The following is a 72,089-nucleotide window of genomic DNA, read 5'->3' on the forward strand; positions in this document are numbered from 1 at the left end:
TAGTATTATGTTTATGACCTGGATTCAGACTTATCTCTTCCACTTGTAGACTAGGTGACCTCAGAAAAGTCGCTCAAATCCTCTGAGCATCACTTCTTCATTTTAAAACAGGAGCATCATCCCTGCTAGGTCTGCCTCACTGGATAATTATGAAAATCAAATAAGATCTCAGATACAGTAATGCATGTAAGCCATCAAAGCTGTCAAAACCTGCCTAGAAACTAGAACTGTGTGATGATAAGTGTGGCAATGAGGCTACGTGGCTTAACTAAAATCCCTTCGAAGTGACTTGAGATATCAGACTGTTCAATACATTTTGGCTTCTATTGTTATCATCTGCATTCTTTGGGCAAAGAAGCTGAGGCTCTAAGAGGTAAAGAAGCTTGACCAATAGTGCATGGAGACAAGATTGAATTCAGAAAATATGAACCCCACCACTGGTGCTATGTCCATGACATTCATGTGCTTCCCAATGACGAGTGTCATGAGTACAAATAAAAGTACCCCCTTCTGTGAGTAAAGGGGGGATTGTCACTTATAAAATAGATCTCTGTCTTCTGGTGGGAGTTGGAGGAAGTACCACAGGACAACAGGATAATTTTGATACTTTTCTCCTGCTTTCAACTCAGAAAGGCCATATCTCCTTAAGACCTGCATGAAGGAAGCTAAAAATGAACAGGCAGGGCCAACCCCGCCTCCCTGCTATGAATCACTCACTCAGAAGGCTAAGTTCTGCCTTCTGCATCTGGGCTCTTTTATTTTTAACTTTGCAAGCCTCTGTTGTTCTGGCTTCCTAGGGAAAACCCCTCCGCTGCCAGCAGCCTCGCTCGAAGCCCCGGCTGTCCTGTGAGCATTTTGCTGGTGGAAGGGGAGCACAGAAGAGGGCTGTCCCCTTGGCTGCCTTCCCTGAGGGAAAGCTCCTGATCTCCAGAGTTCCAAAGCCTGAGTCCAACAGCTACCTACCCTCTGCGCTCAAACACAGTTGGCCCAGCTGCCTTGTGGAGGGAATTTTCCCCTCTGGGTCTTGCCTGATCCTGGACATTACCCTGAGCCAGGGGCATCTTCTCAAGCTCCCAGTCTGTGGTCTGTGGTTACAGAATTATCAGAAAGGCAGCCTCCGCAGGGTGCAGGTTACATCCAGCCATGCACCTCCTCTCTCGTACGCCCCTGCTTCGACACTGGATTCCAGGTTGAGGGTGGGGGTTAGCACATGGAGATCAGCTGCAGCTCTCCCCAGCAGAATCCCACATGAAAATGGAGGAGATTTCGGTTAGTTTGGGCACAGTGTCCTCCAGGAAGATGCCCACCAAGTCCTAAATATGTGTCAAGAAGTGGGAAATGGGGAGAGGAGCATCAGCTTTGGAGTCAGGAAACCTGGGTTTGGAATCCCAGATCTGTCATCCATGAGCCCTCGGAACTTCTAGTAATCATTAACAAGAGTTAACTTTTCTTTTTTTTTCCTTCCCAGATGCTTAAATATAATAATAATAATAATAAAAAACCTAACCTCTTCAACTCTGTACAATCAGGTAAACCAACTGAGGTGAGACTGTACAAACAGCCCTGCTGTTGCTGCTAAGTCACTTCAGTCGTGTCCAACTCTGTGTGACCCCATAGACGGCAACCCACCGGGCACCCCCACCCCTGGGATTCTCCAGGCAAGAACACTGGAGTGGGTTGCCATTGCCTTCTCCAACAAACAGCACAGCACCCAGCATAGATGGGTGCTCAGTAAGTGTTGTTTCATGTCCTTCCTTCAACGACCTTTTGTTCAGCACCTGCTGTGTGTCATTGTCCTGGGTCGAGTCCCAGATGGTCATTGTGTTGTCTTTATTGTTCAGTCACTCAATCATGATAGACTATTTGAGATCCCATGGATTGTAGCATGTCAGGCTCCTCTGTCCTCCATTATCTCCCAGAGTTTGCTTTTGGCCGTTTCACACTGTCCTTTGGGTTCTCCAGACAAGAAAACTGGAGTGGGTTGCCATTGCCTACTCCAGTGGACCACGTTTTGTCAGAACTCTTCACTGTGATGATGGTCATTACCCTGCACCTTATAATGCTGCAAGCATGGACTCTGCAGTCAGAGCCTGACCTTAATTCTAGTTCCTCTTCTTACCACCTGCAGCACTAGGCAAGTCATGTCCTTTCTCTGAGTTCACGTCTCCTCACTGATAACATGGGGAGAACAGTTACAGGATTGTGGTAGTGAGTTCCTGAGATCACACACCTAAGGCAGTGCTTGGCACAGTGAATGAGTCCATACATATATTCTGGGGGGGCTTCTTCCTTTCTATTCATCTGCTAAGAACTTGAAATTGTTCAGAGATGAGGAACTTCTAAAATGCTTCTGATTGTTGCCTCAGTTCAGTTCAGTTCAGTTGCTCAGTCGTGTCCGACTCTCCACGACCCCATGAATCACAGCACGCCAGGCCTCCCTGTCCATCACCAATTGCCGGAGTTCACTCAAACTCATGTCCATCGAGTCGGTGATGCCATCCAGCCATCTCATTCTCCGTCGTCCCCTTCTCCTCCCGCCCCCAATCCTTCCCATCATCAGAGTCTTTTCCAGTGAGTCAACTCTTCGCATCAGGTGGCCAAAGTATTGGAGTTTCAGCTTTAGCATCAGTCCTTCCAAAGAACACCCAGAATTGATCTCCTTTAGAATGGACTGGTTGGATCTCCTTGCAGTCCAAGGGACTCTCAAGAGTCTTCTCCAACACCACAGTTCAAAAGCATCAATTCTTCGGCGATCAGCTTTCTTCACAGTCCAACTCTCACATCCATACATGACCACAGGAAAAACCATAGCCTTGACTAGACGGACCATGGTTGGCAAAGTAATGTCTCTGCTTTTTAATATGCTATCTAGGTTGGTCATAACTTTCCTTCCAAGGAGTAAGCGTCTTTTAATTTCCTGGCTGCAATCAGCATCCGCAGTGATTTTGGAGCCCAAAAACCAGTACAAATATTGTCACCCACACTAGTTGACTGAACAGTAGTAAGACTGAGTGTTCCTCACGCCAGCTGACACAGGCCACCATTTCTGACTCTGTCTTAGCAGCACTAAACTCTGGCTATTAAATCGTCTGGGGAACTTTAAAAATATCAGTGTCAAGGCTCTCCTGTGGAGCTTTCTAATGGACAGCCAGGAATGAAAACCACCGGTTCTTTCCAGTGGTTCACTTTTCATTTGAAAAGTTCAAAGCTCAGAAAGGTTAAGTGAGTTGCTGAAGGGGAGTCAGCTAATATGGAGACTGAATAGGAGTCCAAGCTGGAACAACAATATTTTCTCTCTTGTTATCTCAACAACTTTCGAACATTTGATTGGTTTATCTGATTCAAACTGAAAATGAGGCCCGAGAAGGGTTCCCCAGAGGCGGTCTCCACAGAGCAGAGAGAGTAGACCTCTCTACTCAGCTTGGAATTTCCTGGAGTATCTTCATTCCACAGATCATTCCTGAGACATCTGCCATGACCCACAAGCTGGGCTGAGTCTGATGATGCGTGTGAATGAGATATAGCACATGTTATTGAGGAGGTCATGGCTGGTTGTTATGGACTGAATTGTATTCCCCTCAAATTCATGTATGGAAGCCTTCATCCCCAGTGCTTCAGAATATAATGGTGTTTGGAGACAGAGCCTTTAAAGAAATAACTAAGCTAAAGTGAGGTCATTAGGGTAGACCCTAATCCAATACGACTGGTGTCTTTTCAGAAGCGGAGATTAGGTCACAGACACACACAGAAGGAAGAACATGTGAAGAAGATGGCCATCAGCAAGCCAAAGAGGAGGCTTCAGAAGATCTCAGGCTTCCAGCCTCCAGAACTGTGGGAAAATACATTTCTGTTGCATAACCCATGCAGTTTATGGTACTCTGTTATGGCACCCTGAGAAAACTCATACATACACTGGTTCTAGAAGGCAGCCCGACAGGTAAGGCATTAGTCTGTACCCCATAATAAACAACAGGATGACCATGAGCTGGGGCTGCTCTAGAGCCCAGGGGAGTTCCCCAACCCCGAAGGGACGGCTGTGAGGCTGACACAGATGCCTCCACCAGGAAAGAAACACAAGGTGTGTTTTTGAGAAAAAGGAGGAAGCTGCTTGGGGAAGTGTGAGAGTGAAATGCAGGAAATCAGACTCGGGAATGGGAAGATAGTATCTCCTGCAGCACTCGTGGGGTGAGTCAGGGGATGGGGCCTGAAGGGTGGTGAGAGATGAGGCTGTGACATACATAGGGGCAAGTTATCCAGAGCCCTGGGCACATCCAGATAACAGGCCGAGGTTGGGAAACAGGGGCCAATGAAGGGCCTTCCACGGGGGAGCACCAGGTTAAGTTTTGTAAAGGGACACTGATGCTCACTTGGAGGCTAGGTTGGAAGGGAAAGACCAAAGGCAGGGAGACTATCAAGGAGTTGCTACAGCTGTCCTGGTGAGAAATGATGGAGGCTGGAACTAGTGCACAGTCCAAAGCATGGAGAGAATTTAGTGAGTCCTCTGGTGAAACAGAATGAAACAAGTGGAGAATTTTCCATAAGGTGAGAAAGACAGAAGGAGCAGGGAAAGTCAAGGATAACCTCTAGGTTTCTGGCTGAGACAAATGGGTAGGTGATGGTGCCATCACCAACTCTGCTGGGGCAGAGTTCTTTTCCCCTGCTGTCTTAGTCAGCTGAGGCCGCCATATCAAAATATCCTGGACTGCATGGCTTAAGCAACTGAAATACCATAGAGTTTTCTCTCTCTCCTATAAGCACTCACTGAGGAAAGGCCACATAATGAGAAGGCGGCCATTGACCAGAAAGGAAGAGTGGTCTCATCAGAAACCAGCCATGTTTTTACCTTGACCTTGGACTCCCAGTTTCTAAAACTGTAATGTATTTACAGGGAGAGAGAGAGAACAAGCTCTCTGGTATAATTTTTTATAAGGCACCAATTCCATCAGACCCGGACCCCACCCTCATGATCTCACCTGACCCTAATTACCTTCCAAAGGGTACATTTCCAAATGCCATCACCTTAGGGTTAGGGCTTCAATACATGATTTGGGAGGATACAGTCAGTCTACGTCATTACTGAAAAGAGGTGGATAATGGTGCCATGTGTCCCAGCCATCTCCTTGTCCCAATTGATTTGAGCCTCTTTGATGATTTCAGGAGGAGGCTTGCAAGCACATTTGTTTACATTCATCCATGCATCCTTCTATCCATGGGCGGAAGTGGTGGAAATGAAGCCTCAGTAGGAAAGTTTGGGCTAAGCTATGAGTTAATGGTGAAGACCTTCTGACACAAGCATAGAAAACTAATCTCTTGAGGACCCAATCTATGTGAGGCCTTGAACTGCACACAGGATGTCAGCTGAATTTGATGCACTCCTGTCCTTGAGTCGCACTTTGTAGATCCAGGGGAGATGTTCTCCGGTCAGACTCGAGTCATGGACCACTTGCTTCTGGAAAAGAAGATTGTTAGGGATGATCCTGTCACTCTCCTCTCTGGGACAGAACTGCATCTACTCCCTCAGGCAAGGGACAGTCTGCTTGTTTGACTCCTAAGTGGTTTGTTAGGATGAATCATGTCCCAGTTCTCTAAGAGGGTTTACCTGTTGGGAAGAGTGTTCTCTTTGATCTCATGGCTTAGAGTGTGTAGGTTTTGTCCAGTTAATCATGGAGCTGGCGTCAAGCTTTGTCAGCTTTTATTTATTTTTTTGAGGCTATATGGCATTCAAAGGATTTGGGCACTGGCCCTATAGCCAACATGGCTTCAACAACAGCTAGAGCCTGAATCTTTTTTCAGCCCCTTGATAATAACTGATCATTCACCCTGGTCTATTCTAAAGTGTCTCTAAGATGTAAGAGGTGACTGAAAGGGTAGACCTTTAAAAGAACGTACTCTTTTCTCCTGAGAGATTCCCACATGGTTGAAAGAAGCATCCTGATAGACTATGTTGCCTAATGCTTTCCAGTTACAAAGCACATTCATTCTTCCATCACCTTAATTTCTCAAATCAGCTCTGAGAGGTAGAAAGGGTGAGGTAGATGGGCTTAGTTTTACAAAAGAGAAATTCTAACACTGATTAAAGGGTTTACCCAATGTCTTATGGGGTAGGAGCTGTGAAACAAACTCACGTTTAATGATGTGCCAGATTCTTTCATACTAACTTAGTTAATCCGTTCCGTAAACAAGCAGAGTGGAATAGGTATCATTGTGCCCATTTGAAAGATGAAGACTTTGAATTACAAGAGACTTAAATCGCAGTTTCAAAGTTCTCCAGACCATAGGTAGCTAAGACAACACTGACTCCCTAGTCTTCTATTAACTCATCCAGTACTCTTATTGGTTATGCTGCATTTAAACTCTCCAAGCCTGACTATAATGAGGAAAATAGTATTTCCGCATAGTTGGATTTTGGGTAAAAAGAGCCACAAGTGGAAAAGTCAGTTGTTCTCCCTATTTATAGATAGACTTAGATTCTTTTTTTCCTTCACATACAAAATGAACGAGACTCAGAGACATGAACCCACTGTCCCACGCACTCTTTTAGAAGTCTAGCATTCCAACAATCAGGCATTGTAAACCAAGCGAGACTCTCCAAGCTTGATTGCATTGTTCAAGACCACAGGCCATGGTAGCAGCCCCTTCATGGAGAAGGCCGTGTCTTCTCTGATTGTTGTTTATTTTCCTCTTCTTGTGTGCTCTGTGGTCTGGCAAGGAGCTGGGCACCTCAAAGGAAGCCACCACAGTGGCAAACCTCAGTTCCTGGTCCGAGGAAGCCCAGCTCAGTTTCTCAGGCTGACAGAAATTATAATCTACATGAAGTGAAATCATTTAACCTATCTGACAGAGCATTTGCTAAGTCCAAAGACATATAGGCCCAAGATAACAGAACAGGTAGACATTCTGCTGAAAACTGAAAGAACAGGGCAAAAGCTGTCATCTCAGCAGCCTCTGGCCTTCCTTCCTGACACTCCTTCTTGGGGCCTCTGAGTGTTTGCTCACAATTATTCATGGGGTCTCTGGATCTCAGCTCTGAATAAAAGTGAAAGGGAGGGAGGCTAGTGCTGCTGTAGGTTAGGAGCCCATGTGTTCCATCTCATTTAATCTCTACTAAACTCCTTCTTTGTGAAGTGCCTGTTAAGCCCATTTTATAGCTGAAAAAACTGAGGCTATAAGAGGTCTGTGGTTGCTCAGTGGTAAAGAATCTGCCTGCTAATGCAGGAGTTGCAGGTTCGATCCCTGGGTTGGGAAGATCCCCTGGAGAAGGAAATAGCAACCCACTCCAGTATACTTACCTGGAGAATCCCATTGACAGAGGAGTCTGGCTGGCTCCAGTCCATGAGGTCATAAAAGAGTTGGACATGACATAGTGACTAAACTATAATAACAATAGCAAGAGGTATGGTACTTTGTTTAAGGTAACTGGCTAAGCTTGCATTTGAGCCTGAATCTGATTGCCTGCTAAACCTGTGTGCTCTCCATCATTTTATATTACCAGTTGGCACACACACAGAACTTTCTGCTGCTACTGCTGCTAAGTCACTTCAGTCGTGTCCGACTCTGTGTGACCCCATAGACGGAAGCCCCCCAGGCTCCCCTGTCCCTGGGATTCTCCAGGCAAGAACATTGGAGTGGGTTGCCATTTCCTTCTTCTTCACACACAGAACTTTCTATTCTACTCTATTTCATTTCATTCCATTCCATTTTTATCCTATTCTACTGTTCAGTTCAGTTCAGTTCAGTCGCTCAGTTGTGTCCGACTCTTTGCAAACCCATGAATCACAGCACGCCAGGCCTCCATTTCCATCACCAACTCCCGGAGTTCACCCAAACTCACCTCCATCGAGTCAATGATGTCATCCAGCCATCTCATTCTCTGTCATCCCCTTCTCCTCCTGCCCCCAGTCCCTTCCAGCATCAGAGTCTTTTCCAGTGAGTCAACTCTTCCCATGAGTTGGCCAAAGTATTGGAGTTTCAGCTTTAGCATCAGTCCTTCTAATGAACACTCAGGACTGATCTCCTTTAGAATGGACTGGTTGGATCTCCTTGCAGTCCAAGGGATTCTCAAGAGTCTTCTCCAACACCACAGTTCAAAAGCATCGGCTATTTAGAGCCAAACCTTTTCTCTCCAGCAGAAATGAGCAGTTTAAAAGCAATGATCCTCTTGCTCAACCCTTCATCTCTCACCAGACCCAAAAGGGGGCCTTGTTCATAGTTGATACCCAATAATTGCTTACTTTTATTGATTTAAATACTTAGATGTTCATTTATCTCATGGTTGTTTCTGCTCCAAAGTCAAAATCCACTGGCCATGGGTGGCATTTCCCTGTACCCTGAACTGATGACTCTTTTCTAATAAGATTTCTTGCCCATCCTCTTGGGTAGCAGCAGCAGCATTCAGGAAGTGAACCCTCTAACCCAACCCAGCTCTAATCAGAGATGTGAAGGGAAGCAAAATTATCTGGAGCAGGTTGTATCGGATAGTGGTGCTTTGGACTCTACAAATTCCCAAATCCATGTTGCAAGGTCTGTTTTCAATCTTCAGGCATTGTAGGCATCTCCTGGGGCTATGAGAAGAATGCTCTCGTTTCAGGACAGGGTATAGCCAACAGCCAACTTGGCAAGGGCCAGAGGGATATAAATTCAGAGTGACAACCTAAGGAACATGGTTTTAATAGAAATATACTTCTATTTCTTCTCCAATCACATGTTGACTGTCTGTTTGCATGGATAAACCTGAACTAAAATGAGAATAGTCAGAGCTGGTAATTGAGGGGCTCTGCTTTTCTCCTAAAGCTCTCCTGTCCTCCAGATGACAACTATGAGAGATCACTTGGGTGGCTGGGGACTTAGTGAAGTCAGCATTACAGAGCAGCCAAGGGAAATGTAGGTATGATTTGCTTTATACCATGGGGTACAATTCTGGCAAAATTCATTCAGCATCACGTTAACAAATACCTGGACTGTATTGGGCACATGTTAGGTGGCACTGTTTCAAAGGTAAATAAGATACCTCCTCGAGGAGCTTGTAATCCAGTGGAGGAGACAGACATAAAGTATTACCCATATTAGATGTATTGCCTGTGTCACAATATACATCTTTGGACATGGGATGGGAAGTAGGGAAAAGTCAACCTCACCGAGAATGCCTAGGAGTTTTCAGGATGAAGAAGGGAGAAAAAACATTCCAGAAAGATGGAGACACTAAAAAAAAAAAAAAGGTGTCTTGGGAACTAACATAACAGAGTTTTAGGGTCAAGGTTGTGTTTTTGGACATGGTGAAAAAGTAGAAGCCCTTCGGGAGTTATATGGAGTGAGATTATGAATGGCCTCATACGCCACACCAAGAAGCTCAGGCTGTCCCCTATGGAACAGCACGAGAGAGACATGGTCATAAGTGCTCCATGGAACAATTGCCATGGCTACAGCATGGTAGGTGAATGAGATGGGGATGCAGGAGATGAAAAAAAAAAAAAAAAAAAACACCAGAAAAAACAGAACTGGGGTTGATGTGGTGCTATAAAGAGCTGATGAGGGTCTGAACCAGGCAGGACAATGGGACTGGAGAGACTGGAATGACTGGGGAGATAGATAAGAGGCCTCCTTCAAAGACTGCTGTGATGTTATCCCTCAGAGAAGTCATTTATTGCCAAAAAAAGACCTTGCCTGCGTCCCAGAACCTCAGTATGGCTACTCAGTATGCTGTGGTAAAGAGAAATGTAGAGTTTCAGAAAAGCAGATCCTCACATACACACAGGGTTTACTGTTCATAGGATTTTTTTCATGTGTATTATTTGTCATCACAGGAGTCCTAGAAAGCATACATCATTCATATTTAAGATTATGTTTTTATTTTTCTATTAAAAAAAGTATAGAAATGACAATTGTAGAATGCCTGAAATACTTAAAATTAGAATTGGCCTAGTACTCAGATGGATAATTAGTTAACATGCTGGTAAACCAGTTGCTTATAATACAATGCTAAGTGAAAAAAATACAAAAATATATTTCAATTGCAATTTTATAACAGATTTTTTTTTAGATTTTATTGTGATAAAAAAATTGGGATTAAAATATAAACATTTTTCTTTTCTTAGCATTAGATTACAAGCATTTTTTTATGTTGATAAATCAAATTCACAAGCCTAATTTTTCACTGCTGCATAATATTTTAATACACAGATGTGCTGAAACTTACTAATACTATTATCAGCTGCTAGGTGTTGTTGATGGACACGTAGGTTATTTCCATGGATGGAAATTTTTACGCTCATGAGTAAAAATTGTTTTGTTGAATACGTTTTGCTCATATGGTTTGCTGAATACCTCTAGCATACATTTTCCCCATTTATTTCGAATTATTTCCTTTGGAAAAATTCTTAAAAGTGAAATCTCTGGGTCAAAGGATATGTGCATTTCAAAAATGGTAGTAGTTGTCAAATTGCTAGTGCTTCCCTTGTGGCTCAGCTGGTAAAGAATCTGCCTGCACTGGGGAGACCTGGGTTCGATCCCTGGGTTGGGAAGGTCCCCTGGAGAAGGAAAGGCTACCCACTCCAGTATTCTGGCCTGGAGAATTCCATGGAGTGTATAGTCCATGGGGTCGCAAAGAGACACATCTGAGCGACTTTCACGTTCTTTCACTGTTTATTCCAATTCACTAGACTTACCCACAGTGAATTAGCCAGCCCATATTATCCACTTTCATCAGCACTAATCATTCTTTAAAAAATCTTCGTCAAACTGAAACACATAAATGACATCCCATTGTTAGGTTGCTGTGAGTGTCCTTATCACATACGTGGTAAGTTCTTTTTCTCACTTTATGGATAAGGGTTAGTCACCTGCCTGGACCATAGATTCAGTAAGTGTCAGAGGATGGACTCCTCCAGCAGTGCTCTTCCTACTGTGTGTTGATACTGTCTCTGGTGTGGGAAGAATCGCCCTGACTTCGCCACGATGACGGGGCTTCCTTTCATTGGGGTCACACCCTCAGGAGCTTCTGCCTGCATGTCAAGGCACGAACACGCCCTATCTCTCGAGGCCCAGCAGCTCCCTCAACCTGCTGGAGGTCCCAGCGTCAGGGACAGTTCACGCCGTGCTCTGGGTGGAGGCCCCAGGTATGTTATGTGCTTAGGTGGGTGGTGGTTCCCATCGAAGCCGAGATGGAAAATGACACGAGGAACTGAACCCCGTGTTCTTTTGGAAAGGAAAACTTGGGTTGTTAGCCCTCTGCCGAGAACCTGTCCTTGTTCCCTCACTGCTTCTAGGATCTGGTCTGGGCTTTGCAGTCTGACCCGCAAGGCCCTGAGAGGCTGGCCCACCTGCCTCCACCACAGCGTCCACACCAGGGTCTCTCACACCAGCACTGTGTCATCTGTCTACGTGTCATGTTGTCCTAGAATCTGCTTGTTTCTCGCCCTTCAGGCCTCAGTTTCAATGTCAACTTACTTAAGAAGCTTTTCTTGCTACCACAGCCCTCTGAGCTTACCCTTCCTGTAGTCCTCCTCCAGGAGTCAGACTGGCTGTTTACATATCTGCCTCCCTTCTGGGGAGAAGGGGACGTGTCTCACTCATTCCTGAGCCAGGCACCCGCCAACCTTGGCCGAAGGTCGCACGTCTACAGGTCCATGGACTGAACGGCCAGTCCCACAGACAACCTACAAGATGAGCTTCTTCATTCACTCGGCAAGTGTTCACTGAAGGGCTTCAACAAGTGACGGGCTACCCAGCTCAGCGCTGTTAGTCGACACACCTGCTCCAGCCCCGAGGCTCTCGTTCACCAGCAGCTCCAAGCGTTGGCAGCTCTCAACTTTGTCTCTCTCCGGGAATGTCCTCAGCTGAAGAAAGCCACCCAGCCAAAAGCTTCACCCCCTTCGTCAAGGCAGCCTTCATCCAAGACAGGTCAATGGGAGGGTGTCCATGGAGGCCCCAGCTGCGTGTCTCAGTTTGGGACAACTCTGAAGGTTTGTCCCCAGCTCCAGAGTTCTCCACAGGGCCAGCTGAGTCCTTTTGGCCACAGCATTGCAGTTCAAGTTCTGTCTGCCCAATCCTGTTTCCACTAATGTCCCATCCCAGTGACCCTCCCGGTAAACTTCTTGGATGCAAACTTCCCTCTCAGAGTCTATTGGCTGGGGAACCCACCCTGCAACAGCAATCAGCAAAACAGAAATGATATGTGTTCTCACATAGCTTTGGGGCTCGGTTTGTCCATTAGTTCCACCTCTATTTCTCCCCAGGGATAAACCAGAGGGCTTCCCCAATGGCTCAGCAGGTAAAGAATCTACCTGCAATGCAAGAGACACAGGTGACACAGGTTCAGTTCCTGGGTCTGGAAGATCCCCTGGAGAAGGAAATGGAAACCCACTCCAGTATCCTTCCCTGAGAATTCCATGGACAGAGGGGCCTGGCAAGCTACAGTCCATGGGATTACAAAAGAGTCCAACACTACTGAACAGTTGACTAAGCATAAGGATAAACCAAGGACATTGAGTCCCAGAAGAGCTGTGCTCAATGTGCCACCTGCCAGTGGCCCCAGTAAAGACCTGTGCAGACACACCATTCCCCGGGGCCATCACTAAGGCTCGAATGGGACTGAGCTGGCAGCTTGCAATCATCTATCCTTGTTCCATAAACCTGTTATTGGATGTCCTCCTGCCTCTGGGTGCCAGGGCCAGATATCTATGAGGTAGCTCTTGACTTCCAAGACCATTGTCTTAAGGGAAAATGGACCAAAAAAAACCCCAGTCAACTGGGGACATAAGTGTCCCAACGAAGACCTGCAGAGTGCTGTGGGAGCCCAGAGAAGGAGGTGATGGCTTCCTAAGGGGGCAGGAGGGATTCCCAGGGAAGCAGGAGAAGGGGGACTGCGTAAGGGTAGTGTTGATAGAGAAGAGAGGGGAAAGGAATTTCAGTTTGAAGACATGTCATGTAAAAGCATGACTAGGAGTGGGTGAAAAGCAAACTTGGTGTCACTTTACGGAGCTGGACAACCAAATGAGGGTGTCTGCAAGGATAACCTACCTCTATATTATGGATAGAGAAACTGAGACCCTTGGAGGAGAAACAGCTTAGACATAGTCATTAGAAGTGGGTCCCTTGTGACTTGAACCTGATTCTTCTGACATCAAATCAGTGGCTCTGTTTAGTGCCCTGTCGCAAACACCGAGTTTTTCTTTAACAGTCAGCATTGTGTCCAACAAGGATTAAAAGGACTATAAAGTCAAGGCTTGGCTCTTGAAGCACTTATATATAGCAATAAAAAATCAATACTAGCATGGGACAAATGCAGGGGTCCCAGCCCGAGCAAATGCCCTGGGTTCAGTGCAGAGGTATGCCCCCAGAAAACTGTCCTCAGACCTGTTCAGTATTTGGTACCAAGACATAACAAGTCCACTTATCGCAGCTATAGCTGACACATGGCTGGGAGGGAGAGAAGAAATGATTGATGACAAAATCAAACTTCTCAATGATCTCAGTCGGCTGGAAAGATGAGCCGAACTCACTCGGCATCCAGCGAGATGGAGGGGTCCATGCGAGGGCGAGTTTCCCTTCAACAGCCAGCTGTGCTAGAAGAGGAGAGCGTAGCCCCGCCTGACCCCCAGCCATGAGGGAGCGACCTCGGGGCTTCCTTAGGCCTCGGTCTAACTTTGTTGCTGTTGCTGTTCCGTCGCTAAGTTGTGTCCCCCTGGAGTGGTTGTCATTTCCTCCTCCCAGGGATCTTCCTGACCCAGGGACCGAACCTGCATCTCCTGTGTCTCCTGCATTGGCAGGTGGATTTTTTTTTTTAACTGTTGAACTGAAAAGCATAACAAAATAGGACATCTACGGCTTTGTGAAGATTATCGACATAGTTGTAGCTCACCTTTAATAGGACATTTTGTGAATTACCTTGGAGATGACTTAGTGGGATTTTATGAATCCCTCCAGTGGTGGCCTGGCAGTGAGGGCCAGCATTGTCAGATGGAAGAGGAAGCTACTTATGCACAGCTTCATCTGGGCAATAGTTCCGTGAGCTTAGCCTCTGACAGGTCCTGGACAGCAGAGAATATTAGCCAAGGACCTCCTGGGACCGACAGAAGGACTCACTCATATTCTGCCATGCTGGGCTGGAAGAAGCACAAGCTGGAATCAAGTTTGCTGGGAGAAATATCAATAACCTCAGATATGCAGATGACACCACCCTTATGGCAGAAAGTGAAGAGGAACAAAAGCCTCTTGATGAAAGTGAAAGAGGAGAGTGAAAAGGTTGGCTTGAAGCTCAACATTCAGAAAACAAAGATCATGGCAACTGGTCCCATCACTTCATGGGAAATAGATGGGGAAACATTGGAAACAGTGTCAGACTTTATTTTTTTGGGCTCCAAAATCACTGCGGATGCTGATTGCAGCCAGGAAATTAAAAGATGCTTACTCCCTGGAAGGAAAGTTATGACCAACCTAGACAGCATATTAAAAAGCAGAGACATTACTTTCCCAACAAAGGTCCGTCTAGTCAAGGCTATGGTTTTTCCCGTGGTCATGTATGGATGTGAGAGTTGGACTGTGAAGAAAGCTGATCGCCGAAGAATTGATGCTTTTGAACTGTGGTGTTGGAGAAGACTCTTGAGAGTCCGTTGGACTGCAAGGAGATCCAACCAGTCCATTCTAAAGGAGATCAATCCTGGGTGTTCATTGGAAGGACTGATGCTGAAGCTGAAACTCCAATACTTTGGCTACCTAATGCGTCGAGTTGACTCACTGGAAAAGAGTCTGATGCTGGGAAGAATTGGGGGTGGGAGGAGACGAGGACAACAGAGAATGAGATGGCTGGTTGGCATCACCGACTCGATGGACATGAGTTTGAGTGAACTCCGGGAGTTGGTGATGGACAGGGAGGCCTGGCGTGCTGTGATTCATGGGGTTGCGGAGAGTCGGACATGACTGAGCGACTGAACGAACTGAACTGAGCTGAACCAGGTGTGTGACTGGGCAAGTCATGAAGGCTTGACTTCTAAAAAAAAAAAACACTGTCTACAGCATAAATGGGCTTTCTTGGTGGCTCAGACAGTAAAGAATCTGCCTGTAATGGAGACCTGGGTTTGATCCCTGGGTCAGGAAGATCTCTGGGAGAAGGGAATGACTACTCATTCCAGTATTCTTGCCTGGAGAATCCCATGGAAAGAGGAGCCTGATGGGCTACAGTCCATAGAGTCACAAAGAGTTGGACATAACTGAGCAACTAAGCACACGTACAGCATAAAGCACAATTTTACATTCTATTTTTGTTTTAAAATTTACAGAAACGTCCTTAAATGATAGTGTTAGATTGTCAACTTTTTTTTAAAAAGTTGATTTTTCTTTCTGAGATTCCATCTTTCTTTTTTGAGGGGGGGTGGCTGTTAAAATTCTCATCCTTTCATGAAATATTTATGACAACTGATGGAAATTGTTTTTTAAATGGGCTTCCCTGGTAGCTCAGGGGGTAAAGAATCTGCTTGCAATGCAGGAGACCCTGTTTCGAATCCTGGGTTGGGAAGATCTGCTGGAAAAGTGATAAGCTACCCACTCCAGTATTCTTGGGCTTCCCTGGTTATTATTTTCAATTGAATTACTTGAAAGGATACAAAAATTCCCTGGTCTATAAAATACAAAAAATACCTGAAAACAAACTTAGTAAGAATTTATGATTTTCATCCCTATGGTAAGGCGGTAATTCTCCAATGTGGCTTGAGAGGAAGTCTTGGTTCTCCAGAATCTGATGTCAAACTCTGTGTCTAGTAATTGGCTGGGTACAACATGGAAAATATAAAAGGACAATCCCTGATTCCAGAGCTCTTAGCATCACATTTGGAAGGTTAAATAAGGGTTTGGAACAATTTGGTGTTTAGATGTTGCAGTGGCACTGGCTGCCTGTTAACTACAGATGGATAGACATTCAGTTTAGCTCGGCATTCAAGGCTCTTTGTGGTCGTATTTCAACGAGTCTTAAGAACCTTATTCCTCTTCGTCTCCCTTGTAGCCTTGCTGGGAACTTCTTTGGAAGTCTAGATAAATATATTTCTTCACTCACACAAAAAAATCTGTAAGACTTTGTATCATGTTACCACCACTTCTTAGAACCAAGTTCTGCCTGGTTGTGCACTTATCTGTATATTTCTTTTTCTTCCTTTCTCCTCAGACAAACAGTTGGCTGCACTGGAGCAGGAGCAAGAGCCTCTCTGTCTTCTTTTTGGTCCTAGCACAGCTAATAAATATGGGATGAGTTGAATAGAATTGAACACTTCTCCCTAGTTCATCTGACTCAAATAATCCACACTAAATTACTGAGTCTTAAATGTGAGCAGGAAGCCTCAAAATATCAGATGTCACCTCCTACTTGCCGTCTCCCTACTTTAGACTCCCAACAAGCCTAAAATGGCCCTGAGTTGGTTTTCTTTGGCTGAAGCCATAACAAGACCTAAGCTGTGAGTGGGAAGAAAAAAATAAAGTCAAGTTGTCAAATCTGAAAAGTGTTGGCAAGGTTCTTCTGATGTTTGTGCGGAAGACATGTCCACCCCCACTTTATTGACTTAGGAAACTACATCTTTTTTAAGACAATCCAGCATGGAGCTGCAGAACCTAGGGACTAGACAAGCCAGTGGCCCTGGCTCCTGCTAATTATAGATGGATATACACACAACTTGGCTTGGCATTCAAGGCTTTCTGTGGTCTTAATCCCAAACTATTCTTCCAACCTTCTTCCTTCTCCTCTTCAGCTAATGAACTTCAGCTCAGTGCAGCCCAGCCAACATATGCAGTTCTCTGCACAGTGACAGGAAACAGAAGAGGCGCTGGGGATAAAGGATGGAGAAGATCCAGGCCATTCCTTTGAGAGGAACAACATTAAGTGCTTCTCAGAAAGGTGTGAAGTTGGCCAAATAGGAAAGGGAGAAGGCAGATGCAGGTAAGACTCTTGACCACACTGAAGAAATTGGTGATGCCAAAGCAAAACTGGACTTATTGTTGTAGGTTCTGTGGATGCCAAGTGAGGCACTTTTTCATATAATTTTTTTTATTTTTCAAACTTAAGAGTTTAATAATTGTTAAAAATTGCAAAAATAGCAAAAATATAACATTCACAAGTATACCCTGGGAAGCCCATAAAACCTTCATAATCAGAAGCAAAATGTCTTGACATGAAGATGAGGTTCACTGGACTGTTTCTGATTTAAATGTAAAATACATCAGTGAATATTTCTCACTTACATTCGAAAATATTTTCAGTCTGAATTTCTGATTCATTTCAAATATATAAATTTTAAAAAGGCCTGTTTTTAATGTAAAAATAATAAATCCATCTCAACTGATGGTGAGCCTCTTTAAGCACTTCTTTTCAGGTATCCTAGACACAAACCATGATAGGTCTTGAACTTCAAAGCCAACTAAAAACTTGGCTAGAAAAGATTAGAAAGTTTCCTCTACTTTCTAATTAAATTATTTGCAGATTTAAAGTATAGTTTGGAATTTTAAAGATAAAGAAATTCAATAGATATTAACTCATTAGATGGAAGGGAAGTTGATCAAAAACACAAAGAAATGTAGGAATGCTTCAGCTCAGAGTGGATTTCAAGGCTAAGTCCAACTATTTCTTTTCTAAACTATTGCAGCGTATGAGAACTTTCTCCAGCAAGGCCAATTCTACTTACATTATATTAAAGAAAATTCAATAGAGCTATGTTTTCATTTATCAATCTAAACATATCATTTTAAAGCAACATTCTTCCTCCAGTTTGGTGAAGTCTCGTTACACAGCTAAAGTGTGCAGGTGACAGAGGAGCTGACCCAGCTTTCCACTGATCCTCATGTAATACTTGGATCATCAAGCAGCTCTGATCTAACTACTTACACCAAATGTGGCCTTGTGACATGATCAACTCATGAAAATTTTATTTTTTTTGAACTGTATTTTTATTTTATTATTTTTTTATTAATTAATTATTTTATTTATTGTTTTTTGAATTTTTGGCTCATTTTTATATTTTTTCAAGGTTTTCCATCTATTATATTTTATTATTTTTTCAAAAAGAATTTTTGGAATCTTTACTTAAAAACAACCTTATCTTAAAATGGAGTAACTTTGGTTTCACAAGCAGCAAGCAAAGTACAGAAGCAAAAATGCATTACAGGAGCATTAAGTTCTACATTAGGTCACAGTGTCTAATCTGAAATCACACCCATAATATCATTTTTCAGGATATCTGGGAAATAGTCATTTCCCAGGATGTCTGAACCATCGCTACTCTATTTTGACTTTTAACTGTAAAAAAAAAAAAATTTTTTTTTCTAATAGCCAAAGCAGATTTCACCATTAATGATGTCAGTGTTTTTCTAGGTATGAGAAGATGCAAGAATTGGAACTCATAAAACCTTTTTCTGAAAAGATCTAACTATCTGAAGGCCTGTTCTGCCAATTTTTTTTTTTTTTTCAGAGCATAGAGTACCTCATTCCTGATTTTCACCCTGAACTTCTTTCAAGGGGTGTTGAAGGTCAGCAGCTTGCAATGGTCATGATGTAATCTTTGTAGAGGCAGCTGGCAAGTACCAACTTCCAGTCAGCAGAGTCCCTTCATAGCCACATATCTGACCATGTGACACTATTTCATGGCCATTGTGTCCTGCGGTGCTGGGAAGGCTCATTCCCAGGTCTAGGGAAGAGATGGGCCACTCAGTGTGCTAAAATTGGACCAGGCCTTGCAATTAGCAAAAGTCTCTGGACCACTGTCTTACTAGCCTCCTGGTCCAGGAAAATATTTCCTCTTGTTGCTTTTTCCCATACCCAGAGTCACATTATTATAATTATTGATCTCATATGGAACTGTCAGTTCAGCATTATATCACAGGCTCAGTGAAACAAGTGACACTGGTTTCTCTTCAAAACATATAAATCTTTCACCTTTTTCATATAAATTTACATTTATTTTCTAGTGATAATAATCACATTTGTTAAAATTACAGCATTTGTTTTATGGAAACCTTTGTCAAACCACTTGGGCTTCCCTGATGGTTCATGGTAAAGAATCTGCCCGTAATACAGGAAACACGGATTCAATCCCTGGGTCAGAAAGATCCCCTGGAGGAGGTCATGGCAACCCACTCCAGTATTCCAGCCTGGAGAATCCCCTGGACAGAGAAGCCTGGAGGGCTATAGTCCATAGGGTCGCAAAGAGTCGGATATCACTGAAGCAACTTAGCATGTACGCAAGCACGTCAAATTATTTAATCTCTCCAAGCCATGTTTATTCATCTTTAAAATGTCAACATGCACAGTAACTGCCTTAAAGAGTGGCATCAATAGTAGATTAAAAAAGTGCTTCACAAGCCACTTAGATATCCATCAACAGATGAATGGATAAAGAAGTTGTGGTGCATAAGTGGAATATTCAGTTCAGTTCAGTTCAGTCGCTCAGTCGTGTCCGACTCTCCGCGACCCCATGAATCACAGCACGCCAGGCCTCCCTGTCCATCACCAAATCCCGGAGTTCACTCAAACTCATGTCCACAGAGTCGGTGATGCCATCCAGCCATCTCACTCTCGGTCGTCCCCTTCTCCTCCCGCCCCCAACCTTTCCCAGCATCAGAGTCTTTTCCAGTGAGTCAACTCGTCACATGAGGTGGCCAAAATATTGCAGTTTCAGCTTTAGCATCAGTCCTTCCAATGAACACCCAGGATTGATCTCCCTTAGAATGGACTGGTTGGATCTCCTGGCGGTACAAGGGACTCGCAAGAGTCTTCCACAACACCACAGTTCAAAAGCATCAATTCTTCGGCGATCAGCTTTCTTCACAGTCCAACTCTCACATCCATACATGACCACGGGAAAAACCATAGCCTTGACTAGACGGACCTTTGTTGGCAAAGTAATATCTCTGCTTTTCAATATATTATCAAGGTTGGTCATAACTTTCCTTCCAAGGAGTAAGCGTCTTTTAATTTCATGGCTGCAATCAGCATCTGAAGTGATTTTGGAGCCCAAAAAAATAAAGTCTGACACTGGAATATTACTTAGACATAAAAAGAAATGAGGTGGATAAACCTAGAGCCTGTTACAGAGAGTGAAGCTAGTCAGAAAGAGAAAAGCAAATATCTTATATTAATGCATATATATGGAATCTAGAAAAGGGGTACTGATGAATCTATTTGCAGGGCAGGAATAGAGAAACAGACATGGAGAACAGACCTGTGGACACAGCGGGGAAAGGAGAGGGTAGGATGAATTGAGAGAGTAGCATTGAAACAGATGCATTACCATATGTGAAATAGCTAGCTAATGCGAAGTTGCTGTATGATGCAGGGAGCTTACCCAGTGCTCTGTGACCACCTAGATGGCTAGGATGTGGTGGGCAGTGGGAGAGAGTTTTAAGAGGGAGGAGACAGACGTATACTTATGGCTGATTCACGTTTTTGTATGGCAGAAACCAGCACGACATTGTAAAGAAATTATCCTCCAAATTAAGAAAAAGTGCTTCACAAATGACTAGATATTATTTTATTTTTACCAGTTTGTGTATGCATGGTATAAAGTAGTGTTAGACTTTAGGGGAAAGGAGTGGTGCCAAATAACTAGGACCTCTTCCAAGTCACATTCACGAATTGCTGGGTGACCCCACGTACAACAATTTATTTTTCTATCCCTCCCTCGTGCTTGATTTAGAAGGCAGGGGAGATTGTATCTGCCTTATATCTATGTCCTCCACAGATACAGAAGATGATTTAGAGTCCAGGAGACAATGAGTACCTATGGGGAAAATAGAAAGCAACATTTTTTGTCATTTTCTCTCTTCCTCTTGTTCCTTTTATTTTTTCCCCAGGCTTTGCCAAAAACAGTTTCTCATAATTTTCTTATTTTCTAACACTGGCTTGGAAAACAAGAGTACTTAGCTGTTAGAATGACCTGTTTTTGATTGAAAACTTGGAGAAGCATGAGGAATATATTGAGGATGGAAGATTCATGTCTACCTTAGAAGCAAGCCCAGCACTGGGCCAATGGCTGGAATGGAAAGAGCATTAGAACTGGGGTCAGGACACCTGGGTTTGAATTCCTGTTCTGTTTTTCATTAGCTGTTTGACATTGAGCACATCACTTTACTTCTCTGGGCTCTTACTTTTCTTATATATAAAACAGTAATAGCACCACCTATCACACAAGGTTGCATGGCCGCATACATACACAGTACGTTTGCCCTTGTTGTAGCTCATGCATTTGGAAGACGATGTTGTGTAGAAAACTACTTAATCTCTGTGAATCCTTGATGCCCAATGCTTATCACTACCTTTTCATCTCTGTCTTCTTTTGCTACCATGATAATCTAGTGTTTCATCATCTTTAGTACCATCTATGAGTCTATGCGAATGAACTGAACTGAGCTGATGAGTTTATGACTCTCATCTACCAGGATGCTCTGTTTCAACTTGAATGTCTAATAAGCATCTCAAAATCAACATGTGCAGCACTGAACTCCCAGTCTGTCCTCCCTAGCCTGCTTCACTACGGTCATCTCCATCTCTGCTAACAGCAGCTTCTTTCAGCTACTTTTAGCAGCATTATTTGTTTTTTTTTTTTAACTTTTTATTTTGTATTGACATGAGTTTGAGTGAACTCCGGGAGTTGGTGATGGACAGGGAGGCCTGGCGTGCTGTGATTCATGGGGTCACGGAGAGTCGGACACGACTGAGCGACTGAACTGAACTGAACTGATAGCCATTTAACAATATTGTGATAGTTTTAGGTGAACAGAACAGATGCTCAACCATACATACACATGTATCCTTTCTTGGAGCCTTTCTTGACTGCTCTCTCTCAAACCCACATTCAAACTAGCAGCAAATTTGGGAGGAACTTGCCACTCCTCACCACCTCCAGTGTCATCATCTCAATCAAAGAAATCATTGGCTCTCGCCTGAATTCCTACAATAGCCTCCTATTTAGTCTCTCTGCCTCAGCACCTGCTTATGGAGGAACTCTTCTCAAAACAGCAGCCAGTGTCATCCTATTTTAAAAAGTTAAAAGACAAATCTAATCCTGTCACTTCTCTTTTGAAAACCTTTCCAAGACATTCCACTTCAACAGAGTCAAGCCAAGTTCCTTCTTAACCATCACCTGCCCTGGCAGCATGGCCACCCCCATACCTTTCTGGTTCCGTTCACTCCAGCTCCACTAGCCTCTGGAGCACCCCAGACTTCCACTCCAATGGCTTCTTCCACTTTCAGGATTAGCCTCCCAAATAGGTCTGTGTCACACTCTCTCACCTTCTTCGACTTTTGTCCACATGTCACCCTCCCAGCAAGGCCTTCCTTGACCATCCCACTTAAAACTGCATCTCAATCCCTGCTGTCTCAACCCCTTTCCCTAGTTTGCTTGTGTCCATGGCATGTTCTTCCTCCCAACATTCTATGTTTTACTTACAACTAGAATGTAAATTCTGTGACAACAGGTGGGTTTTTTTTGGTTTGTTTGTTTTGTTCCCTGATTTATTCCTCTGTAGCTATGCTTGGCCCCATAGCAGGTACTTCATAAATATTTGTTGAATGAATGTATGAACAGGGAAAGCCACTAAAAAATAAGGAGAATCAGCACATATAGTCTTGAAAACAGTCATTGGTTACATTATCTCCACTTTACGGACTAATAAATGGAAGCTTGGAGAGATTAACTAATTTGGTTATGTTTATACAGTGGGTGTGTTTATGGTCAGAAGAAATCAGGCTTACAATTTTCAAATCCATATTCTTTCTGTTACACTCCAAAGCAGGATACATGTGAAAAAGATCCTAAAGTTTCAGCTTCAATTTTTTTCTTTCAATTGCTGTCCTGGCCTCCTTGTCTAGTTCCTTCAGGCTTCATTCTCTGTCGGGATGGTTGGGTAAGAGGATGTGTACCCCAGTGCACAGCCTACAGAAATCTGTCCCGCGTGCTGAGAGCGTTGGCTCTGTGCCCAGAAAGAACCTTCTCTGCCCCCTCTCAACTGGGGCACAAGAGTGTGGACAGCCAGGCCAGGGAGGGCTGGCATTTCATGCAAACGTCTCTGCCTTTGAGGAGTCCTTTGCCTTCACGTCCCAGCCCCTCCTCCCCCACCAGGCAGGCTCCCATCTCTAGTCTTCTGAAACAACTTTTTTCCCTTTCTTCACACAGCTTTCGTCTTCCTGCACTCAGCTTGACGTTGCGTCTGGCCACACGGGCCATGCCGGCTATTTTTACTGACAGCAGCCACCAGCCCATATGTTTCCCATTACCACAAACTGTTACCTTCTTTGAAACCATTTTGTAAATGAGCGGGACTGCAGACAGCCAGGAGGTCAAGTCCACGTGGCCACTCACAGGGCTCCCAGGATTGGCCTGGACAGGTATGTTGGTCTTGATGAATGTCTTTGAAACCAAATTGGGTTGGACAAAATGCTGATTAATTACTTCATGTTTTTTTTTTTTTTTCCTTCCTTTTTTAAAATCCCCTTCTCCTTCTCCTCTCTGTTCAATTCAGTAGATTTTCAACAGGGTCAAGTTTCAAAGGCAGGCTGCTTTTTAAGGGACATGAATTTGAGTTTTGCTTCTTTCCATTTGGGGAACTTGCTCCAGGATGAAATCTTGATGGGAGATGAGGCATGTTGACCCCACAGGGAGGGATGCCCAGTGACACGCAGCTGTCAGTGCAAAGTAGAGGGATGTTTGATATGATGAGTGGGGTCCTGAGCATTTCCTTCCTCCTGGAAGATGATGAGCCACTCCAGGGCTTTGATACTGACACCTCCTTCATCATGTAGAACCCTGGAATTCACAAAACATCTCAAACACATCATTTTATTTGAGCCTCGCCATCTTGCTGTGATAGTGGGCTTTTCGTTTTCATTTTACAGATGAGGAAACTGAACATTGAGTGGCTAACTGGTTTGCCCAAACCAGTGTGGCCAGTAAGAGTCTGAAAAGAGATTTAACCTTAGCTTGTAGACCGCAGGCCAGAGCTCGGGCCCCCAAAGAACAGCTGCCTGAGTGACCTGAAACAAAACCAGGTAGGGCTTATTCAGAGAAGCAGCTAGCAGCTCACAGTGGGGCCTGACGGGGCTTGTTGCAGCAAAACTGGAAGCTGGCACTGAGACCCAGGCTCACGGGGTACTATAAAGCTGCCGTCACTCTGGCTGGATGACATTGAAATAGACGCAGACAAAGGGCTTCTTCCTGCAGGGCAGAATGTCACCGGATCAGGGCCCAGGAGCTGCTGTCATGCACTGAGGGTAAGCCTTCCAGAGCAGGAGGTAGGTGAAAGGAGAGCTCGGGGCTGAGAATGAGATTGGTGCTGGCCCAAGTCATTCTGAGATCCCTTCCAGCCTGACTATCTGTGACAGGGCGGACCCACCTACCAGGCCGTACAAGGTATTCTTGGCTCCTTTCTCCCTTTCCTGCAGTTTTCCAGTCCTTTTAGTTCTCAGAGGTACACAGCTCTTTCCTGCTTCAAGGTTTCTGGGTGTGGCATTCTCATTACCTAGAACCCCTTCCCTATTCTTTGCAAACCAGACTGTCCACAAGAATGTCCCCATCTCAGAAAGTCCTTCCTTGGCCACTTAAGTAGGTTGGATAGTGAGTGCAGCCCCCTGTTCCCAAACAAGATATGTTCATGTCCCAACATTATGTCCTAATATGTTTCCCAACTGGAAACTGGGAAGGTGACCTTGGAAGACAGGTCTTTGAAGGTATAATTAAGTTCATTCTGAAAGGAGACAATCCTAGATTTAGGGTGAATGTTAAATCTAATGACAGGTGGTCTTATAAGAAGAGGAGAAAACAGAGACATACAGGAAGAAGAAGGTACGAAGGTGATGTGCAGATGGAGGCAGAGATTGCAGTGAAAAGCCAAGCCAAGCAAGGCTGACAGCCACCAGAAGCAGGACAAAGCAAGGAGGGAGGCTCCTCCCCTGGAAACTTCAGAGGGCGCGCAGGCCTGCTGACCCCTGGATTTCAGGCATCTGCTCTCTATAACTGTGAGAAATAAATTTCTCTCATTTAGCAGTCACCAGCTGTGTGATGATTTGTTGTAGCAGCCCTGGGATCTAATATAAGCAGCACCCCCACCCTCCAAGTACACAGGGACACATACTCACTAGTCATTCCCTTTGGATCCTCTCATGTCAGTGATCAATTTCCAAATAAACCATCATCTGGGATGACTTGTGCACTGTCCTTATTCCCACTTCTTTAGGGCAGAGACCATGCTCATGTCATCTTTCGCACCTTCAGGCAGCTCCCAACACATTCCTAGGTACAGAGTGTGTTATTTAATCACCAAGTCGTGTCTGACTCTTTGCAACCCCATGGGCTGTAGCCCACCAGACTCCTCTATCCACAAGAGTCTCCAGGCAAGAATAGTGGAGTGGGTTGCCAGGCCCTTCTGCAGGGGCTCTTTCCAACCCAGGGATTGAACCTGGGTCTCCTGCACTGGCAGACGGATTCTTTACCATGGAGCCACCTGGAAAGTCCAGGTACCGAGTAGGTGCTCAAAAATACTTAAATAAATGAGGTCTGAGTTTTCCAGCTTCCTATCTCTGTCTCCACTCCACTCCAACACAATCCTCACTGCCCTCCCGCTTCTCAGCTCTTTCACACACATGGCTCCCCCAGCCCAGAAGGCCGCCAGGTCCCTCTTACCTGCTGTACTCCAGCTAGTTCTCCGAGGTGAAGTACGGAGCCTTCCAGTGTAAAAGAGAGGATGGGAGGCCTGATTTCTTGGCTGACTTCCCACAGGCTCCATGCTCTTTGGGAGGCCAGGGCCATGCCTTGTTCAGTCTGTAATCCAGCACCCAGCACATGGCTTAGCACAGAACATACACTTCATACAAGTGTGTTAACTCAATGAGTCCACAGAGAGGAGCTGTCATAGTCCGTTTTTAAAAATATATTCTATTTTTCAGATTTACAGAAAAATTAAGAAGATAGTACAGAGTTTCCATATACCCTGCACCCAGTTTTCTCTTTTATTAGCAGCTTATGTTAGTATGGCACTTTTGTTATAATTAATGAACCAATACTGATATTATTATTAATTAGAGTTCAGATTTCCTTGTTTTATGCTTAATTTTTTTCTGTTGTTGTTATTCCAAGATCCTATCTAGGATACCACATTATATTTAGTCATTGTATCTCCTTGGGCTCCTCTTTTTTCTTTTAAATGATTTAGTCTCAACTTGACATTTTTAAAAAAAGTTTTTTTCAGTTTTACTGAGGAGTAATTTATATATATATAATATACATATATCACTGTATAAATTTAAAGTGTACAGAATTAAGTTCTGATTTACATATACTGTGAAATGATTTTCACAATGGGTTTAGATATCTCTCATCTCATATAGATATGATAAAGAGAAAAAAGCAACTTAAAAATGTATAAATGTTATAAGGGACAAAGGTTTAATACCTCCATCCCTCCTTGTCATCTTCTCCCCCAAACTTTGTCATACTTCAAATTATATCAACAACTAGTGTTTGCATCATTATAAGAATGTAAATATTATTCAGTGCGGAACCCATTAGAATACTGTGATTACGTGTTCCTATTTTTTAATTGAAGCATAATTGACTTGCAACACTGTGTTCGTTCCTGGTGTACAACATAGTGACTCTGTACTTCAATACATTGCAAAATGCTCGCCACAGTAAGTCTAGTTACTATTAAGTATGTCACTGCATAAAGTTATTAAAATATGAGTGTCTATAATCTCCAGTCTGTACATTTTATCCCTGTGACTCATTTATTTTGTAACTGGAAGGTTTCACCTCTTAATCTGACCCCTCCTTCCACTCCTCCCCTCCCTAGATTCATCTTGACTGTGACAGTTCCAGGCTTTCTTTGTTTATGATGACCTTGACATTTTGAGGAGTACTGGTCAGGTATTTTGCAGAATGCCTCCATATTGGACTTTAATATTTTCCTCATGATTAGACTGGGCTTATGAGTTTGTAAGAGGATGAGCTCACAGATATAAAGTGCCACATCATATCATTACATCATACCAAGCATTCATACTATCAACATGATTTATCATTGTTGGTGTTCACCTCGATCACCTTTACTGAGGTAGTATACATCAGGTTTCTCCATTGTAAGGTTATTCTTTCCCCCTCTTTCTATACTGTAGCCTGGAAGGAAATTGCTATCAGAAACTATATTTCATTTTTAAGCTACAATTTTGCTTTAATAAGTAGGACTCTAAGTCACATCCACCATTAATTGATTGTCACGACACTCTAGATGGGAAACTGAGAGTCAGGGAGTTTAAACCGTATTCCCAAGGTCATATAGTTCATAAGAATGGAGATAAATTCAGTTTTCTCTGATTCTGCAGTCTGACCTCCATGCCCTTTTTGTACCGCTATCCTACAGAACTAACCCACTGAATTTGTAACATGGTCTTCTAAGTGTCCTGGGTCTTGCTCCAGTGAGAGGGAAACGGAAACCTAGGCTGGCAGAGCCATAATTTACCATCTACACTGTCCTTGAAAGCAGGTTCACATGCAGATCTAGTCTCTGCACCAACATAAACCTCTTTATGTCCCCCAACCCCAACACCATGAGCAAGAGTCCCAAACTCACATCAGCTCTGCTTGGGAAATCAGACTGCAGCTCTGGCAACCTAGCTCAGCTACATAACACATTCAAAGCTGAGAGGATTGGAAGGGCAGAAAGTGTTTTAGGATTATTTTCAAGGGTATAGGGAAGGAATGCAGTATAACATCCCAAATTTCAAGTGACTTGAAGGCCCAGAGACAAAAAGTGACTCACCAAAGGCTATACAGGGAGATACTGACAGAGCTGGAATTAGAAATAATGTCTTCAATTTGGCACAGGTCTCTTTTTATTTGGGACAAGTGCTTCTCAGAAGATGCAAAGTCATGGCTGATCACTGTATGCACTTTGCAGACTTCATTGTTAAGAGCAAGGTCTGAGAAATGAGCTTCCCCTCATTGGTGTGCCATTGTCTTCATCTGGTGCCATTTGGGGGGCAGTATTGGGACATATAACTAATCTCCTATGAGCCTCATCTGTTCCCCATGAGAAAAATCCTTAGCCTTCACGGTTAGTCAGGGCTGACAGGGGAAGGAACCACACAACAGGGTATATAAAAAGTTTGGAAGCACCAAATAAAAAGGAGGAGATTCAATGATCCAAAATTTGCTATCTGCTCTTTCAACAAGGAAAACATCCTGCTTCTCACTGAAGCGATTTCTAGAGCTTGGATGAGGACCCAGTGAGACACAAACAGCCCTGTGGCCCATATGACCACAAACAGAAATCAGGTAACATGCATTGGACATGTTTCCTTTTACAGAGTTCTATGAGATTACAATATCAAGGACTACCATGAGAAATTAAAGATATCAAAAACTGTTCAGAATAGATAGTAGATTCTTTTTAAAGTATTTATGTAATAACAATCTCCATAGTGACAAACATTTGTGAAGAAATTTCTCTTCCATATCATCTCATGGGTATCTTCCGGTGAACTTGACATGACTGTCCCTATTTTACAGAGGAATACATTAAAGCTTAGAGAAGTTAAATCTCTTGCCCAAGGCCATGAAGTTGAAGCTGGACTCAAGATTTCAACTATGATCTTTTTGACAATTTGATGGTGATTATCTTTGTTTCCTATATCTGTTTGTAACACACACCTGTTGATTCTACATAGCCTAAATATTTTAATTAGGTAACAACTGAAGAAATAGTTTTAGCAGATGGATGAGATATTCTAATTCCACAAATTGAAAACTAAAAAAGAGAATGAGGAGCTGAAGGAGTGTAGGTGAATTCTTAGGGAAGCTTGTTGCCTTGTGTGTGTGTTTAGTAGTGTCCAACTCTTTGCAACCCTATGGACTGCAGCCCACCAGGCTCCTCTGCCCATAGGATTTCCCTGGCAAGAATACTGGAGAGTGTTGCCATTTACTCTGCCAGGGGATCCTCCTGACCCAGGGATCGAATCCATGTCTCCAGAGACTCCTGCATTAGCAGGCGGGTCTTTACCACTGCGCCACCTGGCAGGCCCAAAGGGTTAATATCACATTGTTGCTTTAGAGAAGGCCCCAAATGCCAGCTACACCAGGGAACTGGCTGAGGAGGAAAAGAAGAACAAGGTATAAGAGAAGCTACCACACGGGTGAGGGGAGATTTAAGATGGCAGATCGAGCAGGGAGAGGTCTTAGCTTTGTACCCCTACACCTCTTTGAAGTTTTCTCTGCGTCCCTCAGGCAGACCTCATCTGTCTTCCCTCTGGGCTCTCTTCCCTGCTTATTCTGGCTAGCTCTTTGCCCCACAATTCTTCTTCTTTTTTTTTTTTTTTTTTGGTCAGATAGAGATTTCAGTTTATTTTTATTTTTTTAATTGAACGATAATTGCTCTACAAAAATATGGAATGCATCATGAATTGACATGTCATCCTAGTGCAGGGGCCACATTAATCTTCCTTGTATCACTGTAATTTTAGTTTAAGTGCTGCCAAAGCGAGCATACCATAGCTGCTTTCACAGGGGTTTTCTCTCTCATTCTATGAGCTTCCCCAGGGCAGGAGTTGGTCTGATCCATTTCCACCCACCTAGCACTGTCTGGCATGGCACAATGGAGATATCTGACTCGTGCTGGTTAGATGAACAAATGAATAATGAATGGATGACAATTGATGGGATGGATTGAAGTCTCTCTTCTTGGGACTTTTCTTTGTGGGGTAAATCTCAAAGTTCTTTTCAAGTATAAATATAAATACTCTGTAGAAAGAATCTCCAGAAATAACAATGATGTAGGAACACAATGGATCACTAGTTCAGTGGGTCTGAGAAGATCGTGCAGTCGCTAAAGTCACGTCTGACTCCTTGAGACCCCACGGACTGCAGCACACCAGACTTCCCTGTCTTTCACCATCTTCCAAAGTTTGCTCAAACTCAAGTCCACTGAGTCAGTGATGCCATCCAACCATCTCATCCTCTGCCGCCCCCTTCTCCTCCTGCCCTCACTCTTTCCCAGTATCAGCATCTTTTCCAATGAGTCGGCTCTTAGCATCAGGTGGCCAACGTACTGGAGCTTCAGCATCAGTCTGTCTTTTAAATGTTCAGGGTTGAGTGAGTAGAGAACTCCTTTTGATAATGGATCAAATGGGTACAGTGGGAACACAACACCACTATGACAATCAATTTTTGAGGGACAATAATTGAAAGAGTTGTGTATTGAAGCAAAATATCATAAGATTATAGCAACAGATGGAGAAAATAGAAAAAATGCAAATGATGTTTTAAAAGCCTAAATTCTGAGCAATAATCAACTTCAAAGTGAGAAACCAAAGGACAGGGAGGGTTAAACAAGGGGGTCAGTGGAAGAGGCATTTTGCTTCCTCTCCAGGGAGGGCTACACCTGGAAAGTGCCCCCTGCTCACTAAAGGGCAGATTCTGAATGTGAGACCAATGAGGGTGTTTCCAGATGACAAGCAAGTTCCATCAGCCAGTCAAGGAAGGCCACTCATATTCCCGTTTTCAAGACTCCTTTTTGCTTAAAAACAAACTAAATGAGCTCTCCGAATAAATGGTTTCTGGGAAAAGACATGACCACAGGCTCAGCTCACCTTCCCCGTTTCCATTCTCTCTCCAGGCCCAAAAGTCAGGGATGAGAAACGGGTGGAGGGTGCAGGGAGGAGGGGCAGGACTGAGGTTTCTCAGAGAACATTGCTGGGGGGAAGAGGAAATAATACTGGCAAGCAAAGTCACCCTACTGTGCGTTGGGCATGGCATGAAATGTTTTTACCTTGCCGTTTTTAGTTGCTCAGTCATGTCTGACTCTTTGCGACTTCACGGACTGTAGCCTGCCAGGCTCCTCTGTCCATGGAATTTTCTAAGCAAGAATATGAAATGGGTTGTCATTTCCACCTCCAGGGCATCTTCCCAACACAGGGATCAAACCTGTGTCTCCTGCATTGGCAGCCGGATCCTTTACCCATGAGATGTCTGGGAAGTCCCTTCTCAGGTTACAAACCTTCAATGCTTCTCATTGTCTAGAACAGCACTCTGACAATGGAAATGGTCTGTGTCTGCAGTGTCCAGTACAGTAGCCACTAGACATAGCTGGCTATTGAGCACTTGAAATATTGCTTTTACCACTGAATTTTTAATTTTATTTGAATTAATTTGAATAGCCTCATGTGGATAGTAATTACCATGTTAGACGGTGCACGTCTAAAGTCCCACATCTTTAGACTGACAATGAAACCCTAATACACAGTGACAGCCTTCCCCACTCAATTTCAGACGTGTTATAACTTGGGGTTAAGCCAGGACATGTGATGTCAGCAAGCAGAAGGGAAGGGAAGGGAAGATATTCTGACTTTAAGTCTAAACTCTCTTCTAGGTCCAGCTATACTTCTCTTGTGCAGGAACCCCATCCCTCCACCCCCTGACCCCTCCACACCACCTTCTGTTCCCTCCCAGTCACCACGTGGCCTTGCTCTGTTGGCCTCAGTCAGACTTTGGACTCTGTCCCACCTCTTCTTACCTCCTGTAGAATTGGATGCTGTTGGTCTTGGCAACAACCTTGAAACTACACTTGTTCCTCTACCAGTGCTAATTAGTTACTGAACAAACAGCAAGAGAGCCTCAGGGTAGGCCCACATGCAGGACTTTCAGACCGGGTGGAAAATGTCAAGATGTAATGGAACTTCTGCTCTGAATCACGTCTGGAGAATGAAATGTTAAAGAGAGCCAGAGCCTGAAACACATGAGGAAAATAGGAGAATGGAGCACAGTTCTCCTTGGAGCCTCCTCATCTTTGCAACGTCACTGGGAGGCAAGAAAAATTCATGTGGATGGGCAGGGCCAGGAGACTGCTTAGCTAAACCTCGCTTAGCTCTGGGTTTTGCTCTGTGGGTTGATGGAACCCGTGGTGTTGATGGAAACTTTATGTTTGTGGATGGTTCGGGAGAGGTAAAAGTGATGAAGATTCCTCTAAAATGTGGAACACCTAATATGGGACAGGAAATTACAGCCACGTGGGCTGCCTGGGGTCAGGGCTCACCTCAAACACACTCCTAATCACAGGAGCTGCAGCCCACAGTGGGGAGGCCCCTTGCCAAGTATGTGGAACATGTTAGTGGCCAAGGATTCGGCGCCTTTGAACCCAGGGTTCCTTTTTTTTTTTTTTTTCTGTAACATAGATGAATTTTTTTTTAATTTATTTATTTTAATTGGAGGCTAATTACTTTACAATATTGTAGTGGTTTTGCCATACATTGAGATGAATCAGCCATGGGTGTACATGTGTTCCCCATCCTGAACCCCTCCCACTTCCCTCCCCATCCCATCCCTCAGGGTCATCCCAGTGCACCAGCCCTGAGCACCCTGTCTCATGCATCGGACCTGGACTGGCGGTCTATTTTACATATGATAATATACATGTTTCAATGCTATTCTCTCAAATCATCCCACCCTCGCCTTCAACCACAGAGTCCAAAAGACTATACCTCTGTGTCTCTTTTGCTGTCTCGCATACAGGAACCCGGGGTTCCTTGACACCCAGGTAACTGCTCTTCCTGTTGTAGCTAAACAACAGAGGGAATGCACAAGAAAACACAAGCTGGGATTTCCCTGGGGGTCCAGTGGTTGAGAATCCACCTGCCAGTGCAGAGGACACCGCTTCAATCCCTGGTCTGGGAAGGTCCCACATGCTGCAAGGCAACTAAGCCCATGAGCCGCAACTACTGAGCATGCACTCTAGAGCCTGTGCTCTGCAACAAGAGAAGCCACTGCAATGAGAAACCTGTTCATCACAACTAGAGAATAGCCCTCAGTTGTTGCAACTAGAGAAAGCCCATGTGCAGCAATGAAGACCCAACACAGCCAAAAAAATAAAAAAGAAAACACAAACTGGCTTTCCTTCTTAATGGTCTCCCCTTCCATCCTTACAAATGTCCCTGGCAGAGAGAAGGGAAATTGAGCAGTTCTCCATCCACTCTGAGGCTGTCACACCTTCTGGATGGGGTGGACTGGGACAAGCTCAGAAGTGAGGGGCAAATAACCTGGAGACAAGCCCAGATTCTTTCCACATTTTTTGCTCCTGATTCTCAGCATATTACTTAACTTTCTGGGCTTCAGCCTTCATATGTGAAGTGGGGCTGGTAAACCTGATCTCGCAGGCAATTTATGGGGGTTAAATGAGATGATGGATATATGGTACCTAATTCAACAGCTCCGTTTATCAAGCTGAGCAGCTGCCCTGTGCCTGCTGTGGGGATTCAGAGGTGCCACCTAGATGCCTGGGAGGTGGCAGATGTTCGTTATGGTCAGTTGGCAGGAGAAGGTGGGGGTGGGGATGCCAGTGAAGGCACCCCTGACCCAAGCAGTGGTCCTCACCCCATGCACCCTTGGTTCAGGTTGGGCTGAGCTCCTGCTGCCTCTGCCCCTCCCCCTCCCACCAGTGAGATGATGCTTTTATTTGCTCCATTTGTTTTTTTTGTTTATAAACCTGGGCTCCTGGGAGAAGCCAGATCCCAAAGCAGGTCCTAGATGTGAAGGTCAGCCCTGAGGCTGACACAGGCCCCAGGCCCCGCTGGGGAAAACATCAGACCACCACACCTAACAGGTCTGTCCCAGCTGCCCTGCCCTCACTTCTCCTCCCTGCCCAGCCCTGGGCAGGAGGCTGCTGAAGCAAAGCAGACAAGGACCCTGCCCTGGAGACTCTTAGGGGCTCTCAGAAAACACCCGAAGGCCATTACACAGTGCCGGATGTTCGAGCTTTGACAACAAAAGCTCATATGCTTATTTGAGGATTAAATTACTTATAGCAAGACCACAAGAAAAACTCATTATGTTACAGAAAGGGAAAGACAGAAGCTATAGAAGCAGCAAGAAGGCTTGGAATCCAGCGTTTTGGAGGGATGTGCTGGAATCCACACTGGGCTCAGGTTTGAGAGGATCACAGTGATGTGTTAAGACTACATCCCTGACCCCCTAAAGCTCTTAGGTATGTTGAGGAAGAGAACATGTGAATAATTCCACTATCGTGTGAGTCCTGCAGAAATACCTTCCAGCATCGGGAGCTCCTGATCTTCCCAGGGCCTGTTTCCTCCACCCTGACCGATGTCCTCAGGATCATGAAGACCCTTCTCTTACATAGTCTTTGTAAGGAGCTCATAGAAGGTGCTTCAAAGCTGTCTGGCAAATGGGGTCACTGATCCACCTGCTTCCCGCTGCTCTTGGTTAAGGACTGTTCTGTGAGATGTAAACTTCCTTGCTGGTTCAGGCGTGCCCAAGCATGGGTGCTGAGCAGGTCCCCAAGGATCGTAACATGAGAGAAACCCCAGCCTGAGTGAGGAGGCCCCCGTGTGATGCTGAGAACAGTACCTCATACCCCTCCAGCAGTGGCTGGAGTGAAAGGTGGGCTGCACGTGTGGGATGGGGCACGCGGAGTGATTGTGAGCTCTCTGTGGCGGTATGAGTGTGTGGAAAGGGGAGACGGGAAAGGGAGTCCACCTGGGTAGCTGTTGTGATGAGCCAGGTAAAAATAGAGAGGGAGGAAACCACATCACGTGGGGTGAGAAGAGAGGGCAGGTGCCGTCTAGGAGAACGGGCAGGGCGGTGGGATGCAGGGGACTTGGAGACTGGATGTGGGAGACAAGGGAGACAGAGGATTGGAATGGTTGCTAGGACACCAGCTGGGGAGGGGGGCAGGGCTGGCCACCTGGGGATGCTGCTCATTCAAACAGGGAATTGAAAAGGTGGAAGGGGTTCATATTTTCTTTGAAATGGAACAGGGGTTTTCCCTTTCCCAAGTGGAGAGAAAATGAGACCTCAGCTTTCCTGGAAGACTTTACTAAGAAACTCCCTGTCTTCCGGAAACAGAAAGAAATTTCAAAATCATACAAATGGAGCTGGGCCAGGAGCAAGGAATGTGTGCATGCATAGGACTTCTTTTTTTTCTCCTCCACTTACCTCTACAGAACTACTACCTTCTCCCCCATCTAAAAGACTCACAGACACTTCTGGACAGACTCTTTTCATAACTGGAGAATCTGACCACAATAAAGAGAGATACCCATATACCTCTGTATGCGTGTGTGAATAAAGTCGCTTCAGTAGTGTCTGACTCTTTGCGACCCTATAGACCACAGCCCACAAGGCTCCTCTGTCCATGGGATTCTCTAGTCTAGAATACTGGAGTGGGTCATGCTGTCTCCTCCGGGGGCTCTTCCCAACCCAGGGATCAAACCCACATCTCTTATGTCTCTTGCACTGGCAGGCAGGTTTTTTACCACTAGCACCACCTGGGAAGCCAATATCTGTGTGTATGTGTAAGATATGAGATATATTTCATATCTCCCATATATCTCATATATGGAAGCCCAAATATCTTTGAGATATAGCCTATTCACAACACGAGTAGGGATCAGAATCTCACCTGTAACTCAGGCCCATTTCTTATTCCTCTCGCCTACCCCTTCATGCCTCATTTCGGTACACTGTCAGCTTTCTTATTTTACAATGAGCCACGGGATGCTCTGAGGTTTGGGGTCAGCATTCCCTAACCAAGCAAGCAAGCAAACAAACAGCCTTGCATGTGTACAGTCTTTAGAATACCAGATGCCATGTTTCAGGTACTACTTTTCTTAAGCCCCAGTTCTCTCCTTGTTTCACCGAGGATAAACTGGTTCAGAGAGCAGTAAAGAAATTTGCCTAAGGTCTCATGACCAGAACTGAGACTCAGGCCTGAAACCAGGTTTCCTGGATCTCTCCTTATTTCTAGTGAAAAAGTGAAAGTGTTAGTTGCTCAATTATGTCCAACTCTTTTCAGCCCCACAGCCTGTAGCCCACCAGGCTTCTCTGTCTTTGGGATTCTCCAGGCAAGAATACTGGAGTGGGCATCCATTCCCTTCTCCAGGGGGTCTTCCTGACCCAGGGATTGAATCAGGATCTCCTTCATTGCAGGCAGACTCTTTACCATCTGAGCCACCAGGGAAGCCCCCTTATTTCTAACATGGAATTAAAATCATGACAATTGATGAAGCACACTAGCTCATAGAAGACTCCCTAAATGTTGTTTTCCTCTCCTGCTCATCTGACTGTTCTGACAATCCATGCTCTTGCTCCCATAGATCCTCCAGCCTGTGCATCCTGGAGGATTTTCTGGATTACTTTGTTCCTTTATGAAAGGACAAGAATGCAATAGTGACTCCCTCCAGCTCAGACAACTTCTCTCACTGCTCTGAGACTATGTCTATAACCCTCAGGATAAAGTCCAGACCCCTTACCCTAACATCCAGGCATCCCATGTGTCTCTGATTCTCCTTCTTCCTGAAACCATCCTAATCACAAAGGCACAGCTCCTTGCTGTCTCAGTTACTGCTCTTTAGTGAGAACACTCATCACTCTAGAAGTTCTTGCCTCTTTGGGGAACTGTATCGATCGGTAGCGGGGTTCCCAGGGGACTCAGTGGTAAGGATTCCCTCTGCCAGTACAGGAGACACAGGAGATGCAAGTTTAATCCCTGGGTCAGGAAGATCCCCTGGAGGAGAAAATTATATGCTTGCTTGGGAAATCCCATGGACAGTGGAGCCTGGTGGGCTATAGTCAGTGCGGTTGAAAGAGTCGGACATGACTTAGCAACTGAGCACGCACACACCCACTGGTAGACTGCGCTTCTTGAATCACACAAAGACACCAGGATTCTTGGCCTCCGGAGGAGAAGAATTCAATCCGGAGCCAGAAACGAGGCTTGACCGCTCAGAGCTTTTGTGTAATAAAGTTTTATTAAAGTATAAAGGAGATAAAGCTTCTGACATAGACATCAGAAGGGGGTAGAAAAAGTACCCTAGACTGCGCTTCTTGAAAGTTGCTGCTGCTGCTAAGTCACTTCAGTCGTGTCCGACTCTGTGTGACCCCATAGACGGAAGCCCACCAGACTCCCCCTTCCCTGGGATTCTCTAGGCAAGAACACTGGAGTGGGTTGCCATTTCCTTCTCCAATGTGTGAAAGTAAAAAGTGAAAGTGAAGTCGCTCAGTCGTGTCCGACCCTTAGCGACCCCATGGACCGCATCCTACCAGGCTCCTCCATCCATGGGATTTTCTAGGCAAGAGTACTGGAGTGGCTTGCCATTGCCTTCTTGAAAGTTAGATAAGTTTTATTCACATCGTGTGCCTCTATTGATTAGCCTGGAGGCTTGAAACAGGGAAGTTAATAAAAATTCATTGAATTAATGAAGCAACAGATATGTCCATAAATTCAGGGAAGCAATTAATGGAGATAATGGTATCTGTCCCTAAGGAGCACACACGGTTACTGTGGTAAAGATACAAAATATGTAAAGACAATCTAATCATAAGAGCAGGACAATCTATGAGGTGCCAGACAAATATGGAGCATTATTTCCACGGGATTATAAAAAGGACAAAGAAGATTTAGCGTGTTCACTCACATGGCCTGTGTTGGTACTGTATGTGCTGCTGCTTAGGTGGCAGGGGCCACGGAGAACCTTGTGACCTTATTTATTGTTATGGAAGAAACCGTGTTGTAGCTTCTGAATAGAAGTTGGTATAGAAAAAGCACTCAGATCATACTCAGATCAATAAGCAGATTCCAGCTATAGGGCAGTCTACCATCTCCACTTGTGGGTCACCTGGAAATTCCAAAAGCTCAAGTTGATCTAATTAATTTCGTTCAACTTCTCTAAGACTCAATTTTCTCTCCATGAAATGGAGACATAAGAGCAACTGCTTCCCAGAGTCACTGTGTTAGGATTACACAGATTAGACACCGCATGGTTGGAAGGTGCCTGTCCTGGTGTCTGCCTCGTAGTAAATGCTAAGTACATGGCGGTGCTGCCTGGAATGAAAATGCTTTTGATGAGGCTGGCAATCGAGTACTTCCAGATCCCAGGGCAGCACTGGGCTTGTTGGTTGAGCTACGTAATGTTTGCTGAAGAACAAATAGATCCTCCAGGAGAGCTGAATCAGGCAAGAGGGATACACATGTGGAGTGAGTTACTTGGGAAAACAATTGAAGCCAAGACTAAATGAGTTCATGAGAAATCAGGTTTGTTTCTTTGTAAGAGATGGACAAAAAACTTGGTGAAAAAAACAGGAAATTGGGATCCTGATGAACCAGAAAGAAGGGCAGTAATTGACAAAAGCCAGACGGCATCTTCTGTCTCTTAGCACTGGGTCCCTCCCACAACAAAGAGGGGACTACTTCATGTGAATGATCTTGTGGTCATTTAACTGGGCCAGACTGCAAGGCATGCCGGGATCTCAGTGATTCTTTGGGATCCCTTGGCTGGGTAACTGACAAAAAGGTGAGATAGGGCTAATCTTTGATGAGATGTGAATGATGCGGATGAATGTGGGGGATTGATGTTAAAGTGCCTATGGTGCTATGGTGCCTTGGGTATAACTGTTTATGTTCTGTGCCCTGTAACCTCCCTACGACACTGATACCTAACTAGATCAGAGTCACTCTCTGGCTGGACTCTAGACATCAGGTAATGAGCAGGAGCCCTGGGAATCTGGCTTGCACTTCTGCCCTATAGGAATATTTTATATTATATGCTGACAAAGGGACACAATCAGGATCTCTCTAGAGAAGTTGTGAATACGACACTTAGAGAAAATTCAGAGCAAAAGAGCAGAAATAATGCAGAAAGCTGTGAGGAAAGGGAGAAACAGCTGAAGCTAGAAGAGAAACAGAAGGGCAGTGCTGGAAGAGGGGACGTCAGCACAGGGAACCCAAAGACCGTTCCTAGGGAGGACAAAATTCAGGCTGCTGCTGTTTCTTGGCCCATCAGGCATCATGGGCACTGTTCTCTCTGAGGCCTACAGAGCGGCTGCCAGTTCCTGGACCTTCCTCACTTCCCTGAGGATCTTTTCACAAGTCCTTTGTAGGGGAGGCTGCCCGATTTTGTGTCATTCGCCACCTTAAAGGGGCACCTGACTGTGAGCCCTGTTCTGGGCTTGAGCTGCGCTTACACTGAGAGCTACGTACAGGCAGAGTCTGCAGAGGTGAGCTCTGAGCCAGGTGCCCTCTTTCCTCCAACCTGCATGGTTGACTCCAGCTCTGCCTGGTTTAGGCAGTATCTCCATTTATCGATAAGAGGTCTAGGGTGGTGGGAAGAGCCCAGGCTTCAGAAAGAAGGCAACTGGAAAGAGACACGTCCTTGAGACCCCAGGCAAGATGTCTAAGGTCTCAGACTTGGCATTTGTCCAAGCGAGAAATGGAACTCAGGAGTGGGGGTATTGCCTGGGGTATCAGTGGGCATTGGCTGTCCTTGACGGGGGTGTGCTTTAAGCATCCCAGGGACACAGAGCTGCCTAACGGCTGCAGCCAGGCTCACTAGATACCAGTCATTGTTGGCAGTGACCAGTGGCAGGAACCCTCTCAGAGCTAACTTGCTATTGTACCATCTCCTCAATTATGAACAAAATTGCCAAGTAGGCAGGGTAGAGCTGACATTGTAAGCTGAAGGCTTCATGGGTGGCTGGAGAGCCAGTCTGGTGAAGCAGCTGACAGTTGCACTCGTGTTTACCCACATTGTACTGACACTGGTTAGATACATCCTCTGCTCTTCTCCAAGCTGTGTTGAGGCCATGTCCCCTTCTCTGTATTTCTAGCACTAAACATGATGCCAGGCACACGGGAAGTGTTTAGTACATCACTGCAGGATTTATGAATACACATTTAGTGCTGGGGAAATACTGTCCTTAAAAAAACACAAACCTCAGATGTCAAATATCATCCTCTTCAACTTGAGATCTTCTTAGGTAACCATAGGAGTGTGTGTGTGTGTGTGTGTGTGTGTGTGTGTGCTCAGCTGTGTCCAACTCTTTGCAACCCATGGACTATAACCTGTTAGGTTCCTCTGTCCATGGGATTTTCCAGACAAGAATACTGGCTGCTGCTAAGTCGCTTCAGTCATGTCCGACTCTGTGCGACCCCATAGACGGCAGCCCACCAGGCTCCCCCGTCCCTGGGATTCTCCAGGCAAGAACACTGGAGTGGGTTGCCATTTCTTTCTCCAATGTGTGAAAGTGAAAAGTGAAAGTGAAGTCGCTCAGTCATGTATGACTCGTAGTGACCCCATGGACTGCAGCCTACCAGGCTCCTCTGTCCATGGGATTTTCCAGACAAGAACACTCGAGTGGGTTGCCATTTCCTACTCCAAAGGATCCATTAATACCCTGCCTGCTTGAAGCAGATGTTGCTATGACATGGAAGAAACAACTTACCTGGAGACACTAGTTCAAATTCTTCCTCACGCAGTTACTAGCTGGGGGGTCTCCCAGAGGGTTGCCTAACATCTCGGGGTTTTTCCTCACCTATGGAACTAGGTGTGAACATGATAGTCACTCAGTCATGTCTGACTCCCTGAGACCCCATGGACTGTAGCCCACCAGGCTCCTCTGTCCATGGTGAATACTGCCTCTGTCCAGGCAAGAACACTAGAGTGGGTTGCCATGCCCTCCTCCAGGGGGTCTTCCCGACCCAGAGATCGAATCGGCATCTCTTACGTCTCTTGCATTGGCCGGTGGGTTTTTTAACCACTAGCGCCACCTGTGAAGCCCAGCAACTAGGGGATAATGCCTATTCACAGGGTAACAGAGGATTTGGCGAGATGACAGGAGAGAACACAGCAGCCCAGAGAACAGCTCAATAAATGTTTGTTGAATGGCAGATGCCATTCTGGTAACTAACGTTCACCAGGGCCCTGTTCTGCTTTTTGCCCTGACTCATTGCCATATTGTCTGTCAAGGACCACTCTGTTCTGCATTTTCTGGGCTTCAAAATCACTGCAGATGGTAACTGCAGCCATGAAGTTAAAAGATGCTTACTCCTTGGAAAGAAAGTTATGACCAATCTAGACAGCATATTAAAAAGCAGAGACATTACTTTGCCAACCAAGGTCCATCTAGTCAAAGCTATGGTTTTTCCAGTGGTCATGTATGGATGTGAGAGTTGGACTGTGAAGACAGCTGAGGGCTGAAGAACTGATGCTTTTGAACTGTGGTGTTGGAGAAGAATGTTGAGAGTCCCTTGGACTGCAAGGAGATCCAACCAGTCCATTCTAAAGGAGATAAATCCTGGGTGTTCATTGGAAGGACTCATGTTGAAGCTGAAACTCCAATACTTTGGCCACCTGATGCGGAGAGCTGACTCATTTGAAAAGACCCTGATGCTAGGAAAGATTGAGGGCCGGAGGAGAAGGGGACGACAGAGGATGAGATGGTTGGATGGCATCACCAACACAATAGAAATGGGTTTGGGTGGGCTCTGGGAGTTGGTGAGGGCCAGGGAGGCCTGGCGTGCTGCAGTTCATGGCATCGCAAAGAGTCAGACACGACAGAGCGACTGAACTGAATCAAACTGAACAGTGCAGTAGTATGTGTGTGTGTGTGTGTGTGTGTGTGTGTGTGTGTGCACTCAGTCATGTCCCACTCTTTGTGTTCCCATGGACTGTAATCCTAAACAGTAAATGTTATTATGCCTGCTTTAGTGAAATGGAAACTGATGCTCAGGTTTATTTAAGCAATTCACCCTAACTCATGACATTATTGAGAGTCAGAGCTAGGACTTGTCTGTCCAAAGGGTATTATTTTACTGAATCATATTGCCAAGGGAAAGTTCTGGCTTATAATTTACCTTTTAATGTAAATAGTATATATGTAATCTAGCAAAACTGAGAGGAGTAGGACTGCAGGGTGAATCTTTTATTTAAGGAGGGTTTTGGGGATCTTCTAATCAACTTCCTGTTGGACCTCATCAATCTATGTATTTGGCATGTCACCGTAATTGCCCACTGGCTGTACTGAGAGGCTCTATTCTCTTTGATCTCTGTGAAGCATAACATTCTGTGGACCCACCTTTCGTCTTGGTTGGTTGCACCAGCCATGGACTTATATGATAACCCCTTAATTGTTCTACTTGCTCAAGGCCCTCTCCACTCTAATCCGTCCTTCAACATGGAAGTCAAAATGATCTTCACAAAGTCTCACTCTGATTCCTGTCCCAGTTTTGCACTCAAATGTAGAAAGGCTGTCTCCTGCAGGTCACATTTAGTCCAGTTTTGTGGTCTGCCACTCAAGGACTCTTGCAATTCTTTCAATCCAACCTCTCACCTTCAGCCAATTGGAACTATTTCCTGATCTCTCAACTCAGTTGCTCTTTCTCACCTCTGCGCCTTTTCTCATGTCATCCCTAGAGATTTCTCCTAGGGATAAGTATCAAAATCATACCAACTTCAAGCCTGAGGACAAATGCTGCCTCTTTCCTTCATTTCACGTCTCTTCCCCTTTGCACTGAACACAGTTCCTAGAAACGGACTTGTGGTCGAGAAATTCTTGCAAGTTCATGCATATATTTTTAATGGAGTCCCTACTACAGAAAACTGTGCTGTGCGTTTGGAGATGACATAATCATATACCTAGAAAAGCCAAAAGATGCCACCAGAAAACTATTAGAACTAATCAATTAATCTGGTAAAGTTGCAGGATGAAGATTTAATACCCAGAAATTTCTTGCATTCCTGTACCCTAACAATGAAATATTAGAAAGAAAAATGTATGCTATTTCTTGAAATATCATTTTTAGACATATACTGAGCTAAGCATTATTTGTTGACATTTCCCTGATATGGTAATTGAGTAATTAGTTCTCATACATCACCATCTTGGTGGGCGTGGAAGTGATATTTCATTATGGTTTTGATTTGCATATCCCCAATTGCTGATTACATTGAGCATTTTTCCATGTGCTTATTGATTATTTGTATAGCTTCTTTACAGAAATGTCTATTCAGATCATCTGTCCATTTTAAAACTGGGTTTTCATTTTACTATTGAGTTGTAAGAGTTTTTCATACATTCTAGTTACAAATCCTTTGTCAGATGTATGAATTATAACTATGTTCTTCATATTTGTGGGTTATGTTCACTTTGCTGATAATGTTCTTTGAAGTACAAAAGTTTTAAATTTTGATCAAGTCCAATTATTCTATATTTTCAACTTACTGCTATTTGTGCTTTTGGTTACTATATGAAAAGATTTTTCCTAACACACTGCAATTTAAATATATTCCTATATTTTTCCTAAGGGTTATAAAATTATCGCTCTTACATTTAGGTCTCTACAAATATTGACCTATTTTTTGTTTATAGTATATTAAATCTATTTTTAGATGGTTTACATCATTTAGTTTATAAAATTAATTTACCCTTTTTCCTATTAGTATTTCAATTATCTACTATAGTTATATAGACAAGTTATTGATTTTAATATATTCACTTGTATATATTTATTTGGTGGCTCAGCAGGGAAAGAATCTGTCTGCAATGCAGCAGACTCAAGAGACATGGGTTCAATCCCTGTGTCGGGAAGATCTCCTGGAAAGGGAATGGCAGTCCACTCCAGTATTGTCTGGAGAACCTCATGGACAGCGGAGCCTGGTGGGTGACAGTTCATAGTCACAGAGAGCTGGACATGACTGAAGCAACTGAGCACAAGTAATTTTTCTAAACTCTAATAACTGCTTAGTTTTTGTGTTTATTTTTTCTTTTGGGGTTAAGAAGCAGAATTTAATCATTGATTTTTGAATCTCCTTTATAATAAATTTGCCTCTTTGTACTTTATTTCACTGATATATTTCTGCTGCTGCTGCTGCTAAGTCGCTTCAGTCATGCCCAACTCCGTGCGACCCCATAGACAGCAGCCCACTAGGCTCCTCTGTCCCTGGGATTCTCCAGGCAAGAATACTGGAGTGGGTTGCCATTTCCTTCTCCAATATATTTCTAGAACAATGTTAAATCATAAGAGATAATAGTGGACGTCTGTGTTTTGTTCCTAAGTTTGATGTAATGCACCTGATGTTCAATTTGACTTCTTGTATTCTTTACCATGTAAGAATTATCCTTCTACTTCTTCTGTATTATTTCAACTTTGATAAGGACAGTATGGTAAATTTCATCAAGATGATCATGGTTTTTTTCTCTTATACCATCTGATGAATGATGTAATGCAGTTATCAACATTTTCAGTATTGAACCATCCTTGCATTTCTAAAGTGAATCCTGCCTAGTCAGAGTGCAGTATTCCTTTAAAGTACTGCTGGTTTGGATTTGCTCACATTTTATTTATGATACTTACATAGATGATATTGCCCAACATCAATGAATGCCAAATCCCCTTTCTTGAGCCAAGCCAAACTACATTAGGAAAGTAAAGGGAGGTTAGCGAGAAAAGGCTCAGATGAGATTTCATGACCTCATTTCTATTCATTTTGGAGAATCTGGTCATTGTCCATCTGACAAAGTGCTTTTGCTATATCACTTTTCTCCCTGAAGCCCCTATTTTAGCAAAGCACAGAGAGAAAGTGCTAAAGTATTACAAGGCTGTCCCAGTAACATAAAACTGCAATACCGCAGCAGTTATACCACCATTTACTAAGTGTTTTATGATATGCGATACTGTACTTGACACTACATATATTATTTCTCTTTCTCTTTCCTTCTCCCGTTTTCCTCCTCCTCTTCATTATTTTTATTTTAATCAGCTGGAAAACATATTGGGATGTTAATTTGTGTTTCCATTTGATAGGAGGTTGGAAAAAGGCATCTGGAGAAAATTTCCCTCCTCTTAACAGACTTCTTAAAGGCCTTTGTGTCGTAGGCCTGCCCTCCTGCCTACTTCCACCTCCAGGCATTTGTTTGAGGAACTTACTGACGGAAGTTAGTGTCTGGGCTGGAGAAGGAGACACAACTGGGCCTCCAAAGTGAGCAAAGGTGATCATCCCAGAGCCTGGGGAAGTGGGACATGCTGTGGCAAGTCTCACAAATGCCAAGAATGTACACGGCATCCTTAGAAGCGCCAGGATCTGTGATGGGATGAGACATAGATGTCACGGAACTGACCAATGAGAGTGGGAGACTAGGAAAGTCTGAGACCACCGGGATCTTTACAAAATAGTACAATGTTCACGCTTAGCATGATGACAGAGGGTTTCCTGTTTGTGAATGTGAATATTTTCATCGTAACATCTCATAGAACAGTTATGAACTTAAGAATTGAGTACATTCTTCCATCTTTCAGGCATCATGTACATAGCCAAAATAGGAACCAGAGTTCCCCTCAACACTGCGTTACCAAAAGGATGGTTAGGGAGAAAATTCCTATCTTTTAGCTATACAACTCTCATTCAAACCTGAGGAAGTTTTTTATTTTAATTATTTTCCCATTTTCAGATAAAGAAACTAGTACATACCTGGAGAGGTTAAATAACCTGGCTAGGGTCATGATATCATTCTAAGTTCACCTGACTGCATAAATCATAGGTCAACAATTCTGCTATGCTGCCTTACTTTAAACAAAACAAACAAAAAAAGGTATTTCTTACTGAGGGAGTACTTTGTGCCAAGTAAAAGGCTAAATGCCATATGTATGTATGTATTATGTATGTATGTCAGCGTGCTAAGTCGCTTCAGTCGTGTCCAACTCTTTGTGACCCTATGGACTGTAGCCCACCAGGCTCCTCTGTCCATGGTATTCTCCAGGCAAGAATACTGGTGTGGGTTGCCAGGCCCTCCTCCAGGGGATCTTCCAAACCCAGGGATCAAACTCATCTGTTCCATCTCCTGCATTTCCAGGTGGTTCTTTACCACTAGTGTCACCTAGGAAGTATTTATTAATTTATTTATATCAGCTTCCCTGGTAGCTCTGCTGGTAAAGAATTTGCCTGCAATACAGGAGACCTGGGTTCAATCCTTGGCTTGAGACGATCCCCTGGAGAAGGGATAGGCTACCCACTCCAGTATTCTTGGGCTTCTCTGGTGGCTCAGATGGTAAAGAATCCACCTGAAGTGCAGGAGACCTGGGTTCAATCCCTGGGTTGGGAAGATCTTGTCTCTTTCATCTCTTGCATTGGCCGTTGGGTTCTTTACCACTACCACCACCTCAAAAGTATTATGTATACACTTATTAATTTATTTATATAGTATGCATATGCAACCTATATCAGAAATTTTCAAGGAAGTTCTTACTATCATATTAATCATCTCATTTTATCATCAAGCAAAGGATGGAGAATCATTCCGTTAGTTGCTAGACCTGGTGTCTAGTCCCAGTTGCTCTGCTAACTCTGCACTTCAGTTTTTTTCATTTGTGACGTGAGAACAGCAAAACTGGCCTTTCCATATTATTATGGTATGGCGTGAGGTACTGGAAACAGCGGGATCTTGTTAACTGTGAAAGAGGTGCACGTGTGGACCTTGCCTTCTGTTGAGATCACAGTCGGTACTGGTCATCGCAGCTGAGAGCCTTTCCCAGCAGTTACCAGGATACTGAGATATACATTACGATGCAGAGGGGGACCAAGACACCAGGAGTTGGATGCTGGCCTTGGAAACTGATTGTTTACATTTGTTTGTAGTCTCCTTGAAGCTGAGGTTAGGTCATAGTTCTCTGGGCCTGGCAAAGTCAGCTGGAAACTGCTAATGGCCAAACCATCTCATCTGATTGCTTCTTTCCAGTCCTTCCCTGCATTCAGGGAAGACAAACCAGATGCCCTCTCATCACCACTCTGAGGACTCTCCCTTTGGTGGCTCTTCCAGGCTGCAGAAATGCCAAAGATTCCTATAGGCAGTCCATCCACAGGGCTCAGAAAACCATCTGGTCTAATGCAGACCATCCCAAGGAAGTTCCGAAGAGACTTGCTGTGCAGGTGTCTGTACTCAGGATGACATCAAGGCACATGTCTGTGCTCTGAGATTGCTGCTTGGCATTGACCACAGCCAGAGTTACTCAGGACGAGCTGCTAATCCACGCTAGTAAAGGAGGGGTCTAATGTGTTTGCATAATAGTCAAGATTACTTAGAGGAGGACATGGCAACCCACTCCAGTACTCTAGCCTGGAGAAGCCCATGGACAGAGGACCCAGGCAGTCTACCGTTCATAGGGATGCACAGAGTTGGACATGACTGAAGCAATTTAGCATGCACAAGCTAAATTGTGATTACAGCTCTATAGCATTCCCCTCAAAGCAGCAGCTGCTGCTGCTGCTAAGTCGCTTCAGTAGTGTCCGACTCCGTGCGATCCCAGAGACGGCAGCCGACCAGGCTCCACCATCCCTGGGATTCTCCAGGCAAGAACACTGGAGTGGGTTGCCATTTCCTTCTCCAATGTGTGAAAGTGAAAAGTGAAAGTGAAGTCGCTCAGTCGTGTCCAACTAGTAGCGACCCCATGGACTGCAGCCCACCAGGCTCCTCTGTCCATGCAATTTTCTAGGCAAGAGTACTGGAGTGGCTTGTCATTGCCTTCTTCGTCAAAGCAGCTAGACTATGTCAAGGCAATGGGGGTTTCAGGGGGAAAGTCAGTAGGAAATCACTGAGATTGAGAGATAGATGCCTTTTTCCATCAATATTGGGAAAGTGTCTCTGGAAATGAAGGTATTTTGGAGACCTGGAAAGTACCATGAGATAGAGACCTACCTTTTACTCTGTGCTCATCCTGTACTCCAAGGTAGTTGACAATGCCTGACATTCTAGATGCTCTATAAATATTGGCTGGTGACTGAGTAAATGCGTATTTTGGCAGCAAGTGGGGTGGTCCCACTTGCTGTAAGTCTTCGTACAATTCAACGATATCTTCCTATGAAGGAACTGCACTAATCCAGTTCTTTTCTCATCAAGAGATACAATGCCAGGTGTGAAGAAAGAAACAGCCCTTGCTTGGCACCAAATCAAAGTTCTGCCTCTGAATCTTGACACCTCCTCCCCTGACTAATTGTGTGGCCGTGGAGAAGTCAAAGAATTTTGAACTTGAATCTCCTTATCTGAGAATTTAGAGTTATAATTCCTCCCTTGTGGGACTTTTTTCTTTTCCTTCCATAATTCAGCTCCCACATATGTATGGGATCTGCCAGTACAGTTTCTGGGAGGTGGCAGTCAAGACTAAGAGCACGTGTTCTGGCTTTAGGGCCTCAGAATGTGTTTACACCCTGGTTCTGCCACTTATGAACGGTATGTCCATAACTTCTCCAAGTCGCCTCTTCCTCATCTCTAAGAAAAGGAACAGTAATATCGGTCCCATTGGGTTGAGGAGATAATGAATGTAACATACTTACCACACTGCCTGGAATATGATAAGAAATTATGATTGTTATTTTTGTTAGGAAAAGGAAGTGATTTCTCATTTGCATATCAGACTTTGATAAGATAAAAATGCTTACTGCTTCTTAAAGACTTTTCTTTCTTTTTTCTAAAAAAGTAAACTTTTAAGAGCATAGCCACTCCATGTTCTTGTGTTCCGCTACAGAATTTTAAGGCAGCATACCATTTCTTGCATTTTTCCCTTCTTACTTCTTTTGGAATAGAACCACTAGAACATGAAAAAATACTTTATAAACTGCATAACAGCCTTTGCCCTTCCCCAGATCTTCAGGATATAATCCAAGTTCATGATGCAATTAAGAAAGAAGTACAAACCAAGGGACACCCATTCCACCGAGGCAACATGCAGCTTTTTATCCAGTGTGATCTCGCAGAGAATTCTAGCTCAGACAGGGATTCTGTGCCTCAGATTTCTCACCTCTCAAAAGCAGATTCCTGACTCATAGTGCTGGGGTGAGGCTCAAAATACACAGTATATATGGAAAAGCTTTTGAACTGGAAGAAGACTGAGGATGCAAGTGCTACAATGTGGTTAGCAGAGCAAATCCTTCATGCTCCCTTCTTCTGGATGATTGTAACAACCTCCTGAGGATCCTCCTCTTTCCTGCTAAATAAATCATCCATAGCTCTCAGAAGACTTATGATTTCTCCTCCACCATGATCTCTGCCCCACATGAAACGTCAGCATTTCCATGGTACTCCTCTTGCACAGCTGACGTCCTCCTTCTTATTATAAAGCAAAGAGGCTGCTTACAGAAATTCTGAAGGTCAGAATTCTCAATCACATACTCCTGCTGCTTTGTGATCTTAATGACTGACAGATGGCATTCCCGTAGGAAAGATTGTTCTCCCAAGATCTGGCTCAACACCACCACCTCCATTCCCTGTCTTATTCTCATCTTCCACTTGCTTCCTCTGAAGCCCTGGGGATTGTCTGAGTGAATCCTGTGGTTAGGAGACTGGGGAGAGAAACAGCGGTCTGGAGGGCCCAGAACTAGTGCTGGTTCCTATCTTGGCCACGCAGGGCTCAAGATTCAGAGGATTAATCAGTCCTGGTTACCTGGGGGCAGGACTGGGTCCAATACCTGGTTGTCTGTGTTGTACCCTATAGTTCTTTTGTCGTGTTGTTCAGTTACTCGGTCGTGTCTGGCTCTTTGTGACCCCATGGACTGCAACACACCAAGCTCCTAGAAACTGCTCAGATTCATGTTCATTAAGTCAGTGACGCTATCTGTCTCATCCTCTGCCACCCCTTTCTCCTCTTGCCTTCAGTCTTTCCCAACATCAGGGTATTTTTCAATTAGTTGGTTCATTATCAGATGTTATTCTATCTCTAATGTTATTCTCACTCTGTTGTGACATAGAAATAATTTCCCTGCTTTCCAGAAGAATCAAGGCTCAGAGGAGTTAAGTAACCTATCTGAAGTCACACAGCTGGGGAGTGGCAGAGTTGGAATTTACATGTCAATCCGCCTGACACTCAACTTCAGGTTCTTTTCCCCCACAACAAACTACCTCCAGACAGTGGGTCAAGATAAGCTTGTGGGCAAAATCCTGGAAATATTTGCCTAGGTAGTAAAGACATTTTCCAAATGAAAATAGCCTTTTAATGAACAATTTCCCAAGGAGACCTAAATGCTGGAATGCTGGTGATACTGCTCAGGAAAATCGGCAATAATCTCTACTGGGCAGTTTTCCTCCCGAAGCTTCTCGTCTCAAAGACCCAAAGGTTATTTCTGATTACATCAGCAGCCACACAGTCCCAGTTTAGGAATCTCGAAACCACATGTGTGACTCACATGTCGTTGTTATAACAGTAGGAAACACATTAACTCGGCTTTAAAGAGCGTTCAGTGAAAAGCCGGGCTTCTAGAAACCAGTCTCTCGGTTTGTGAAGCACACAGTCTGAGCCTTCCTCCTGATGACAGTGTTGTAGTGTGAGGCTGTACATTATGTGACCTGACAGCTCAGCGAGGCTGCTGTCATAGACTCCGTGTCCCAGCACATGCCACTGAGCTTATAGCAGGTGACTAACGAGCATTTCACCACCGTGACATTTTGAGTTGCGAGCCATAGGGATTGTTGTTTGACTGAACCATATATTAAAAGTGTTTTTAAAAACGTGTGTTACAAAATCATTCCGCGGAAGTCGTAAACAAGAGTTCTTTTGGTCTCACTCCAGGCTGACAATAATGCTGGTGAGTTACAGGCATTTCGGAATGAAGGAAGATATCACTTCTCTTTTCCCACGTGTAAGCTGTTGATTTTTTTTTTAAATAGATTTTCATGTGCTTAAAATCAGAGTTTTTCATAGCTGGATTATGATACTTAATATTCCTCAGTGTTCATATGGGAGCTGAGGACCCAGAGCCTATTCCAGTGAACAGCAACTGCGTAGGACTGGAATGACCAGCCTTAGATACAGCTTCAGGTTCTGCGCCCTCCCTCACTGCATGAGCTTAGAACAGCCATCGAAATCCTTTGGACCCCAGTTTTCTTGTCTCTAAAATGGGGAAAATGATTCTACTTCACAGGGGAGTCTGTGAGGATTAAAATAAGAGGATGCATGGTAGGTGCTACCTGGTACAGAGCAAATGTTCAGAAATGTGGTTTCACTTGCTTCTGTGTCTCGGTAGGGGCAGTGGACAAGCAGAGGAGCAGTGAAACAAGTTCTCAAGGCAAGACTCAGGGGCTGGGAGAGAGCAAAGGGGGAGGACTTTGGTAGGGCCAGAGTTGCAAAAAGGGAAGGGGAGAGAGACTGGGAGCCACACTTAATGCCTACCACCATGTGCCAGGGATTAATGTGGGTGTCAGAGGAAGCAAGATGAATTCTGTTAAGAGACATGAGAATCTAACTCGCAAGGACTGGTTTGACTTAAGAGCTTTGCTCTTCAGGGTTTTCTCTCTCCTGCTTTTTAAGGTGAGAGAAGGAGAAGAGGGAACAGAACATATGCTTTTATTTACTCAAGGGAGAAAAAAAAAGGAGAGTTAAAAAAAAAAAAAAAACAGAACCTAACGTTGGGTTATTAAAACTCTGGTGAAAACTGAAATGGCAGTGGCTTGAGATTCCTTTGTCCCATTGTAGGTTCTCAGGCATTAAATGATATAGCATCAGGGTTCTAGTAATTATTATTGGAAAACTAAATAGAAATACACCCACCAAGATAAAGACTTAATGTGAGAGCTGTCTAGCTTTTGGTTTGTTTACTGTAAGAAAAGTAAAAGCAGCTTGATTTGAGTTTGTATTTATCTTTGCAGAGGAGTTTCATGTGGCTGATTTTGCATAGACACCAGAGTGTTTTCCAAGAGATGCCAGCAAATGCAGAACCAGGAGACATGCTCTGGATTTGCCTGTAAAGTCTTTATCATCTTGGGAGGTGATTTGACTGGTCTTGATGGGCAATTGGATAAAAGGCTCTAGCAAAGGAGGGGACATGACCAAGCTCATATGCACACAGAGGCTCAGCAAACAAGACTTCATAGTGGCCTCTATAAAATGATTTCCAAAGATTTATTTGAACAGTGTCCATCAAAACGTGAATGTACACTAGAAAGTCAGCATGGACCTAGACTGCATTGTGTCCACTCAGTGGGGTGTGTGATGAGGCAGCACCTTCCCAGTCCCACCCTACCCTGAGAACTCCAGGCAGTGTTTGCCGACCATTTCTTTATAGTCCAGGTTCTGAGCTGTGTTAGCAGCATATAAAGTCTGGAGCAAGCAAACTCGCCGGGGGTGATGTGGGTGAATGAGTAGACGTGTTGATGCTCTATCCAGACTCCTTTTACATTCCCATGCACCTTTCCCTGGCTCCTGGTGTCTCTGTTTCTAACAGATGCTACCCTTGGCTGCTGGAGCCACTGCACCCAACAGCTCTGAGAGCTGGAAATGTTGCAGGAAGGGGGACCCCACTTCCAAGGCCCGAGACTGGACTCCTATCTAACATTCAGAAATGAACTGTCTGAGGAGACACACAAAGGAAGAGACGTTATTGGGAAGGGGCGCCCAGGTGGAGAACAGTAGGGGAAGGGAACCCAGGAGAGCTGCTTTGCCTCGTGGCTCACAATCTCAGGCTTTATGGTGATGGGATTAGTTTCTGGATTGCCTTTGACCAATCGTTCTCACTTAGAGTCCTTCCTGGGGGTGCACGCATTGCTCAGCCAAGATGGATGCTAGTGAGAAGGATTCTGGGAGGTGGTCAGACACATGGTGTCTCCTTTTGACCTTTCCTAAACTCTTCCTGTTGGTGGTGGCTTCTTAGTTCTGTGTTCCTTACCAGGACCTACTGTCGTAAAACTCACGAAAATGGTCACTCTGGTGCCTGGTCAGGGTGGGCGGATTCAGTCAGTATGAGTCCCCTAACAGAAATGCCTGGGAGTTTGCAACCTGCTGGGGTGGCCCTTTGCCAACGACTGATTGGAGTGAACAGTCTGAACACTCAGCTCCCTGGCCTTGAGTGTGGGTGAGCTCAGGTGTAATTTCTACTCCAGAGTCTCCTGTGGGATCGGGCTGAGGCTGGACTTTGCCTGAAATTGCACCCTTGCTTGCCTTCTTCTCCTCCCTTATCTTGCTTCCCTCGCTCCTTTTCCAAGTTCTCCTGGGAACACTTCCTTAATAAATCACTTGCATTTGAATTATGATCTCAGGGTCTGCTTCTAGGAAAACTGACCTAAGGCAAAGAATTAATCCAAATGCTTCATATTGAAATAGGGTGTGTGTGTGTGTGCACAGGCGTGCATGCTCATGCAAGCAATTTTAACTATTAGAAGCCTTCTCTCATGGCATTAAGGGGAACTGATTTGGTCAGGGGATCTTGTAGCTCTCTTTGGAGGGATAAAATTAATCCTTTCTATCCCCATGTTGGGAGTGAGGTTGGGCTTGCAGACTGTGGATGCTGAGGGAAATCTCTCCTGGGAGTTATGAGAAAGTAGACATTTTGATTCACAGATAATTAGGAGAGAAAGAGCGTGAGAACAGCCAGCAACCTGGAGCAGCTGAGAGTCTGGAGGATGCAGTGTCCTGTAACTCCTACAGCAGCTACTGTCCTGAGCCTCGGCAGCCGGATGAAGTCATATGTGTTTGGGGGAGGCAAATTTTCCTTGAGAATTCCTAGAAAAAATAATGGGGACCGTGAGATCCTGATATTTTTCAAGAGACAGCTATCAATTCAGTAGGCATTCAGACTACATCATCACACATTTCTAATAATCAGAAAAGTCCAAAGAAATAGTATTATGCTCATGAACTTGGCTGCCTGTGGGTATTGGAAGCTCACCATCAACAAAAACATCCAAACAAGACAGAAGGGGCTCTGATCAGGCACACTGTAGCGGGGCGAGATCAACCAGTGATCCTTTCAGGAGATCAGTGATTTGGTAATTAAACCAGTGCATTTTAAAGGAAATCAACCCTGAATATTCACTGAAAGGACTAAGGCTGAAGCTGAAGCTCCAATACTTTGGCCACCTGATGCAAAGAGTGGGCTCATTGGAAAACACCCTGATGCTGGGAAAGACTGAAGGCAGGAGAAGGAGACAACAGAGGATGAGATGGTTGGATGGCATCACTGACTCAATGGACATGTGTTTGAGCAAACTCAGGGAGACAGTGATGGACCAAGAAGCCTGTTGTGCTGCAGTCCATGGTGTCACAAAGAATCAGACAAGACAGCAACTGAACAACACTTGGCAGAGATATCGTGGCATTTGCTGCTTTTCCCCCAACAAGAAACCATTCATTGACAACTGGTATGATCCTCATAGCTCCCCCTACTAAAGAATGACAAGGACTGAAGCTGGGCAAACTAAAGGTTCAGAATTCTACAAAATAGGCAGGAACACATTCCCTCTTTCACTGACAGCTGGAGCTTCATCAGTTTTGTTGTCTATCCAGCTTTTATTACAGGAAATTGATTGCTGGAGGTGTAGGAGACATCACAGGTAGGCTTGGCCCCGCCACACCTTCACTCACACTAAATTATGAGACTCTCTGAGTCCCATCACCATTTGCTTCACCTGGCCCTATCTGCAGGCTGCTTCATATACTATCATTCCTACCAGGTACACAGATTTCATCATAGTGCTACTGGCCCAAAGGAAGGCTAACTTTGAGCTCCTTGGACACGGTAGAAAGGATAACAAGCAGAGGCCAAGAAAGTGAGAAAAAAAAAAAAAAGGTGTTAAGAAACTGACATTGGAGTTGGATGAATCCAATCACCTCAACTTTTTAAACTTTCTCAAGTTTGAACAAGTCTGTGAAAGAATAAACCCTTTTTGGCTCTGATCTTCTGAGAATTAAGCTTCAAACATATAATCTGCTTTCTCTTCAACATGGATGCTCACTCTGGGCTCTGAGCTGGGTTGTCCAGGGTCTCCTTGTGGAAGAGTGGCTGGAGCCCATGCCTTCTCTTGGAAAGTATCAAAAGAGCTGAAAACCCTGTGAGAGGTGGGAGGTGGGGAAGAAGTCTCCTTACTTGGGGGAGATTAACAAGAGCGCTAGCATAAGCATTGGAGTTTGCCTCCCTGTGAGGCTACTTTGGGACCCAGGATTATCAAGGCCAAGAGGAGAATAAGTACTGATGGAAGTTACCAAGAGCTACAGAAGAGAACAAGGAAATAGCTTCATGAAGAAAAGTCTGCTGTAAAGTGTAACATTTCACCAATCAAAACGACAGTGAGAAAGAGAGGGAGCAGAGGTCAATGCCCTTAGCCGTCCCCAAAGACGATGCAGTCTGGAGAAGAGAGGGTTACACTGTGTGTGGAGGACTTGCTTACTCTCCCTCTCCATTCACCCGAAATCCCACTGGGATATTCTAATCTCCTTGGAACATGCTGCATTATCTGTACTTTTAGCACAGCTCACGTTTCAGATGGCAGGCTGCGGAGCAATCTGATTGTTTTATGGGCTCAGCCAAGAGAGGAGCTCTGATTCCTTTCTCTTGGCCAGGTGCCCTCTTTGAGGGAGAAGACCTGTGGTGTGTAGGGACCAGCCAAGTGCTTAAAGATTTCAGAAACTTCAAAGGCAGGGGAGGAGCCAGAAACAATAAAAAGGAAAATGATAAACATTCAGCTTAAAGATGGGTTGAGTTAAAAATCCCTGAGAAATTACTCTGAGCAGAGTTAGGGGCCGATTCTCAGAGGCCAGTGGCAACATTCCATGGCATTACACAACGTTCCAAGAAGCAATTATTAGCTTTGTTTTAGTTGTGATTAGCACAGTTAATGACTCGTAGAGGCGGAAAGACAACGAAAGTGGGGAAGATGAGCCCACAGAAAGGGCTTTCTGCTCCAGTCCAGGACGTTCCAAATGCGGGGAAGGGGGAGGGCATCCTACCTTCCAGGGGGCCTAGAACACCTCCACCCATTTTGAGTTTTCAGTTTTGGAACTATTGTATAAGAAGAAACATGATTTTTTTTTTTCCAAAGGGCAAAACCATTGCTATAAAAGAGCTTGATTATTAAGGACTCGTCACGTCCTATGGGCAAAGTTCCCCCATGGTACTCAACATCTTTAGGGTCATGCCTACACAAAGGCCAGGGGACAGTCAAAGTTATCAGCTGAAATGTTAGGTCCAGAATATTGGAAGAGTTCACTCAGCCTGACTGTTCTGGGAGATTTAAATAGCCCAAGCAGAAGGGAAAAAAAGTAATTTAGCAACTGTATGTGAGCATTTACTGGTGGCTTGGCAGGTGGATCAGTGGTAAAGAACCCACCTGCCAAGCCAGAGACTCGGATTTGATCTCCGGGTTGGGGAGATCCCCTGGAGGAGATCATGGCAACCCATTCCAGTATTTTTGCCTGGAGAATTCCATGAACAGAGAAGCCTGGAAGGCTACAGTTCCTGCGGTCGCAAAGAATCGGACATGAGCGAGCAACGAAACAGGAGCAGCACCATGTGAATGCCTACTATGTGCCTGAAGCTTTTCTAGGGACGTGGGCTATACCAGTGAACCAGAGCAAAGAGTGCTTCTCTCGGAACTGACATACTAGGGAAGGAGACACATGTAAATAAAAACAAGCGGTATGTTCAAAGTTGATAACTGCTGTGGAAGAGCAGGAATGTTGAGCCTGGGAAGGGTGCTGGGAATGCTGGGAAACAGGCTGCCGAATTAAAGAAGGGGTCAAGTTCAGTGTCATTAAGATGGTGAGATCAAAGCAAAAACATGAAGAAGGTGAGGAAGTTAGCCTAGAGGTTTCTGAGGGAGGAGAATTCCAGAGAGAAGAGTCCCCTCAAAGAGTCAAGCCAGGAGAGTGCCCTGCGGACCAGACAGAAAGGAAGCCAATGAAACTACAGCAAAGTGAGGAGTTTGGAGAGTGTGGAGACTCAGACAGATCAGGGATTAGGGGAGGTCCTGTAAGGCCCATGAGGTCATTGTGAAGATGATGTCAGCGTACAATATTGCAAACCTGAAGTCTGAATGCCTAGGGGATTTCAATAGCTCAGATTGAAAAAAAAGTACAGAAAAAAAATCACATAGTCACTGCCTTCAAGAAGCTTATTGTGTCATGGGAAAGGTAGGTAAGTAAGCACATAATAATAATACATGCAATAAGTGGGCTCTCCGGTGGCTCAGTGGGGTAAAGAATCTGCCACTCCAGTATTCTTTCTGGAGAATCCCATGGACAGAGGAGCCTGGTGGGCTGCAGTCCATAGGGTCACAAAGAGTCGGACATGACTGAAACAGCTGAGCATGCACGCTCATATGCAGTAAGTAGACAGTACAGCAGACATCACTGTGATATGGGGTTAGAGAGGATCAGTGATCCTGCTTGAAGAAACTGGGGAAGACTTCTTAGCGGAAAAGCTATATGAGTCAACTGGTTAAAGTCAAGGAAAGATGGTTGGGCGCTTTACATTACACGTGTGCCCCTGGGGACACTGAGACTCCCAGGAGGGTAGGTGGACCCAGGTGGCCCAGCACTCAGTCTCCAGTCCAGGCTACTTCCTACCAGAGCCATTCCCTCACCCATGTACAGACCCAGTGGGAGTTCTGTTTGAAGTGACTCTCTTCCGGCTTCCCGAGGCAAGGGGATGAAGAGCTGTTGCTGAGCCTAAGCTCTAAGCTCTGACGTTACTGGCTGCACTCTGAAGGTTGCTATTGTTGTTCAGTCACTAAGTCATGTCCAACTCTTTTGACCTCATGAGCTACGGCAAACCGGACTCCTCTGTCCTCCACTATCTCCTGGATTTTGCTCAAATTCACGTCCACTGAGTCCATGATGCTATCTAGCCATCTCATCCTCTGCCGCCCTCTTCTCCTTTTGCCTTCAAGTCTTTCCCAGCATTAAGGCCTTTTCCAATGAAAATGCAATGAATGCATTTTCCAATGAAAATGAGAGGGAGTATCTCTCAATTTGATATGCCCCTTCAATAAAAGCTAAACTGAGGAGGTTGTACAGATGACCCTGCACAAATGAATTTCCCAGAACAAGACAAATCCTAGAGAACAAGGAAGACCAACAGTCAAAGAGAAAAAGATATGGGTGATCTAATAAAGGAAATTTAAGGTCTTCAAAGTCAGTAAACCAGAGCATGGAAATGGATTCTTGGTAGAGTAGGAAGTTTGCAAAAGTTGCTCTTAGGCAGACCTAGGTTCATATCCAGGTTCAGTCCTTTGCCAACTATGTGACGATGGGTGTCATTTCCTTCTCTTTTACCAGGGATCATAATCTTGTCTTTCCCACCTCCCAGGACTGTTCTGAGGATCACAGATATGAAAACTTGTGGGAAACTATTGTACCCGTGTTGTATGTCTCTGTTCTAGAGGTGACATTTTCAAAGACTTTATTGGCTTATTTGGTCAATATGACATGCTTTTGCAATCTTATGAGTCACAGCCTCTTTGTATTAGAAATTTAAAACCTCACAGAGTTTCTTGTCTGAAGGCTTCATGTTACAGATGAGCAAACAAAGGTACATTGAAGATGGCAGAGGAAAGCAGAGGCCAAGCTGGACCTGGATCCCTTGATTCATCTTTCAGGGCTCTGTACTCAGATGGACTATGGAACATAATTAGGAGAGCATGTGAACGAAGATTCTTCCTGCTTCTGGCTGAGTTGGGGAGAGGGGAATTATCATTTCCTCCCAGGGCTCTTCCAGGGCAGCATCTTGAACTTCCTTCCACAGCAAGTGCTTTCACTGGCTTTAAACACAGTTCTTTATTTTCATAAAAGACTATTTATTAAGCACCTATTGGGTACTAGACTGACATTAAGTGCCTGCATGAAAACTGCTCTCTTTAATCCCCCCAGGAACCCAGTGAGTTGTTAGTATTACCATTTTGCAGATAAGAAAACAGGTTCTGAGAGCTGGTGTGCCCCTCCCAAGATCACATAGTTTGAAGGCATCAAAGCTGAGTTGGAACCCACCTCTAAAGTCACCATGCCCTATTGTCTTTCCACCTTATCCAGACTGTATACACTGCTTTCTCTTTTAGCCTCTGGCAGAAATTAGAAATCTGGATTAGGGGGAAAACAAAAACAACCTCATTAAAGAAAGAGACTGCAAAAGTAGAATCTGTCTTCATGAATAGACTTGAGGAATAGAACTGATATCACAAATTAGACTTTGGGGATGACCTGATTTTTTTTTTTTCCAAATTGCAAAATATGGAGCTGACAATATTCTCCACATACACAGTCACTTTTATCCAAAGCAGTTTCACAAATATGATACAGATGAATCATAGGTAGGATTTATGAGTAAGTCTAATGTGTAGCAATGTGGGAGGGCCCATTTGAGACAGTGTCTGTAAGAACAGAGGCCCTGTTCAGAACTGCTTAAAGCAGAGACACTTGACAGATGTAATGGATTCTTTACTATTGTAAATATATCAAAGTAGAAAGAAGAGTGAATATCACCCAAGCTTATCTATCTAGAAGCAATCACTCCCGACACTGTAGTACCCTTTTTTCTCTTGTCCCCAGACTTTGCTTTTGGAACACATTAGCTAGAATTAGACTTTATGTACATTTGTATATTTTTTCTTTTTCACTTAGTATTATTAGTATTTTTTACTGTGATGTAAAACACATTTCAAAAATGATATCTTGCAGAGAAATCATATTCCATTACTGGAACGAAAGAAGAGCCTATCATAGAAATACCCTGGAGGGGGTGGAAAATGAGGACAAAAATCAAATGTGTGTGTTGGGGAGAGTGGGAGAGGTGAGATGGTTTCCATGTTTTTTAAGTAAAAGATAAGGTCTTCTTGAGAGAAGCCAGAATGGACTCTCTTATTTCAAGGATCTCTGGCCTCCTCAGTTCGAGTTAACATACTTGGGGCAGTGGTTTGGTTGACTCAGACTGGCTGGGTGCACAGTGCAGGGGTTGGTAAGCTTTTTCTGTACAGGGCTAGAGAGTGAATAGCTTAGGTTCTGAGAGTCATGTGTTCTCTGCTGTAACCACTCAACGCTGCCATTGTAGCAGCAAAGCCACCATAGACAACATGTATACAAATGAGCCTGGCTGCGTACCAATAAAACATTATTTAGAAAAACAGGCAGTGGGTGGGATTTGGACCACCCTAGGGGACTTTCTTTTATTAGTCTTGGTCTGGGATGGACTCTTTGTAGACCCTGTATAAATACAGAGAAGGGCAAAATTTTGTTTCTGGCATCAAGGAATGAATGGGGACAGATAAGAAAAGAGATTATTACAACGCAGCATGTCAAAAGCGATAAACAAGAGATCAAAGAGAAGGAAACAGAGTGGTCTCCTCTGAGCAACAAGGAAGATCTCACAAACGGGGGCATGTCTAGTCTGAGCTCCAAAAATCAAGTGGGAGTTCTCATACATAAGCCTATTCCATTGGTTGTACGTTGAATGGCTTTTCCTATAAGGTTTGGTGGTGTCTCCATGGAAATACCCAAAGCCAGGGCCTGGCCCAGGTCAGCAAAATTTCCCAGGAAACTGGTGGGCAGCAAACACCACTAAACTATTGCCTTGGCTATTTTTCATCCTTATTTGATCAGCCTATGAAAACAGCGGTGTCTCTTTGAAATCTTTCTGTGTTGTGTTTATTTGATGTGTATACATGTTATACAAGGCACTAAAGATTAAATCACAGGGAGTTGTTTCAAGATACAAATTCCACCCCCAGCTATGGGGTAACTGTGGCTTCCATTCAATGCCATAATGAGTGCCTACTATGTGCAAAAAGGAGGCTTTCCTGGACTCCTGCCCAAGGCAATTATTATCCCTCATTTTCCAGTACCACCTACACCAGGAGCTGTAGGATAATTGTCAGAGAAACCAAGGGTCCTGGGATGTTTGGCTCAAAAGGAACCAAAGGAATGAGGAAGTGGAAGGAAAAGGAGTTTGTACTGGGGAAGAGGAACTGGTGGTGTTTAACTGTTCTTTTGTGCAGGAGTCCCAGTGAAGTGAGTGTTAATGATTCCATTTCTAGTCTTGTTAGGAGTAATCAATCTCTCCAGAGATTCTTGAAACAATAGCATTCTCTAAATACCCAGAGTTTTTTCCTATACTTGCATATTAATCTTTCCATATCTGCCTAAACCAGCTACTAACAAGAAAAACTTAGAATTATTCCAATAGATTTCTGTGGGGACAGTGATGAGGGAAAGACATGAAGTTAGTTGCGTCAAGAGTTCTAGGAATCTTACTTCTTAGGGGTCCAGAAGGTTTTTAAATTGACATCTAATTAAAATGTGGTTAAAACATGAAAAGAAATTTAATTTGATGTTCAAGTCTTCTACTTTGACAACTATGAACAGGGAGCATTTTTTTTTCCACAAGTGAATACTAGATATGCAATGAAAAGTTAAGAGAAAAAAGTTGAGAGGTAGAGAAAGAGGCAATATGAGAAAGACAGAGGAAAAAGCAGGCGATGGGATTCATCATTAAAAAAACTAAATTTTCTATAGATGGTGAGAGAAAGAGAGTAAAGGTGGAGAAGAAAGATCAACCGCTTAGTAAAGAGAGAATAGGAGTTAGAAGAGAGAGAACAAGGCGGGAAAGAGGTGCCACATGCACATTAAACTTGAGAAGACATTGCATCTGGAGTCTCATGGGTAGAGTGGAGACCCACTGCTCTCAGCTCCTCACATTCTCCTTTTTAAAACTCCAGAGGCTCTGATCTGAATGGATCGCCATAGCAATCCAACCAGGGGGAGGGCTTGTTCTGGGTCTCTCTGGCATTGTGTGTGTGTGCTGAGTTGCTCAGTCGTGTCTGACTCTTTGCAACCCCATGAACTGTAGCCCACCAGGCTCCTCTGTCCATGGTGATTCTCCAGGCAAGAATATTGGAGTGGGTTGCCATGTCCTTCTCCAGGGGTTCTTCCCGACCCAGGGATCTGGGTCTCTTGAGTCTCCTGCACTGGCAGGTGGATTCTTTACCACTAGTACCACCTGCAGTGGCATTACTCAGAAAAATATTTCATATATTGACAGGGAGGCAGCTCTCCTGTGTTGACTGGTGATGGACTCTGGGATATTGGTGATCAGTTCAATTTTCTTCCTGTGCCTTATATTAAAAAAAGGCAGCAAGACCCTAAAGCTTGAGATTTAATTTGGACATTTTAAAGCATTTTTCAGCAAAGATAAAAGTCTCCCTTGATATCAGGAAAAACTGTACTGAGGCGATACAGATAACTGCATCCGAGTCAGCACATAATTTTTGAAGAACTGTGGTGTGCCAAGCACTGCATTTGTCTCTTCACACATATATCAACTCATCTAATCTTCAAAACAATCCAATCAAGTCGCTCTTATGATCTTTATTCTCTTGGCAAGGAGACTGAGGCTTGGTGAGCTTATATGGGATATTTCCAAGGACTTACAGCTACTAAGTAGGGGGGCTGGGTTAGTGCCCAACACCAAAGCCCAAGTGCTTTCCACCGGCACAACTTTACCAGCCTCTTGGAACTGCTACCAATCCACCCAGAGAGAGAACTTGACCCAAGGGCCCACTAACCCGGGGATCCTCAGGGGACAGACATCTGGCAATGTCTGGTGACATTTTTGGTGTCACAACTGGCTGGGGGATGCTACTGGCATCTAGGGGCCAGGTATGCCACCGAACATCAATGTTCAGGACAGCGCCCACAGTAAAGAACTATCGGATCCAAAATGTCCATAGTGCCAAGAAGAGAAATCCTGCAGAAGAGAGAAGGCCCTGGTCAGAGCTTCTCTCCTAAAAGAACATCTCTTACAAGAATACTCAGAGTCAGATAGCACAATTTTTAATACTTTAAGAATCTTGGAGGCAAAAAATGTGGGAAAGTTGCCTTTTCTGCTCTAGTTCTTGGATAAACTCAAGATTTAGTTTTGCAAACCCCAATCAGTTCCTTTTGATACAATGTATTAGAAGGAAAATAGAAAATGCTGACCGAAACATTGCTGGAACTTTTCGTTTTGGACTGCAATTTATTTAGGCATCTTCATCTTTTGCCTAAAACTCTGCAACAGTGACTTGATTGTTTTTCCTGTCTCTATTCTGGTTTCCCTTGAATCTCCCCGCTACCCATCATCTTTCTAAAACTCAAATAAGGCCATGCCACTACTAAACCCTTCCGAGCCTCCTTCTTGCCCCTAGAACCAAAATGGTTCATCATGCCCAGCCTGACCCTTGGGGCTACTGTGGTCCTGTCCCATCTGACTTCTCCAACTTTATTCCTAACATCTTTGTTTCCAAATATTCTTTATATTCCAGCCAAGCTATAACACTTGCTCTTTATGAGTTGGTGGTCAGAAACATAACCTCTTTTTTCTCACCTCTGTCATTTTGCTAAAACAATTCCTTTTTCTTGAAATTCACTTTGGTTTGTCAGTCATGGCCAACTCCTTCCTCAAGGTACAGTTCAAATGCCACCTATTCATCAAGCTGTTATTTAATTTCTGATACTGCAAACAAATTCTTTCACCAGTGAAATCCCATAGTCTTTTCTCAGGACTTCCAACGGGTATGTGTGTGCATATATGCACATTGGAGAAGGAAATGGCAACCCACTCCAGTGTTCTTGCCTGGAGAATCCCAGGGACGAGAGAGCCTGGTGGGCTTCCGTCTATGGGGTCACACAGAGTCGGACACGACTGAAGTGACTTAGCAGCAGTGCATATATGCAGATTACATGTGAAATAAATACATATACACATATATATTATACTATGCATATTGTGTCCTATAGTACTAGGCTGGTACAAAACTAAGTGCAGTTTTGGACTGTGAATTTTAAATCATTATAACTAGGTTCAAATACATCTTTATTAATCAAAATAGGAACCATTACAATCAACACATTTTTGCCAGTGAGAAATAAGTTTGTTTATGCCTGTAGCATAAAAATCTGTGCTTTGGGATTCAATGAACTCTTGGAAAGCATTTTCTGTTTCCTACTGGTTGTGGAAGTGTTTTCCCTGCAAAATGTTGCCAAGATGCTTGAAGAAGTGGTAATCAGTTGGTGTGAGGTCAGGAGAATATAGCAGATAAGGCAAAACTTCGTAGCTCAACTCGTTTAATTTCTGCAGCATTCGTTGTGTGATGTGCAGTTGGGCGCTGTCATGGTGAAGAATTGGGCCCGTTCTCTTGACCCATACCAGCAGCAGGCATTGCAACTTTCAGTGCATATCACTGATTTGTTGAGCAGACTCAAATGGAATGATTTTGCCGACATTTAGAAAATCATAGCGGATCAGATTGGCAGCAGACCACCAAACAGTGACTGTGACCATTTTTTGGTGCAAGTTTGACTTTGAGAAGTGCTTTGGAACTTCTTTTTGGTCCAACTCCTGTGCTGCTTGTCAATGGTTGTTATATAAAATACACTTTTCAAGGCATGTCACAATCTAATCGAGAAACGGTTCATTGTTGTTGCACAGAATAAAGAGTTGACACTTCAAAACAACAGTGATTTTGATTTTTGGTCAGCTTATGAGGCACCCACCTATGGAGCTTTTTCACCTTTCAGTCTGCTTCAAATGCTGAATGACCATAGAATGGCTGACGGTGAGCTCTTTGGCAACTTCTCGTGCAGTTGTAAGAGGATCGGCTGTGATGATTGCTCCCAGTCGGTGGTTGTCAGCTTCCACGGCCGGCCACCAGGCTTTTCATCTTTCGTCTTTGTGTTCTTTGCAAAACTTCTTCAACCACTACTTCCCTACGTCTGCTGGCAGTTCCTGGGCCAAGTGCGTTGTTTATGTTGGAAGTTGTCTCTGCTGCTTTACGACCATTTTGAACTTGAATTAAAAAATCACTTGAATTTGCTTTTTATTTAACATTATTTCTATAGTCCCAAATAAATATAAAATAAACAGAAAGTTATGTCATTAACAAAAAAACGCAAAACAAGAAATGCTCATTAAAATGATAAATAACATAATGACATTTATTTAAGAAAGTATTCCAATATCAAACAGTAAAGTTCAACAATGAAAAATCGCAATTACTTTTGCACCAACCTAATATATATATATGCAATAGATATAGAATATTCAAACAGTATATCATGTATGCTGCTGCTGCTAAGTATACTTTTTTTTTTTCCAATTTTATTTATTTATTTTTTTCAAGTTGAACAGACTAAATTTCTTTAAACAAACTTACTTATACTCCAGAGTTCTTTAAAAACTTAATAGCATTTATACATTGAAGGTATTTGATTTTCTTGTAACTAGCACTTCAAATGCAACAAGCATTTGAAGCAACAAGCATTTGACCCAACAAGTAAAACTTTCTACAGTTCATAACTTTTATAAATAAAATAAATTAAATGTACAGTGAATAAGTTCTCTGAAATATTTCAATATTTCTGCAGGTTTAGTAACATCGTAAAATACATTTCAACTAAAATTCACAAATCTAAAAACCTGTTAGGCATGAGTTTGAGTGTACTCCGGGAGTTGGTGATGGACAGGGAGGCCTGGCGTGCTGTGATTCATGGGGTCGCGGAGAGTCGGACACGACTGAGCGACTGAACTGAACTGAACTGAACTGAACCCCAAGAACATATTATAATAGTATTATAGTATTTTTTTTTTTAAGATTTGGGTTTTTATCCCATCTGAATATTTTTTGAAATAGTATATGGTATAAAGTGCTATGTATATATATTTAATGTATAGTCAGTTGCTGATTTTAAATGCTCTTTTATTATATACTGAATTCATATGAAAAAAAAATACTATAATACTATTATAATATGTTCTTGGGGTTCAGTTCAGTTCAGTTCAGTCGCTCAGTCGTGTCCGACTCTCCGCGACCCCATGAATCACAGCACGCCAGGCCTCCCTGTCCATCACCAACTCCCGGAGTACACTCAAACTCATGTCCACAGAGTCGGTGATGCCATCCAGCCATCTCATTCTCCGTCGTCCCCTTCTCCTCCCGCCCCCAACCTTTCCCAGCATCAGAGTCTTTTCCAGTGAGTCAACACATCGCATGAGGTGGCCAAAATATTGCAGTTTCAGCTTTAGCATCAGTCCCTCCAATGAACATCCAGGATTGATCTCCTTTAGAATGGACTGGTTGGATCTCCTTGCAGTATAAGGGACTCTCAAGAGTCTTCTCCAACACCACAGTTCAAAAGCATCGATTCTTCGGCGATCAGCCTTCTTCACAGTCCAACTCTCACATCCATACATGTAAACCTTAAACAGTATACAAGAAAGAAAAAAAAAAGAAATATAACTTAAATTTTAAAATTTATGACTGGAAAAAGTCAGCCTGGGCAAGTTCAAAAGATAGAAGATATCAGTTCAGTTCATTTCAGTCCCTCAGTTGTGTCCGACTCTTTGCGACCCCATAGACTGCAGCACGCCAGGCTTCCCTGTCCATCACCAACTCCCGGAGCTTACTCAAACTCATGTCCATTGCATCGGTGATGCCATCCAACCATCTCATCCTCTGTCATCCCCTTCTCATGCCTTCAATCTTTCCCAGCATCAGGGTCTTTTCTAATAGAAGATACACTGGGAGAAAATATTTGCTATATAGGAGACAAAGATTTATCACAAATAACATGTAAAGAGCTTCAGTACTTCAGTGAATTAAAAATGGCCCAGTCAAAATAACAAATAAATGGCCTCAGTAAGCAGTTCGCAGACTAGAAAATACAAATGGCCATTGAACACAAGAAAAGATAATGAACCTCACGGAAAATCAGCAAAACATAAAGCCGTTTTCCACATCTGATTTTCAGTCCATATAGTTTGTAAAACATGAAAAATTTAATAATATCAAGTTATGGTGAGGACGTGGAGAAGGAGTACCTCTCATGTACTGTGGGTCTAAATATAATTGATAAGTTTATCTTCAAAAGTAATTTATTAACTGGAATGTAAAATGTGTAAAATTTTGGGCATAGCAATTCCATTCTAGGAGTGGATCTTTCTGAAATATGCATACATGTACAAAAGAGTAGAAACTTAAATGGGGTCTAAGGGGAGATGGTTAAATAAATGATGGCATATACACACTATGGAATACTATGCAGCCATCAAAAGGAACAAGGCAGAGATATAAACATGGGCAAAAAAGTTGTCTCAGTCATATTCTTCACTGAAATAACGAAGTATGTTTGTAGATAAGGAAATAGATATTTTCAACTTTCTGGAAGAGTGTATACCAATGGTTAATTTTGGGGTGGGAATTGGGATTAGCGAGAGAAGAAAGATTTTTCACTTTTTATTTTGACCTTTCACCTTTATTTTTATTGCTTTATGGCTTGACGACAGAGGATGAGATGGTTGGATGGCATCACCAACTCAATGGACATGAGTCTGAGCGAGCGCCCGGAGTTGGTGATGGACAGGGAAGCCTGGCATGCTGCAGTCCATGGGGTCACAAAGAGTTGGACATGATTGAGCTACTGAACTGAACTGATGACTTGATTTTTTAAAAAAAGAGAGCATCATTGATGATTTTGTAAATTATAAAACCAATATTTAAAAGATAACTGTAATGTGTTAAGCACCTAGTTTCAAAGCATTGTGAACATTGTCTTAAGTGTGTCATCCCATACAACTCACGAGCAACCCAGTAAAGGTATGCATTAAATCACAGATCAAGAAACTGAGTCTCAGAAAGCTCAGACATTTACTCTCTGAAAATATCAAGAGTAGACTGTGGAAGAAGATTAGAACAAGAACTGCCTAATGGCAAGGCCAGCATTCTTGACTGCAAGAGAGGATGAGAATATCAGGGAATGTAGGGGCACTGCAGCAGGCTCTGCAAGAGATGGGCTCAAGAAGACAAACTGGTCACAGCTGGGCAAAGCCAGGGAGAGCGACAGGTGCCAATCTTAGAAACCAAAAGGACATGGGGACAGGCACAATGGGAGCACTGTCCAGAGAGACACATTATATTGTAGTGACCACGCTGTGCAAAAGGCAGAGGTCGCGCAGCTGTAAAGGCACAGGGTCAGAGCTCAGAGCACTGTCATCTGATGGAAGAAGGAGTTAGTTTGTTCTGGAAAGTCCTGTGGGAGAAGGGGAAAGATGGAAATGGACAAATTTGCTATACGACTCAGGGAACTCAAACTGGGATTCTGTAAAAACCTAGAGGGGTGGGTAAAGGTGGGAGTTGGGAGGGTTTCAACAGGGAGGAGACATATGTATACCTATAGCTAATTCATGTTGATATATGGCAGAAACCAAAGCAATACTGTAGAGCAATTATCCTTCAACTCAAAAAAAAGGAATACATGTAAATATATGTTTTTTAATATCCAGAAGATTCTGAAGGAAAAATTAAAATGCTGGGCTGACCGGGTAAGGAAGCCAGGCCCTGTTAGTAGAGAAGTCCTGTCTCGGCCAGGGATACCATAGGATAACCGAAAGCATGATCTTGCAGGTGACCCCCCTCCCCTGTGTTCAAAGTCTACGTCAGTAGAACTGTGGGATACACTTTTCATGAAGATGAATGGGTATGGAATTTTTTTTTTCCTGCTCAGTACCCGCTCCAACTCCTTCCCTTTTTATTTGAAAAACTGCTTTTCCTCTATGGATGCAGCACTGGTAAATCCATCAAGATGCCCCCACCACTCTTAAAAGTCCATGAAGTGAATTCTTCATTCCCCTTGGAATTTGAATCTTAAGCAGAGTCACATGAGAACTGAATAAAATGGTTAGAGTTTTTTTTTTTTTTTTCACCCTCCCCTCCCCCTAAAAATTGACTTGAAAAGGCTATCTAGTTATTGAGCCTACTCCCTGGAGTCTCTCAAGAGCCAGTTCTATTGCGGGTCTACACAGCTATACTCTCTCTGGTAAATCTCATGTCTGACTTAGTTTGGCTGCAGTTGGCTTCTACAGAATCTTACCAAAGACTCTAAAGTGATACAAGAGGATTTACAGGTTACCAATGCCCAAAATGAGGCGTTCATTCTTTTGGTCATTCACTCAGAGTCTTAGAGTTTTTATGCTCTATTATTGACACTGGGGATACAGAGCCCAAAGATCTCAGGCACAAAAGGAAATAAACCTAAGAAGCTGAAGGAATCAACCAGTGAGGTCCGTAATCCATCCTGCAGGACAGGTGGGTGGAGTGTAAAGAAAGATTCCTCAGGGAAGATGCCTCAAATTAAGTTAAGGAATTAACCCCTGCTCCATCCCTGCTTCTTTCTCCATGCTGCCTCATTTCCACATTAGCAAACCCATTTCCATTAGCTTTTGGATGCCACTGAACTTGGGCTTCCCAGGTGGTTCAGTAGCAAAGAACCCACCTGCCAATGCAGGAGACACGGGTTTGACTTCCAAGTGGGGAAGATCCCCTGCAGAAGGAAATAGCCGCCCACTCCAGTATTCTTGCCTGGGAAATCCCATGGACAGAGGAGCCTGGTGGGCTCCATGGGGTCACAAAGATTTGGACCCAACTTAGCAACTGAACACGTATACCACTTAACTTGTGTCCCCAAAGCACCTGTGGTAATAAATCAGTTAAATAGATTTTCACAGGAAAGGTTGGGAAGCTACAGATTTAGATAGTTTCTTTGGGAGAATGATGTGAGTTTTTAAAAGCAACAAAAAAATGAACTCCTGGAGTTCAGCCCAATTCTGATTTAGTGAGGCAGGAGTCACTGTGTAATTGCATACTTTTTTATTACAAAGATAATGGAATAATAAAATATAAAGCACACTCTAAAAATCACAGATATGACCTAAATGTGATCACATGGAGTATTCTGTCTCCATGAGTAGAGAGGAGACTTATCTCCTTGACTTCCAGTTTGCTCATCTTGCATATTTAAGACTTAGCATGTCCATGTCTCATTAATTATGGCTTTTCAGCTTCTGAAATTCCACGACACTTGGAAAATGCGTGTCCCTCCTTGTATTTATACACAATAATTAAAAGCAAGCAGGGTACGGGGCAGACCTTTGGAATGATGTTCAGTTCTTTTCAGTTCAGTCGCTTAGTCGTGTCCGACTCTCTGCGACCCCATGAATCACAGCACGCCAGGCCTCCCTGTCCATCACCAACTCCCGGAGTTCACTCAAACTCATGTCCACAGAGTCGTTGATGCCATCCACCATCTCATTCTCCGTCGTCCCCTTCTCCTCCTACCCCCAACCTTTCCCAGCATCAGAGTCTTTTCCAGTGAGTCAACACATCGCATGAGGTGGCCAAAGTATTGCAGTTTCAGCTTTAGCATCAGTCCTTCCAATGAACACCCAGGACTGATCTCCTTTAGAATGGACTGGTTGGATCTCTTTGCAGTCCAAGGGACTCTCAAGAGTCTTCTCCAACACCACGGTTCAAAAGCATCAATTCTTCGGCAATCAGCTTTCTTTACAGTCCAACTCTCACATCCATACATGACCACGCGAAAAACCATAGCCTTGACTAGACGGACCTTTGTTGGCAAAGTAATGTCTCTGCTTTTTAATATACTATCAAGGTTGGTCATAACTTCCCTTCCAAGGAGTAAGCGTCTTTTAATTTCATAGCTGCAATAAGCATCTGCAGTGATTTTGGAGCCCCCAAAAATAAAGTCTGACACTGTTTCCACTGTTTCTCCATCTATTTCCCATGAAGTGATGGGACCAGATGCCATGATCTTTGTTTTCTGAATGTTGAGCTTCAAGTCAACCTTTTCATTCTCCTCTTTCACTTTCATCAAGAGGCTTTTGAGTTCCTCTTCACTTTCTGCCATAAGGGTGGTGTCATCTGCATATCTGAGGTTATTGATATTTCTCCCAGCAATCTTGATTCCAGCTTATGCTTCTTCCAGCCCAGCGTTCCTCATGATGTACTCTGCATATAAATTAAATAAGCAAGGTGACAATATACAGCCTTGACGTACTCCTTTTCCTATTTGGAACCAGTCTATTGTTCCATGTACAGTTCTGACTGTTGCTTCCTGACCTGCATATAGGTTTCTCAAGAGGCAGGTCAGGTGGTCTGGTATTCCCATCTCTTTCAGACTGTTCCACAGTTTATTGTGATCCACACAGTCAAAGGCTTTGGCATAGTCAATGAAGCAGAAATAGATGTTTTTCTGGAACATCTTGCATCTCTTGCTTTCTCCATGATCCAACGGATGTTGGCAATTTGATCTCTTGTGCCTCTGCCTTTTCTAAAACCTGCTTGAACATCTGGGAGTTCACGGTTCGTTCACATATTGCTGAAGCCTCGCTTGGAGAATTTTGAGCATGACTTTACTAGCGTGTGAGATGAGTGCAATTGTGTGGTAGTTTGAGCATTCTTTGGCATTGCCTTTCTTTGGGATTCGAATGAAGACTGACCTCTTCCAGTCCTGTGGCCACTGCTGAGTTTTCCAAATTTGCTGGCATATTGAGTGCAGCACTTTCACAGCATCATCTTTCAAGATTTGAAATAGCTCAACTGGAATTCCATCACCTCCACTAGCTTTGTTCGTAGTGATGCTTTCTAAGGCCCACTTGACTTCACATTCCAAGATGTCTGGCTCTAGGTCAGTGATCACGTTATCGTGACTATCCTGGTCGTGAAGATCTTCTTCGTACAGTTCTTCTGTGTATTCTTGCCACCTCTTCTTAATATCTTCTGCTTCTGTTAGGTCCATACCATTTCTGTCCTTTATCGAGCCCATCTTTGCATGAAATGTTCCCTTGGAATCTCTAATTTTCTTGAAGAGATCTCTTGCTTTTCCTATTCTGTTGTTTTCCTCTATTTCTTTGCATTGATCACCAAGGAAGGCTTTCTTATCTCTCCTTGCTATTCTTTGGAACCCTGCATTCAGATGCTTATATCTTTCCTTTTCTCCTTTGCTTTTCGCTTCTCTTCTTTTCCCAGCTATTTGTAAGGCCTCCTCAGACAGCCATTTTGCTTTTTTGCATTTCTTTTCCATGGGGATGGTCTTGGTCCCTGTCTCCTGTACAATGTCATGAACCTCCGTCCAGAGTTCATCAGGCACTCTATCTATGAAATGATGTTAAACTATAATATAATTCTTCTGAGCAAGCATTCATTAAGCACCCTCCTTATGTCATGCCATATTACTGGAATCAGTATACAAAAATGAAAAGGACATCCTGCCTTTGAGAAACTCCCTGTCCGGTGGGGAAGACAGATTCAAAAAGAGCTACAAAAATGTGATTGAAATGAACGTAGGACTATGAAAACATGGGAAAAAACAATTAGTTTCACCAAAGTCACCCGGGAAGACTTTACAGAGGAAGTGACATTTGAGAAGGTCTGGAAGGATATGGAGAAGGACGACCTGGGCAGAGCAAGAAGAAAGTGAAAGAGCTCGGGGAGGGGGTCGGTCAGTGCATTGTAGGGGAGAGGGCAGAGGGCTTTATCAGCGCATGTGGTGGCATGTCTCACCCCACTCTCTGCTGCTGTCATCGTTATGGTCAGCACAGACTGAGAAACTGACTTGCTCCCACTCTTCTTTCCTTTCCTACATAAAAGCACAGTTTCATTTGCCCATGTCTATAAATTTGATGGGTCTCGAATGTTGAGTCTTTTAATGTATATCTCCCATATACA

At 43.9% G+C, this 72,089-nt stretch overlaps 1 non-coding gene across 1 annotated transcript; it reads right to left on the reverse strand.

Annotated features, from left to right (window-relative positions):
* Positions 1 to 29,393: 29,393 nt before the first annotated feature.
* LOC129557698 (U6 spliceosomal RNA) lies at positions 29,394 to 29,500 on the reverse strand. The gene has a single exon (XR_008686289.2). It is a non-coding gene; the product is annotated as a U6 spliceosomal RNA (small nuclear RNA).
* Between the last annotated feature and the right edge of the window lie 42,589 nt (positions 29,501 to 72,089).

Source organism: Moschus berezovskii, chromosome 7 (genome assembly GCF_049115385.1).
Source record: "Moschus berezovskii isolate FMDL1 chromosome 7, NW_MosBer_1.0, whole genome shotgun sequence".
In the NCBI taxonomy this organism is placed as follows: Eukaryota; Metazoa; Chordata; class Mammalia; order Artiodactyla; family Moschidae; genus Moschus; species Moschus berezovskii.